Source organism: Dermacentor silvarum, chromosome 9, assembly GCF_013339745.2.
Source record: "Dermacentor silvarum isolate Dsil-2018 chromosome 9, BIME_Dsil_1.4, whole genome shotgun sequence".
Classification (NCBI taxonomy): domain Eukaryota; kingdom Metazoa; phylum Arthropoda; class Arachnida; order Ixodida; family Ixodidae; genus Dermacentor; species Dermacentor silvarum.
In genome coordinates, this window is record NC_051162.1 from 66965371 (window position 1) to 67037459 (window position 72089).

Below are 72089 nucleotides of genomic sequence, written 5' to 3' on the forward strand. Positions count from 1 at the left end.
TACACAGCACCAATCTTGCTGACATGTCTAGCATGTGTTTCGGCGGGCAAGAATGTCAGATATGCCAAACTGTAAATAAATTTTTACATCTTGCTTACAAATCAACAATCCGCTACAGCGGTTGGTAGTATAGGCCTGCCTCTTGCCATCGACAAAAACATAGTGGACGTTATTGTTGCGCGAAGCCTTAACGCAGAATGATCGGCATGACATAGGGAAGTGCACGATCTTTAGTAACAAAACGCAGTAAATTTACATGCAATTAAAGCCGAAAATCTAATATTTTATTTTGTACAATTTCCGTCCCACGTCGCCTTTTGTGAAACGTACGTATAATAGAAAAAAAACCTATGTTGTGAAGAAACTTTTATCACCTAATGATAAATAATGTTTAAGCAACAATTACTGAGAACATTTTACCGACATGGAATAACTATGCAGGGTGTTCATTTCTTAGTTTTACGGAATTTTTAGAAATCGCCTGTGGCAGGTAGCATAATTCTTTTCATTGAGCTTGGTTATTCGATGAAGCGAACATTAGTATCACGATAAATTGAAGCATATATTCTACTCATTAACAGAAATTCACAACTTAACTTATAACTTCATTACTTCACGACACATATTGCAATTTACAAGCTGTAGCCGGTGAGCTTTTCAAGCGTATCCACTTGGAATGAATTTCCAGAATGACGCCAGTTTGGAGATATGCGCCATCAAACTCGTCGTAAAAATGCACTGTTGTTCCACTTACTTTTTTAGCAAAATGCTGTTTTATACATTGAAGCACAAAAGTAGCTGGAACCCCCCTGCATTTCGTCCCATACCTTGGGAAATAATATTTCGAAAGTGGTGTCATCCTGGAAATTCATTTCAAGTGGATTCGTCTTGCAAGCTCACCGGCTACAATTCGTAAATTGTAATATGTGTCGTAAAGTATTTAACTAAGAAGTTCATTAGTCAATTTTTGTAAATAGTTGAATATGTGTTTCGATTTCTCGTGCTACTACTGTCCGCCTCTTCGAAAACCCAGCTTTTTCAAAATTCCGTAAAGCTTAATTTGAACACCCATTATATCAGCTGCGTATTTCTGCGTGTTCCGTACAATGCGAAGAGCAGTCTTAAGTGTCATATTGTCAACAGACAGGTGGAAACGACGAGTTTCACATTTCGAAATAGCCTTGGCGTGTGTCAATACACATTATTTTCGTCCTTCCAAAGCTAGACAACCTATGGCCCCTGTACCTGCAGCCCTATCGCGCACGCCAGCCCGTCGTGTGGCTTTCGGAAATGGAAGTTGTTTGTTAGTGGCTTGTCGTCGCAACTCTGGTGGTACCTGCTCTTAGAGAGAGAGATATTTCCGCGGACGTTTTCTCTGGGCTTGACTCTCCGCCGCTGGATGACAACATGCACGCAATTCTACACCCCGTCTCTTCAAGTTCTGTGCCTACGACATCCTGCATAACCAACTATGAAAACAACGTGGCGCCTTTCTTTTCGAATGCTTCCCTTTTTTTAAAGAAGCCCGTCAGACCACTCTGTTATTATCTCCATCAGCATTTGTTCAAAGCCGCGTTACGAATGGCGAGTCAACGGCTGCGCCGACGCCAACAACTTTCCGCGTGGCGGCCGGTTCCGTCAAGGTTTCAATGCGTTAGCATTCTTAAGGTACTTCATACAGTTTCCGGAGGTCAACTATCTATGAGTGTAGATGTTTGCTTGTATCTATGTTTGTATCTATGTGTGTTTGTATCTAACCGTGTTCCCACCTGCCTGGATCAGTCTGTAGTCCACGGTCGAATGGGTAGAGCATTGGGCTGCAATGCTGAGGGAGCATGGTTCGAAACCAACCATCGGACTAACTTAGGTTGCTGTGTATGTGGCAATGTCCACATATGTGCCGCTCTTCAACGAACATTTTGCACGCTGGCAGCGTGTGCTGGTGTGCACAGTGTCCAATGAAAGTATTTGAAATCGATTGAGAGCATTCGGTATGTGCCCCTCGATGTGTGCTCGTCTTCAATGAACGTCTTTGATGCCAAATTGGGTCACTGATTATATTCCAGTAAGAATGTGCCACTCTACAATGACTAAAAAAGAAGTAGCAGTTTCACCTGGGAGGCGAAGCATTGATTGCGATAGCAAATCAGTAGACAGCTATAGAAAGTAAGGATAGCAAATTTATCGGCCGTGTAGACTTGTAAGCATTTGCTTACTAACCAAATTATCAAGCATGGTGTCACGCGCGCACGAGCAAAAATCAACACATCTCACTCGATGACCGCGGAAACTCGCTGTCAAAACGCTGGAGTGAGGAAGCGCGGCGGCAGCAGTGAGCAAATTGACCTTCGGTCTGCTTCTCGCTTCAACGCGAACTAAGCGGCGAAAACACAGCGCACACGAAACTATTAGAACTTAGCGCACTGTGTCCCCATCACACATCGCTTTGGAGATATAGGGCCCGCACGGCCGCCGCCGGAGTAGAACACCCCCTCCCTCCTACCCATTTGTCCCTGCGCGCTACGGAAGACGGCGCCCAGAGATTGAGCTATCATCGTCGGCTCACGCTCGCAAGCTTTCACTCGCCCATACAGCATATGGCGCGCGGCGAAGATGTTATCGCCCTTGGACTTTATACAGAACATCACGGTGAAGACGACGGCAGTATTGCGCCTGTCGGGTCCAAATCACTACGGTAGCGATAAAATATCACCTAAATATATTCAATGCAGAGCCGAATGGAACCTACGTCACAAGGGTTCTTCAAAAACAGCAACCCGAAACTTTATCAGGCTGCGCCACAAATGCACATAGGATGTGCCACTTTTCAATGAACGTCGTTTACGCCAACGCTTTAGCATGCTGTGCCATGTCGCCCTTGCATTGTATCCACTTTCCAACATAAAAGAGACTGGCTTCATGCTTCATCGAAACGGTGTTCGTCGGCATTACCAACGCTGCTCGGCATCGGGAGTCTCTTGCCCCTCCTCCCTCCCGCCCCGCCATTCCCGACAAGGCGATCACCATATTACCACAGTTTTTAGTTGTCATGGCCGGGCTTGTCAATTTATGTGTGAGTCTGCTTATCGCCACTTAGCCGCCACCACCCCACCAATCACTTAGGTTAATTAGTAACACAATCTACAAGCAAGGAAAATGCACTACATGACACGAGAGTCAAATGTAAAGTGTTGTGTTGTGCACTGACAAGTATCTCGCCATTCCAGCATGGGCGTATTTGCTTTGCTATTAGTGCGATCATTAAACTGAAAATATAGATCTGCATAGCAATGCAATTCGGCATGATACATAAGCTCGGGGAACAAAGGAGCAACGGGTGTATGGGAACTGAGAGTTCAAGATGGCGTGCAGAATATTTTGTTTATGTTTGTGGCTTGGGGGGTCAAAAAGACCTGCTTTTCAATGTTCATTGATGCTTAAGATGGCGAGCGCAAACAGCGACCAAGATGTAGCTTCAGGTATAAGAAGACACGGGGCCCCGTCAAGCTGTTATCTTGCAGCTTTTAGCCCAGGAGCCCAGCGAGGATGTTTTCTGGTAAATAAAGAGAATTGAATTGAAACGTAGGAAGATGTCTAATTCCTCTAAAACACGCGCCACGTGTGCGACTTTAACCGACTGTGCTTCCGAGGGCGTTATATTGTAAGTAGCGCGACAGCACCGAGATAATGAGAGTGCTCACACTATGGGTAATACGAAAATCTCAAGACCTACGTGTTTCGCGCAATGCCATGCCTTTCCTTACCCTTCAACTTCCGGCTATTTGTGATCTTCCTGTAGAATAGCTACTAAAAGCCAACTGAAGCAGCTATGTTCGTTGCAACTTTTGCAACACACACCCTATACGGTAGCTTAGTGGCTATGGCGTTGCAAATCTGAACTCCAAGACGCCGGTTCGAACCCAGCAGCAGCGGCCGCATTACGATGGGAATGAAAGAACGCTCGTGTACTCTGATTTAAGTGCACGTTCATGAACCCCAGTTGGTCAAAATTAATCCAGAATCCCGCACTCGGCGCGCCATATTATGATCTTGGTTTTATCACGTAAGTTCCAGAGTTTATTTTTTCAAGCTTTGAAGCCCATTCGCTATCCTCCTCTTGAGCTGTACCTACACTTATTTGGAGTTTGGTTAGTCGTTTGCTACGTTTCTCGTCCTGTTGTGCGGATGCTCTTCTTCGATCAATTCTTCGGAGATTTCTTTGATTTCTTGCTTTTCTTTTTCTTGAGCTTTGGCGCTTCTAGCATGTTCGGGATGCATTTTCCGTTTATACAGACCTGCAAGCAAAGGAAATTATGAATTTAATAGAGAAAGAGTGCGGAGATTATTGCCGCCGGATCTGGGACTGTGGGCCCACGCTTACTTCAATATAGAATGAGTTTCACTTTCCTAAACTGAGGCCATAGGAGTGGTATAGAGTGGTTAGTGCTGGTCACTAGCACAATGGTGTCCTTGGTGATGCTGAGAAGCTACGTATACGTAAGTCGTCATAATTACCTGCACTTTCTATACACGTTTCTATTCGCGATAATTCTATTGCACGCCTGTCGCAAAGACGTAGACAAGCAGTATATATATTATTCTGATTAGAATTCGATCATATAACATTAGATGTACTGAAACTGTAGGACGGAACCCTCTGTGTTGCAATACTTAAACGGCCATGTCGTCGCATAAAGACCATACTCCTGCTGCTCCTGGAGTCTGTGTGTATCTTATACTTGTGAAAAAAGGCTGCACATTTTAAAAATAATTTTCCTATATTTATTACTTACAAGAGGAAGCTATACTTGTTGTTTGAAATGATATGTTAACCCTCTAGTCTATTACACGTCTTACAATGCAGAGAATAAAACGAGAAAGAAACGCCGTATCTAGGAAATAGCAGTCGTTATTTGCCGAGTGCATACCGAATGAGGCCAAAATACCGCGTCAACAAAATAGGGGGCTACGGCAACGTGCCTAATACGCTGTGTTATAAGCCCATTGTTTTTCCTACTATACCTAGCGGATTGCAAATACATTTAGCAGATTACCGTGCTTTATTAAATTTTAAGTGCAGGTTGTCTCGAGCGTACTATGTCGAGATTATGCAAACCGGTTCAATATTTTTTATAAGAAGATATTAGCACATTTCAGCTGACTTTTATACATTTTTTATCATGTTCTAAGCCACGGAGACTGTACTAGTAGTGTCTTCACCTTGTAAGCAGGAGATGAACCCATTACTCGTTGATTGATGAGCAACGGTACTTACGTCAGCGGTATAATGTACAAGAAAGACACGATGTCGCTGTTGCACGCGTTTTAAAGCAGAGGTTTAAGAGCTTGTAGTACTTGTGTTTAAAATGTTTAACACATATATTCGATCAGGTTCGATATATCACACAGATGCGTGTGAGTGCTTAAACTACGACACAGAGAGTATTTAACAAATACTTCAGTTTTTCCTACATGACATGTGGCGAGCAATTGATCATTATTTTCACAGTGAGCTTCATGTTACTTCCGCTGTCCCACCATGTAATGCTTTAGTTGCTTTGTTATTCCTAGTAATAGTTTTGACATTGTTAACGTAATTACTACGCATCTACAAATTACATTGTCTGAAAACTACTGGTTACTTTTTAATTAGGTAACAATCCATGAAGACAAAACGACTTCTAATTGCAACACTGAAAATATTCTACCTTAGCGTGGTGAGAAAAATACAGAACTCAGTCCTAACAACGCAGTATTTATAAACATTACTGAATAACTTACCGCCTATCGCATGCCTACCGCGCTGCTTGCAAACCTCTCACATGGGTTAATCAGTACGTGAATTTAGACACCACAATCACAAATAATTTACCCTGGCACACGCATGTGTGTGACGTAAGTAAGTTGACTTTCAGATAACTCCGTTTCGAGGTACAAATTAAAACTGGCTCCCGTGACACTCGCATAAAAGCAGAGGTTTATGAAAACAGTTTGTAGTCCTTGTGTTTAAAATATTTAACGCATATATTCGACCACGTTCGATATATCAAACAGATGCGAGTGAGTGCTCAAACTGCGACACAGGGAGTATTTAGCAAATACTTCAGTCATGCAGCTTCAACAGAAAATACATGTGCCGAATAGGATCCTTACACCAAAACTACCACCGACGTTGTAACGCAAAGCGGTCAGAGTGTTTTTTTTATACGCATGAAATGGTTTTAGCTCCCGTTGTCGGCGACCTTCAAGAGGCCTTGAGCAAATATCTAGAGCCGTTATCCGGGCACTCAAGACGAGAAGTGGGAGAGAGCATCCGGGCATCGTTGCTAAAGCAAAACGAGATAATCCGGGCAACCAGTCGAAAGATAAGGAAATGCGGTCTCTGACCCCCAACCCCTTCTACGAGACCGCACTATATACTCTAGTTAGCGCCCGAACAAGTTTTAAAGAAGTATTGGCTCCCATTTCTTCCTAATGTTTGTTCACAATATCACTCAAGCTGTAACTGTAACTTCTACTACGCTCAAGTTTAATTTGTCAATTCCTATAGAAGCGTTCAAAAGGCAAATACAGTGCGTCATACACTTGACTGTCATCTTTTCGCGCTGGGACAGGGTAGCCTGTGCTCTTTTCAACGCCAGCCGTCCGTGAGTTCCGCGGCGCGGGCTTTGCGCTGCCTCCTTCGAGAGATGGCGCCACGCTGCGTGACCAGGCCGGTAGCTTCCGCCGCACCGCGGATGGTTGCTTGGCCGAGACGAGACTTGCACCGAGGTTCAGTTCAAAACAGGTTCATTTCGGCTCAGTAAGGTTTCAGGCCTGCTTCGCAACACCAATCTGACTTGCCGGTAGCCATTTCATGCTTACATCTTCTCTCGATCACGGAGAGCCAGCATTTCTTTTTTTTTTCGAATACTGCCAATTTACTCCCCAATATGCGAAGCACATAACATTTATACGTTGCAGTTACGAAGCAAAATTCACAGAATACCACTTATTTTTTCGCTTAAAAACTAGTATTTACGTCTTAGTCCACAAGCTATCTAAAGCCACTTGTGGCACGCCAAACGCAGCGTCAGAACACTGAATCTGTAGCGCTTTATCTCGCCAAAGCTAAGCGTTTCCACCATTATGTTTTTCCAATTAAAGCAACGGACTGAAATAATTTACCAGCATCACATTTATGTTGCACTGCTGCATTGACCAAATATGTGGCTAAACTTGCTTTAGGACTTTATAGGTAAGTTTTTTTATTTAATTATTTGTTGCGCATTTTCCGAGTTCTCTTTTCATTTGGATTTTTATTTGCTTAGCAATTCTTTATTCTCCTTACTGAATTATTTCATTGTTCAAGCTTATTGTCCTTTAGGTATCGCATTTCTATAGGCCTTCTTGGCTTTTGTTGTATGTACGTTTTACCCCTTCTGCTTCAGCTTTTACAGGGCTTGTCGTACGTTATAAACAAAATACCACAAATAAGTAAATCTGAAGAAAAAATTCAGAGCCATTCCAGTCTGTAAGGTGGATGAATAGCGGGACTGTATTCACGGTCTATAGACGACTGATGACGCGTCGTGGGCACACTGATGTTTGTGTAACATTTAATGCCGAACCTATCCAAGGAAAACGCCATGCACGATCACTTTCACTCTGTCCGAGACACCTTTATGTTGTAATCACCCACAATTACGATGGGAGGGGAGTCGGTAGGGGTGATCCAACCAAACGTGCATACGCTTAGCGTTTGCGGCATGATATTCGTCCGTATCACGTGCCGCCCGCCGTCGCCGAGCACATTCCCGCTTCTGTTCACAAAGGTGTTCCTTCGTATGCACGCTGTTCTTCTGCAGTCCTCCCCACTTGCAGCCTACCCATTGTACGGGAGATAAGCTTACAAGGATTGCCTATAGAGCCCGTGACGTCAAACCGCCATCCATACTAAACAGTGTCTATTCTGCTTTTACTTTTGTATGGTGCTAGAACCTAGCGACATAATGTTTCTCAAGGAACACACCGGAAGTCGGCCTCGGAGCAACCGGAAGTTGAGGTGTCTCCGAAACCGTGATAGTAATAAAAACCCATCGAAAAGGAGATAGTGGTTCAAGTTAAGAGTTCTTTAGGATAGATATGATATAGGAGCACAAGTTTAGTTAAGGAAAGGGCCAATTAACCGTCAGGTCTTTCTCATCATCATGTATCGTCATCAGTAATGGCCCGAGCGTCGTTGTCTTCTTCTACAGCTGGCTCATTGGCGCCCCTCAGCGCAACCACGCGAACACGCTCGTGCCACTGCTCACGTGTTCGTCGTCGTTTTCGTCCACAGCTGGCTCCAGTTGCCGCTCATCATTCCAGCCTGGAATTTCCATTCTCTTCAAAGACATATTCCCGTGGTGCGAAGCAACACCAACACTCTTTCACATCACGTGGGAGTGTGCAGAACACGGAGACGAACACGAAACAAACGGCACATGCAACGAATAGGAGGCGCTGCTGTCTAGCCCGGCCCTGGAAGATCATCTGCGACTGATACAATGTGCTGAGCGGATGGCCCGTGCCAGTGGCGCCTTGGAATAGTAGCACCACCCTACTGCACAAATACCGCTTTTCAAACCCTACCCTCTCTGACGGCTTCGGGTAGGAGTCCGTCCAGTTTCTGTATATAATTAAGTTTTTCTACTACTACTTCTACTTAAGTCGTCGTAATCGGGTGGCCGCGTTTACGGGAGTATGAGGCATTGCTTAAGAGGATATGAGCCATTCATTGTTCCTATTCTAACGCGCGCTCCGCCGGCGCGTTAGGACACGTCGTCAGTTGCTCCTTTGTGTGTGGTAGGAGAAGGACGGGCGCTAAACTAAGGTCTAGGGGCTAGTGCCATTAAAGACAACTTAGAGGGAGGTCACCTAAATTTTTATTACGATATTTTTATCAAATTACGTTTTGACACTTACCGCGATTAAACGCGACCGGTGTATAGCCGGGGATACGCTTTTATTACCGCTTATAACCGGGATTGGCCAGTCGTGAGCTCTGGGGCGGCCGCATCTTTTTTGCCTACGCACATAAACCGCCAGAACCTAGCGTATAACAGCTCCGCTGTAAATGAATGAGTTAACCCGCAGTATGAGTTCTCAGAACATACCATATTGAGCTTGTCGTCGCAGACGCTACCGTCAATGAGAAGCATTGGCCAGTGTGAGCTGGCAGCATTAAATTGTTTCCCGTTGACATAACACTGGGCAATGCACTGTCGGGCACCATATTTCTGCAGATCAAGAAGCAAAGGGTGAGAAAAAGGAGGAACTGTACTATAAAAGTGCCTCTTCGACGTACTAATGTACAAAAGAAACTTACCTCCATGTAGTATGTGTCTTTCAGTGTAGGATATGTCATCCTGCATTGCTTGTTTCTATCTAGCATTTGTCCGGGCAAGTAGATTTTCTTCTTTATTCTTGTTATTATTGTGGCTGTCTCATTGTTTCTTAAACAAGCAGCTTCGGCTGACCTAAATAGAAACCATGTTTCCAAGTAGATGAAACAACGCAAAAATTTCACAAGTGGAATTCAAGTTAGCCACTAGTGTGCCTAAACTGAGACTTACACACTTACAAGTACCACATGTTTTAAATATACGGGATGCACAAGCTCAATTTAGGCAAGGTTTTATGAACTCTTAGCACTAACAGGACGTGACTAAAAGCATTGTGTGGTCCACTGTCACTTGTTACGAGCAAGTTGCACGTTGTTCTGTATTCCAAATGCATAATTAAAGAAAACTAAACTATAAACTTGAGAGATCTTACATGTTGTGGAAACATTCTAGCAAGAAAATTTTCGCCTTTCTAGAAAACGTTTGACAACGCAATATTTACCTTTCAATCTACTCTACAATAATTTTACTAGTCTGGAAGGGGCATTGTGATGAGCGTGACAATGAAATTGCATGCACAGATTTCAGTTTTCTAAGCTTGCGTTGTATACAGGAACAGTGTCTTTACCCCAAAGCACTGCCGCTGATACATATCAAGAACAGTCAAGCCTGTTGCGTTGAACAGGGCGCGTGAGGACGACCAATTGACGGGAATTTTGCAGCGAAGAACCCATAAGCCTAAAGAAACATTTCCACACAGGCACTTGTGTTCCCTTTTCCCATTACCCCGGTATAGGGTAGCCAACCGGACGTTATTCTGGTTAACCTCCCTGCCTTCTGCCTAGCTCTTTCCTCCCTCCTCCTCCACACAGGCACGTACCATGACACTAAAGACATCATGTAGTTGCAACAAGAAGAGAACTGAAAGCTCCTGCTGTCCTCTTCTATGTAGCTCATAATGTAGCCATCCTGCCACGGACACGTCGAGGAGTCTGACTTGAAGTCCCGAATGATGCCGTCGACACGTGTGCCATCATGTGAGCAGCCCAACCTGAAATGTTTAAAAGGACCATGTTTTGGCATCAGCTGCCTGAAAGATTATTTGCGCAACACTGTTTACTATATATTTGAGATTTTTTTAAAACACGAGGAGTAACGGTGAAGAGAGTCAAGATGTATGACTCTATTATGTCTCCAGTGCTTATCTTTTGTTCGCGCTTCTATTTTCAGTTAAGACGGCCACGCTCGCCGACACGTGTGCCAACAGCCAGAACGTCTGTGGATTATCTTACGGGCCTCGGTGCTGGTCATCCGTTCGTGGACTACCGGCGGTCGTTCTACCGCCCAATACGTAACAGCTCTTACAGCCTTTATAATTTAAAACAAACGCTGTCACTTGATTCTGTATCTGAGATTATTTCTTTGCAATATGTTTAAATAGTTTCTATGCTAGGTTTTCCACACCTATTCTCGAGTGTACTTCTATGAGTATCTATATTGTAAATCATCCATACTTCTTTTTGGGCGAGTTGGTACATCTTGAAACTTCGGGCAACAGCGCAAACAGACGACCACATAAAGGGAGACATGTACACACAAGCGCTGACTAACAACTGGTTTTATTGGCAAGGATAGCGCACCTTATATATGCCAGGTTGAAGCAAGGGAAAGGAGGAAAACATAACAAGGGTAAACTCGTGCCAACAACGCAAGCGCAAAGCAGCCAACCAAGCGCAACAAGACGCAAACAATTATTTTTATTTCCAATCTGAAACCCCGATAGCCGCATCGAGAAGATGAAATTCAGCATCAAAGAGAGCAAGGGAAGGGGTGCTGAAGCAGCTTGCTACCGAACTTCCTAATGTGGTAGGCTTCTAAACTGATGCGCGCGGTCGTGTCACTGCTCTTTCCTAGAATCTTCATCTCTTAACCGGGCCTCACAATCAGCACGCTAACGTGCGCAACTATATGTGCGTAAAACAATGTCCGAATGAACGCTCTAATCTACCTGCTCCCAGAGAGACTTTACGTAATAGATATATAATCATGATGACTATAGAAAATGAAAGCGATAAGGAACACGATTTCCCATCTAACGAAAGCGGCCAACAGAACGGCTTATCATTGAGCCATGAAGGGATTCGGGCAATATAGGTCCAGATAATGTCTCACTCGTACTCTGATTGTACTCGCTCCACGTTCGTGAGTGAGTGACGAAAGGTGTCTCAGTAGACGTGAGTATGACTGAGTGCCGGTGAGTTTTACTGGACAAGAATATGAGCAGAAGTGAGTAGCGGCTCACGTGAGTTTGAGTAAAACAGAGTACTGGCCAATTTGAGAGGACGTATGCAGGTTAGTGACTGCTTGCATACATACGTCAGTGGACGTATGTATGCGAGTGCCGGGGAATGGGAGTGGACGCGACTATGACATTGGGCGGGTGCAGGGAAGTGTGTAATGTAAGTGACTGTGAACGCTAGTGAGCCTTTGTAAGCATGAGTGAGCGCGAATAATATCGTCACTTAGTGTCGACGGGTGTGAGTCACCCATGCCATGATTGAGCGCAAAGCCTGCGAAAATATTGGCGAGTGAATATGAGTGAGCATCCACCTGTTCTGCCAATTTACGTCGGGAACGAGCAATTAACAGTCTCTGTACCTCGACGACAGTGATCGGACGCAGAGTGGACAGGTGCGATGAGATACTTCAGGGTTAATGGCTCTTCGAGCGTGGTTTCAGGACCGAAGTATCGTTGAAAGAATTTTTCACATAATCCACGTTTGCGGGCTGGAGTGTACAAGACGACTTCATCGACGCGGTTGAACGATGCTGAGTGGTGATGTTGATCACAGCGAAGATTCCCATCTTCTTTAGCTACGCTCATATTTTCCCATGACAGCGCAAGACAACGGGCGACACGGGAAACGAACTCTTGTTTACTGATGCGAGAAAATTCAATGAGTAAGTGTCAAATACAGTGTTATGAGTTCTTGCTTACTACTACCACCTATATAATAGTCATGTCTTTCAGATAATTTGCATGCCGGAAGCTATAATCACTACGCTACGTGCTACATTCGTATATGGTAACTTGAGCAGCGTCTCAGGCAGTACATATATTTTGGGAGTCTTCGCGTGCGTCAATGTATTTACAGGGCCACAACAGTCAGTACTGTAGCGAAAGGATACGAAGTTGTATGAATCTCAAAGAATTTCTCCTGCAGTACGGCATTCAACCGCGAGACTCTAGAGCACCTACTGCCTCAGTAAGTGTGTTTATCTCCAGAGAAGTCAGTTTGTACGATTTCTAAAATAAAACAACCTTTATAATCGATGTTCTTAACAAGTGCTTAGCAGAAGTTGTCTATAGCCTAAGATATCCCGAGGTGCTATAGCATGGGAATTTCAAACCTGTCGTTTCTTCATTCCCCCTTTTTTTTCAGAAATACCAGGGCGCCGTCATGGTAAAAAAAATCGATATTTCAGATGCGTAGTTTACCCATCCAACTTCACACACCCGCGCCTTAGGATCCCTTCAAAGGCGGCTCAGAGCTTTGCTGGTTTCCCCTTTTGCAATACTGATAACACCTTTGCTACCCCCATTGAACAGTAGTATTATATATAGGTACGAAATATAAAGGTCAAAAGAGTGACTTCATCACTACGACTGAGTGCAATTGCAGCGGTTAACAATGGCACCAGAATAAGGTATGCAACACACTTGTATAGGGCGAGTAAATGGCTTTTTAGTGTGGACGTCCTGTATGATAAAAAGACCGCGTCGAATGAAGTGGTTTCGACTGATCCAAGGTGCCGGACAGAATGCGTACAGTCTAGAGGATTTAGAGTGCTTCTAAATTGAAAGCGCGAGTTTTTCAATGCTTAACAAGTTAACTTTTGGTTATAAATAAAACATGTGGCGAGAGAGCGCTTCAAGATCTGCTGCAGAGGAATGTGACATATTTATTTATTTTATTTATTTGGTACATACTGCCGGCCTGAATGTCAGGCCTTGGGCAGGAGTGGGTATGAACTAATGCAATAATAAGTGAAACAATGCTAGGATACAGCAAATCCGTATCAACAGCATGCTAACGTTGCACGTAATAGCACTCGGCACTGCGCATAACAAAGTGAGCATACAAAGTCGCAGCTCATTTAAGTAAAACAAGAAACAATACAACAATAAGTTCAATACACGGATACAAAATTTCCGTACCAACAGCATTCTAACGTTGCGCGTGACGTGTGACAGCACTCGACACTGCGCATGACAAAGCTGTATTCGATATCGCAGCAGTTCAAAAAAGGAACGAACGCACATGAATGAAAACGCATGACAAATACGCATGATAAATAGGAGGCAAGTACTTATCGCAAACATTCAAGCGCGCACATGAAATACGAAATAGTGGGGCTTTCGACCACCTCAGCGGGCAGGTCGTTCCAGTTACGGATTGTACGCGGGAGGAATGAGTTCTTAAAAGCATTCGTTTTGGCCAAGTATTCACTGACTTTCCTGGAGTGGAAGGATCGAGTTTGCCGTCGCTGTACTGGTTGAAAGTATAAATTCTTATCTATTCCTAATTTGTCATGATACAATAAATAGAAAAGTTTTAGTCTATCACGATACCGCCTTGTTTCCAAGCTCTCCAAGTTAGCTGTCTGCAAAAGGGCTGTAGGGGATGTTTTCCAACTGTAAGAGTTATAAATAAATCTAGCCAATTTCCTCTGTACTTTCTCGAGTTTTTGGATGTTAGTTTTTGTATGGGGGTCCCAAATTACTGCGGCGTATTCGAAGATCGGTCTTACATAAGTTTTATAGGCCAAGAGTTTAATTTCTGTTGTTGAATTACCTAAAGATCTACGTAGGTATCCTAAGCGTTGCATAGCTCTCCTAACTATATAGGTCACGTGATCATTCCAACGAAGATAATGAGTAATTAGTAGCCCAAGATACTTGTAACTCGTTACTTCAGATAGAATGGTACCATTGAGGACGTACGTGAACTTAAAGGTTTGAACCTTACGTGTTACTTGCATTGCCACTGTTTTATTGATGTTAATACTCATTTGCCACGTGGAACACCATCTGTGTATGCAATTTAACGCGTTGTTTAATAATTCCTGATCTGCCGGAGTGCGGATTTCTTTATAAATAATGCAGTCATCAGCGAAGAGCCGTGCCACAACAGGAAGATCCCTAACCAAATCATTTATAAAAATCAAAACAATAAAGGCCCTAGTACAGAGCCCTGAGGGATTCCAGATTGCACAGAGGCATATTTAGAAGTTGTGTGGCCAACGGTGACTGCCTGGGACCTGTAGGATAAGTAGGCTGCAAAGCATGCGAGTAACGAGTCGTTCTTAAGTATTGGTCTTAATTTTGAGAGCAGCTTAGAATGAGATACGCGGTCGAAAGCTTTCTCGAAGTCTAAAAATATGATATCAATTTGACTGGACTTATCGATAGCCAACGTAAGGTCATGAATAGTTTCGAGTAGCTGAGTGATGGTAGACATACCTCGGCGAAAGCCATGCTGACGGTTGTCAATTATGTCATTCTGTTCGAGGAATGTCGACAGGTGTTTGGATATGATATGCTCAAGGGTTTTAGCACAAATGCAGAGCAAGGAAATAGGCCTATACGACGATACAAGTGACTTATCGTCTGCCTTTGGAATGGGAGTAATGATGGATTGTTTCCAATCGTGGGGTAGTTCAGCGCTGGCGAGTGATTTCCTAAATATTAGACATAGGTATTTTGAGCACCATTCAGCGTATCGGTAGAGAAAGACAGTGAGAATACCATCAACACCAGGCGACTTTTTAATATCCAATTTAAGCAAGAGCGAAAAGACGCCCTCTTCGCTTATATGAACATCGTCAATGGGTGGTTTGTCGTCGAAACCAGGGAAGGATGGAACGTTGCTGTCGTCGCAGGTAAAAACCGAGCAAAAGTAATCATTGAAGGCATCAGCGATTAACGCCTGGTCAGTCACAGCGATCCCTTGCAAAATAAGACTGATGGATGGTTTTTTCCTGGGGGATAGATAACGCCAGAACTTGTGCGGCGAGGAAACAAGAAACCCTTTTAAGCGAACGGTTTGGTAGTGGTCTTTCGCCTGTTTAATGGCGTCTTTCAAATTTACGCGTAACTGAGACAGCCTATCAACTGTAAACGATGAAGGGCGTAGCTGATGCTTTTTTCGAGCCTTTTTAACCCTGCGCCCTATACGAACAACCTCCCGCGTCATCCAGGGGTTAGAAGAACGTTTCACGTAGCGTTTTGTCGGAACGAAGTTGTTTATGCACAGATTAACTAGATTTTTGAAGCGGTTCCACAAAGTGTTGACAGAGGCGTTACTTTGATACTCAGAAACAAAATTCGAAAAGGAACTGTCCAGGGCATCTAACATTTCGGTATCGTTGGCGCGTGCAAACACAGGAACGAGCTTTTTTTCGTGTTTTTCTTTCGAGACAGGATTAAGTTTCATTGTCAGGCACACTGTTTTATGGTCAGATATTCCATCAAAAATGCTGACAATTGGATGGCGAGAGAGAGTTTTTGAATTCGCGAGGAACAAATCTAAAGTTTATGAATATCCGCTCTGAACTCGTGTAGGCAGCTTGACTAACTATGACAGATCGTGAAGCAGAACGATATCGACAAGATGTTTGGCCGTTGGTAAAAGTGCCTCGGGAAAGTCATCTGAGCAGTTCACATCTGGGACATTAAAGTCGCCGGCTAACAAAAGGTAACCCGAATGATTCCTATGCCCACACAAGAACTCGTTCAGGCTTTCAAAGAAATTGCTGCCAGCGGTTGGAGGGCGATAAAAGGCTCCGATGATTAAACTCGAATTGTGCAAATTGGCCTTCAAGATAACACATTCAATTCCTGCTATATCAGGCAATCGAGACAGAGTTAGTGACTCATCGAAAATTATTGCAACACCACCTCCTCTGGAATCTCGGTCTTTTCTGTAAATGCCGTAACCAGTAGGTATAATCTCGAAATCGGCAATGCCCTGATGTAACCATGTCTCGGTGATAACTGTGAAGTGTGGTTTGTATGCAATAATGAGACTTTCAAGGTCGGCCCTTTTGTTAACTATGCTTCTAGCATTTACATTAAGGCAACAGAATGTTGCATTTTGTAACAGTCCCATTGAAACACATCATTGCCAATTTTAATTCTGTTGTAGACGAGTTTTACTTTGCCACCCTCTCTTCTAATGTCAGCAGTGCTATCCCAGAGTTTCTTTCTAATTGACCTAGTGGTAGCAGAAAAGTCTTCCGAGATGGATATGTTCTTTCCCTTTAGCTTGAAGCTGTTTCTCAACACGTTTACTTTTTCTCGGTAGTCGATTAGCTTCAATATTATTGGTCGTGGTTTGTTCAACCTTTTCCGGCCAAAGCTATGTATTCGCTGAACTGAAGAAACCTGAACACTGAGCGTGTTCATAAATAAGTCAGAAACCACATTATCTGTCAGGGATGCCGTTGTTTCTTCTGTGCACTCAGGGATGCCAAAAAGAATAAGATTATTCCTGCGGCTTCTGTCTTCCATATCCACTAATCTTCTCTCCACATCTTGTATAGCTTTCTCTAGAAAACAAACCTTCACCCCCACTTCCTTCACTATTGCCACAGATGCCTCGACCTCCTTTAGTTTAGCTTCAATGTTGTCGAATCTTTGATGAATGCTCTTTTGACCATCAATAAGCTGTTTTAGCAACTTTTCCGTAGTGGGGCCTGGGTTGGGTTCGATGTCACCACACAAATTAGCAGTGAAATGACATTTTTTTGCACATACAAACAAAGGCACAAAACACTCTGGGGGCACGTCAGCTGGGCTAGGCAACGATTACTCGTTTTAGTCGCAGAACAAGTGTTACTGACCTGCGTAAAAAGCAGCAGCGGGTTTAGCATGATCCGGATGGGAGGCCAGCTGACGTGCCCACTGAAGTGATCCCTTAGCGGCGAGCTTCTTATAAAGGCAGGTGCCGAAGAACATGATGGCGGTGTCATCCACATGAGCCGGTATCCGGGCGTATCAGGTGCGCAAGCGCTGTCGATGGCGGCGCGAAGAAACGGCCATGAAGAATCCTTGTCAACAGCGGTTACTCCCGTTGTCTTTAGGAGCAAAATCTGCGTAAAAAGCAGCAGCGGGTTTAGCATGATCCGGATGGGAGGCCAGCTGACGTGCCCACTGAAGTGATCCCTTAGCGGCGAGCTTCTTATAAAGGCAGGTGCCGAAGAACATGATGGCGGTGTCATCCACATGAGCCGGTATCCGGGCGTATCAGGTGCGCAAGCGCTGTCGATGGCGGCGCGAAGAAACGGCCATGAATCCTTGTCAACAGCGGTTACTCCCGTTGTCTTTAGGAGCAAAATCTGCGTAAAAAGCCGCAGCGGGTTTAGCATGATCCGGATGGGAGGCCAGCTGACGTGCCCACTGAAGTGATCCCTTAGCGGCGAGCTTCTTATAAAGACAGGTGCCGAAGAACATGATGGCGGTGTCATCCACATGAGCCGGTATCCGGGCGTATCAGGTGCGCAAGCGCTGTCGATGGCGGCGCGAAGAAACGGCCATGAAGAATCCTTGTCAACAGCGGTTACTCCCGTTGTCTTTAGGAGCAAAATCTGCGTAAAAAGCAGCAGCGGGTTTAGCATGATCCGGATGGGAGGCCAGCTGACGTGCCCACTGAAGTGATCCCTTAGCGGCGAGCTTCTTATAAAGGCAGGTGCCGAAGAACATGATGGCGGTGTCATCCACATGAGCCGGTATCCGGGCGTATCAGGTGCGCAAGCGCTGTCGATGGCGGCGCGAAGAAACGGCCATGAAGAATCCTTGTCAACAGCGGTTACTCCCGTTGTCTTTAGGAGCAAAATCTGCGTAAAAAGCCGCAGCGGGTTTAGCATGATCCGGATGGGAGGCCAGCTGACGTGCCCACTGAAGTGATCCCTTAGCGGCGAGCTTCTTATAAAGGCAGGTGCCGAAGAACATGATGGCGGTGTCATCCACATGAGCCGGTATCCGGGCGTATGAGGTGCGCAAGCGCTGTCGATGGCGGCGCGAAGAAACGGCGATGAATCCTTGTCAACAGCGGTTACTCCCGTTGTCTTTAGGAGCAAAATCTGCGTAAAAAGCCGCAGCGGGTTTAGCATGATCCGGATGGGAGGCCAGCTGACGTGCCCACTGAAGTGATCCCTTAGCGGCGAGCTTCTTATAAAGACAGGTGCCGAAGAACATGATGGCGGTGTCATCCACATGAGCCGGTATCCGGGCGTATCAGGTGCGCAAGCGCTGTCGATGGCGGCGCGAAGAAACGGCCATGAAGAATCCTTGTCAACAGCGGTTACGCCCGTTGTCTTTAGGAGCAAAATCTGCGTAAAAAGCAGCAGCGGGTTTAGCATGATCCGGATGGGAGGCCAGCTGACGTGCCCACTGAAGTGATCCCTTAGCGGCGAGCTTCTTATAAAGGCAGGTGCCGAAGAACATGATGGCGGTGTCATCCACATGAGCCGGTATCCGGGCGTATGAGGTGCGCAAGCGCTGTCGATGGCGGCGTGAAGAAACGGCCATGAAGAATCCTTGTCAACAGCGGTTACTCCCGTTGTCTTTAGGAGCAAAATCTGCGTAAAAAGCCGCAGCGGGTTTAGCATGATCCGGATGGGAGGCCAGCTGACGTGCCCACTGAAGTGATCCCTTAGCGGCGAGCTTCTTATAAAGGCAGGTGCCGAAGAACATGATGGCGGTGTCATCCACATGAGCCGGTATCCGGGCGTATCAGGTGCGCAAGCGCTGTCGATGGCGGCGCGAAGAAACGGCCATGAAGAATCCTTGTCAACAGCGGTTACTCCCGTTGTCTTTAGGAGCAAAATCTGCGTAAAAAGCAGCAGCGGGTTTAGCATGATCCGGATGGGAGGCCAGCTGACGTGCCCACTGAAGTGATCCCTTAGCAGCGAGCTTCTTATAAAGGCAGGTGCCGAAGAACATGATGGCGGTGTCATCCACATGAGCCGGTATCCGGGCGTATGAGGTGCGCAAGCGCTGTCGATGGCGGCGCGAAGAAACGGCCATGAAGAATCCTTGTCAACAGCGGTTACTCCCGTTGTCTTTAGGAGCAAAATCTGCGTAAAAAGCCGCAGCGGGTTTAGCATGATCCGGATGGGAGGCCAGCTGACGTGCCCACTGAAGTGATCCCTTAGCGGCGAGCTTCTTATAAAGACAGGTGCCGAAAACATGAAGGCGGTGTCATCCACATGAGCCGATATCCGGGTGTATCAGGTGCGCAAGCGCTGTCGATGGCGGCGCGAAGAAAGGGCCATGAAGAATCCTTGTCAACAGCGGTTACTCCCGTTGTTTTTAGGAGCAAAATTCTGCGTAAAAAGCAGCAGCGGGTTTAGCATGATCCGGATGGGAGGCCAGCTGACGTGCCCACATATGAAATCGCCGTGCTGTAAAATTGTCAAGAGACATCAATGCGGCGGTAGGGGTGCTAGACACAAACCTCACTTTTGAGGACTTCATGTGTGCCCTAGACTGAGAGGAGTGTTATTAAAAATTAGTAACTGACATCAGATACCGCTGATAATGTGAAAGGTTTGGAAAACGAAAGACGATGCTAAAGAGTATGAACCGACTGGCTGGTTATATAACATGCCAAATGTTATATAACCAGGTTACGTGTGCTTTTTTTATTAAACAACGAACGTTCTAGCAAACAACGTGCGGGATGCACAGGTGGAACAATTGCCAGCTAAGCATGCCATGCTAACCCCGACCGCTGCAACATAACTACTGCCATCACCACCAGCAGCGGTATAGAAAGCAGATCACATGCTGAATAAAAGTGACTTAAAGCGCAGTTTTTCAACGACAATACACACTTATCTGGACATATGCAGTCTTACGACCATGTTTCTACAATTAAACCGATCTTTTCTCTCTTGCAAAAACGAAACTCGTTATTGTCTCTGTGCATGGCACGAATGCATGAAGCAAGGAATTAAATTAGAAGCTTGGAGTATTTGTTTTTAAGAATATATGACAGCATAACACCTGAGAAATCCTATGGCACGTAATGGCCATGAGTTCGTTAATTGCAATTGGCATTGCACGATGTTGCATTGCATTGTAGCTGAGCGAAGAAGCAATTATTGAAGTTCGAATAATACTTACGTGTGCCCCATTTCGTGTGCCATAATACGAATTCCAACGTAACTATAGGCTTTGTCTTCGCCTAGCTGCTGACGCCTCTCGGTGCAAGCAGATGCGACAAAGGCGAAGCCTTAAACGTAAAGAAAACACGATATTGTGATTTTTGAATGTTCAAAAGAAAATAATGAAAACTGGTTACGTCAGATACGCAGGTACTGCATAATTTTTATTGCGATAGCAATTATATGGACACTCCAAAGCGGATTTCTGCCGTCGGCGTCGCCGTCGCCATGAGGTTCCGTATGACGTCAACGGCGATGAAATCGTCGCCGCGCTCCGGACGCTGTATGTGCGAGTGAAAGGGCGCCAGGGACGCGGGATTTTACGGGGAGCGAACGCACGTCGGAGAGCAAACGCACGTTCTGCGCCGTGCTCTCCAAGTTTTCGCGTCGCATTGTAGACATTGACGATGACGAAGACTGCACCCTGGCAGCCTAGATGCCAAAACTCTGGTCCTGCCTACTGGCTCTGGGGCAGCTCCACTCACTCTTAACGCCCAACCTAACCATGGCGGGAACCCCTAAAGTTAGGCGTTCTGCCCCCTCCAAATCGGCGTCCCCCATCATCATAACCCAGTGGAACTGTCGGGGCCTCCGCTCTCGCACCAAGAGAGCGGACCTCCGACTTTTCCTCTCAACCTTCGAGCATCTGCCCGCGGTGGTTGCCCTCCAAGAGCCAGGGAAGGGCGCCACCCTTACGAACTATTCGACGTTCCAGCAGGACCCCTCGTCTTGTCTATGCGTTCATCGAAATTACACAGCTAACAAGGTAGATCTTGACCTCCAAACCGACTATTCCTACGTAATGGTGACTCTCCTCCCGCTCCGCAAACAGGACCCATCCATTCACATCCTCAATGTATACTGCTCTCCGAAACTCCAAAACGTCTCATTCGCGGACCTCTTCAGTCGTGCGCTGAGAGTTGCGGGCCGGGACCCCCTCCTGATTGTGGGCGACTTCAACGCCCCCAGTCGGGTCTGGGGGTACCGCCGTGAAGAGAAGCGTGGCCGCAAATTGGCGGAGCTTACGTCCACGCTGGGCCTCACTCTTCACACTGACCCTGTCCACCCAACTCGGATTGGCAACTCCGTGACCAGGGACACCTGTCCGGATTTGACCTTCACACGCAACATTCAGTTCGCCGACTGGGTCAATACTGAGGAAACCCTCGGTAGCGACCATTGTATCATCAACACAACCATTCGCACACGCCCCACGGCACGACCCTTCAAACAAGCCCACATCCCAGATTGGACGAAATTCAGACAAAATTGGCAGGACACTGTTCCCATACACACGCACGGCTACCAGGCCTGGTCCCAGCAATTGGTTTCTAGCTTGCGTTCTACGGAAACACACATCAAACTCTCAGAGGCGGTCTCGGATGTGAATAACCACCTCCTCCACCTTTGGGAAGCCCGGCACAGCCTCGTCCGCCGATGGCGCCATCAGAAACACAATAGGCAACTAAAATCTCGCATAGCAGAGCTTACCCAGAAGGCGGCAGAGTATGCGGCCCAGCTCGCCGACTCGAACTGGGTTAGCCGCTGCAATACGGCTGCGCGACAAATGTCCAGCCGAAACACATGGCGTCTCTTTCGCGCCCTCATTGACCCCACACAAACCCGCACTGAAACGCAGAAACACTTGCAGCGCGCCATCCACGGCTTTGCTGGTAACACAACTCAGCTAGCACACAAGCTCAGGGACCAATACCTGTGCACTACCCAGGATACCCGAGGGACGGCATACTCATATGCAGGCTCTGAGAATGCCGAGCTGGATCAACCTTTCCAGCTTTATGACCTGAAGGCAGCCCTGGCCAAAATGAAACGTGGCACTGCACCCGGACGGGACAAAATTACAGTCAAGCTCCTGGCAAACCTACCAGACTCGACTTACAATTCACTGTTGGCATACTTCAATTCTATCTGGCTGGGAGAAGTGCCCATCCCTATCGATTGGAAGACAGCACTTGTCACCTTTATTCCTAAACCTGGCAAAGCCGTAAATCCGGACAACCTCCGCCCCATATCTCTCACCTCTTGTGTGGGCAAGTTAATGGAGACGATGGTGCGGGACCGGTTGTCTACTTTCATGGAAGACCATAACACATTTGCGGACACCATGTTCGGGTTTCGCCCCCACAGATCCGCACAGGATGTCCTCCTCCAACTTAATCGGGAAGTCCTAGACCCCATCGAATGCCCCCATAACGACAAGGTGGTTCTGGCCTTGGACCTTAAGGGAGCATTCGACAACGTCACTCATGAAATTATCCTAATTCATCTCTCTCAAACCAACTGCGGGCGTAACGCTTTTCAGTACGTCTTACAATTTCTAACACAGAGACACGCATACTTGCACATACAGGACACCGAACATGGCCCATACACTCTAGGGTCCAGAGGTACACCACAGGGCGCTGTCCTCTCCCCCCTATTGTTCAATCTGGCCATGAAGAACTTGCCTGCCCAGCTGGAGACTGTCCCGGGGGTGCAACACGCACTCTACGCGGACGACATCACCATCTGGGCCACGCAAGGCTCTTTGGGAGACATGCAGGCCAACCTGCAGCAAGCGGCGACCATAGTGGACCGATATGCTCACGCTTGTGGCCTCCAATGTTCCCCCCAAAAGTCTGAATTCGTGCATCTCCGCCCCTCGCCCAAATGCACGTCCAAAATTGCTCTCTCTCTAGAGTATGGTCGAATCCCTGAACAACACGAAATTAGAGTCCTCGGACTTTTCATCAACCAACACCGCCGGTCCGACACAACACTAGGGAAGCTGCGGAAGGTGGGGGACCAGGTGGGCCGTATGGTCCGCCCGGTTTCCAACAAGCGCGGGGGTCTCAGATGCAAAGATGCCTTGCGGCTGGCTAATGCATTTGTGACTAGTAGAATTTTGTATTCGACTCCATACCTCCATCTCCGCAAGCATGAGGAGGACGCCCTTGAGGTCATCCTCCGAAAGATGATTAAGCGGGCCCTTGATCTCCCGGTCAGCACCTCTAACCAGCGCCTTCTTGGCCTGGGGATGGTGAATACGTATCGGGAGCTCAAGGAAGCTCATCTTACCAACCAACTCACACGTCTTTCTCAGACACTGTCGGGTCGCCGCCTCCTAGCCCGACTACACCTCCAACCTCTCAGACAGATGGAAGAGCGCGTACGTACGCCACAAGAATGGCGCTATGCCCTGCACGTGCGCCCTCTTCCCCGGAACATGGCATGCACACACCATGATGGCAGACGCCTGGCTCGGGCGGAGGCCCTGGCGCGCCATTATGATTCCAAACCCGGCGTTTTCTACGTGGATGCCACCGGCCCTCACCATGGGGGATGGTTTACGGCCGCGGTGGTCCACGAAGGCAAAACAGTTAACGGCCTTAACTTTCGCGCTAGAGACATAACATATGCGGAGGAAGTCGCCATCGCGTTGGCTGCATCCGATTCTCGCTCTCAAACCATCATTACCGACTCGCGAGGGGCCTGTCGGAACTACGAACAGGGTCAGATACCATTCCTGGCCTATCGCGTCCTTCAATCTAGCTGCCGAACCGGGGACCCCGACCCCCGATACGTCGTTTGGGCTCCTGCTCACATGGGACTAGAGGGAAATGAGGCAGCGGATGCTGCCGCCCGCGCGCTTTCTCACCGGGCTCCTTATTTCTCTGACCCCGCCGATCAGGACTCCACCCCAAACCCAATCTACTCGTATACAGAAATTACAGCTTATTATCAATCCGGCCACAATCTCTACCCCCGCCCGTGTAGAGGCCTCAAAAAGGAGGAGGAGCGTCTCCTGCTCCGTCTCTTCACGAACACTATGCTGTGCCCGGCGGCTCTTAAACATTTCGATCCGGCCTTTACTGGAGCTTGCCCGCACTGTGCGGAGAAGTCTTCGGACCTCTACCACATGGTGTGGGCTTGCCCATCCAACCCTGCCTTTTCCCCTTACCCAACCCTACCCGGGAGGACTGGGAGGCTGCCCTGCTTGGCTGCTCAGACCTACGGGCCCAAAAGGCCCTGGTTAAGCGCGCCCAGGCGGCGGCTACTGCCACTGGGGTCCCGTACTAGGGACTCCACCTAGTGTTTGTAAGGGGCGGCCTCTTCAGGGTCGTCCCGAGCATACCTCCTCGTACGTTTTGTCGTACAAATAAAAGTTTTTCACCACCACCACCACCACCCTGAAGGGCTGCAGAATTAAGTGTCTCTTTCTTCCTTTACAATCACCATATATAGAGAGCAAAAGCGACTACTTCCATCGCGACAAAGGCCGTGGGGGCACGGGAGGGAGGTAGGGAGGCAACGTTTAGCTGCGGCACCAAGTGCGTATTTATATAAAAAAAAATCACAGCATATCCACGGGGTGAATGATGATGAGTGGGCGAAGCTCCGGAGGGAATCATCGGATCTCCCGCTTAAGGGGACGCTAGCACAAACGCGTTAGAAACGTGCAGTACTCTCTAGTAAGGGGGAGCGGCCACAGCGTCTTACGCAGCCATTTACACATGCCGGAACGTGCACCGCGTTTGCCGACGCCATCACATGACTGCTGAGAGAGTATACCCCCCGTATTCATAAACGCTCCTCGACTTGAACTTGACTTGCCACCGCCTTGGGCAGCGCGTTCGAAACGCGTTGAAGGTAAGGCGGAGAGGCCACAGCGTCTTACACCAGCTTCTTACACGGGCCGTAACGCGCTAGCACAAACGCGTTAGAAACGCGCTAGAAACGCGGCCTTTCGTTAATGTTGGGTATTTATTGCCATGTGGTGCATGTGTCTATGTGCGCTTCGTGGCGTAGTGGGCTAACGCCGCGCGCTCGGAAGCGAGGGGTCCCTGGTTCAATTCCGCGCTACGGACGCAATTTCGGAATTTCTTTTCTCATTTTTCTCAGACTGGTTACACACTACTACTGCTACGACGGGGACGGAACGGCTGCCGCTATAAGGAGCTTCGCTCCTAAAACGTTGCGAGGCGAGAAGGTGGGTAAGATTTCCGACGCTTCTCGACGAGTGTCCCAATCTGATCTGATGATGATGATAAGTGGTTCTTGAGGGAAAGGGAAAGGTTGGCGCTATCTTCTGCTCTGATCTCGTCGAAAACCTCCGAGCCGCCCCCAGAGGCACCGGCAACAGTCACCAACGCCGTGCACCAACGCCGCGCAGCCAACGCCGTGCGCGTTCGGTGCGAACGCGGTCAAAACGCCAACGGCGTCGACAACAGTTCTGCGCGTTGCTGGTGCTGCTGCATGTCCAAGTTTATACAGCTGATAAAACTACTATCCTTGCTCCGTATAGCTCTCTACTAATTTGCTATCGCAATTGATGCTTCGCATTTCGGGCGAAACTGCGACAATGTTTTTATGAAAACAGGAATTTTAGAATGTAAAACGCGAAACTAGATTTTACGGATGTTTTCTTCAGCCGTCCCATGTAAACATGCACGGTAAAGTTCATTATTTAGCTTATTTATGTAATTATATTAATTTGTAAATCAATTGCTTTGGATTTCTTGCAATGCATGGAGACCTTGGCAGATAATTCATTTGTAGTGACCTAATTCGAGTAAATTTCCAGCTCATTTTACAGCGAAGCTCTATATGGCTCGTTTCCTGCAGATCGGTGTCCGTAGACCAAGAACGTGGGCCTAAGCCGAAAATAGTGCAGTACCGGGCCGACCCGCGGCGGAGGATCCGCCAGCTTGCAAAATTAAGTTTAACATCATGGGTTTAAATACAACCCGTATGAGACATTAGGCTGATAAGAACAGATACAACACTGACCTGCGTTAGCCACGTCTACGTTCGCACCATACGCGTGTAAGCCATCCCGCGTATTCAAACTAGTGCCTACCAATCTGAGTGTATTCTGTCTCCTGACGTAATGCTCTACGTAGGCTCATTTCCTCAGTTCTGCTCTGACTGTTAAATGGGTAGGCCGCGTGTTGTATGGTTTCAAGAACAAAAGCGTGCCTACCAATAACGACGGCGTGAACAGAAAAATTGAAGGCGACTTTGTAAATTCCAAAGTGGGCTCGGTGAAAGCCTACGCCCATTCGACTGACTACCGCCGTATGCGCATTCGCTCATTCTTCTTCTGGCGTTTTGGTGTCGGGGGAATACACATTCTTGGGGCCCTTCTCCGAACCTCCTGCCGTGGAATCATCACCGGGCCGCTTGGGAGCCATCCGACTAACTCGACTGCTGCAACGAGATGTCTGACGAAGGAGTGTTGCCGCGTGTGCCGCTGTGCCGTCACGTGATTGGTGAGAGAGTGTGAGGGAGAGAGGCCACAGCTGGCACCGTTCCAGGGCACTCACGGACCGACGTTCGGACGCCGCGAGTACGAGCCATTAAAGGCTTTCGCCTTAAACGGGAATGGGCGCGGCGGCGGCGGAAGGCGACCACGGACGATGAGCGGGCCGCCGACGCCAAGCGTAACCGTCCATGTGGCCCCGATCCCGCAAACTTGAAACATTTCACCGGAGCAACGGTCAATCACCACATACCCAGCTTTGCTGATCGTCCACCTTCACAGAGTGGAATGGCAATGAATTTTGTTTTTTAGTGTTTGAAGTAAAGAAAAGAAAAACAGACCGGCTGTATTGCGGTGCTATAATGCGTAAATCTGGGTCCAATTTAAATGCGGGAACCTTCGCCCTATTTTCTGGTAAAAGCTACCAATGAAACCTGAAATATAAATGCACATGTCGCGCTGACAAAAATTCTCACGTCGCAGTTTTCATACTCAACCCAGTAAAACTGGCTTTTTTGAAAACCGTTTAAAGAAATGTGTTAGTAACTCACTACTGCAGTAATACAACGAACCATTATGGCGAAGTGAAAGTACGGAAAAGGGAATAGCGCTACGTTTGTGTTGCTTGTGCCTGACACTGCGTTCGTCCAACTCTTGTGATGTTCCCTGTAGCGATGACCAAACAAAAAATCCAACTATCTAGGCCGCTCAACTGACATTTACTAGCTAATTCCGGCGATAAGTGATTTTCAGTACTTTCTATCTTGGCCCCCTCTGCATGTCACAACCCTATCGACGCTGACGCCACGCCAACAGCAGAAGCAGCACAGCTGTAAACCTGCACAACATGTGAAACATGTTCTCTTTTGTGTGCTTTGCTAGAAACACTTGACACATAGAGTTGCTGCCAAGGAGAGTGGAGTGACCCGACGAGCATCACAGGGTGGAGAGGGGGGGGGGGAGAGTGGTCCTTGGTAGATGCTGCTCCTAAGTGGTGGAGACTAAAGAATGATTCACTTTCTTTTAATTATTATGGTAATGACGTTCAATAATTGTAAAATATTCATCTGGAAGTAATAGTGAAGTTCATGTTCCTGACTGGGCGGAGCATATGGGAGCGAGCCCAGTCAGGATCATGAACTTCCCTATTTCTTCCAGGTGTATATTTTACAATAATTTAACGTTTTTTTTAAGTTATAACTAAAAGAAAGTGAATCATTCTTTAGTCTGCACCCCTTGGTGCCGCATCTACCAAAGACTCTGGGCGGAGCATACGGTAGCGGGCCCAGGTGGCACATACTCCAAATATCACCTCTAAATTAACGTTTTTTTAACAAAATATGAGCCATGAGATATTAAAAATAAAGAACTCACCTTGAAGTACGCTCTCTTGCTTCGAGCCTTCTACGGCAATCATATCTCTCCTGAAAAACATTTTTACAGTCTCTCAGTATATCTTTTCACAAACGTAACGCATCCTGAACTCAGTAGCGTTTTAGAGGCTTGTGCTGATCTGCTCTCAATGATTACACGCTCATACAGTAATTAACGCCATGAAAATTAGTGTCCCATCAGAAAGTTTGGTTAAGTGGCCTTTGCCTTCTCTGGTCGCAAAAAATATATGCTTTTAGTAGCTTAGTTAACATTAGATTAAACACTGGAGCCTACTCTTGTTCTTTTATTCCTAGACTAGAAAGTAAAACACTCAAGCAGTACAAATGCAAGTTGTTTTGGTCGCTGTGAGAGCCCATTTAAAATATGAAAGCAGTAGGCCGTATTCAAGCTCTTAGACTGGGAAGGATTAGGAGTGAGGATCGATGGCGAATATCTCAGCAACCTTCGGTTTGCAGATGACATTGTCCTATTGAGCAACAATGGAGAGGAATTACAACAAATGATTGAGGACCTTCATCGAGAAAGTGCAAGAATTGGGTTGAAGATGAATATGCAGAAGACAAGATAATGTTCAATAGCCTGGCAAGGGAACACGAATTCAGGATCGCCCGTCAGCCTCTAGAATCTGTAAAGGAATATGTTTATCTAGGTCAATTACTCACAGGGGACCCTGATCATGAGAAAGAAATTTACAGAAGAATAAAATTGGGTTGGAGTGCATACGGCAGGCATTGCCAAATCCTGACTGGGAGCTTACCACTGTCGTTGAAAAGAAAAGTGTACAATCATTGCATTCTACCGGTGCTAACATACGGGGCAGAAACTTGGAGGTTAACAAAGAAGCTCGAGAACAAGTTAAGGACCGCACAAAGAGCAATGGAACGAAAGTAAGGCCGTGCTGCAAGTGCATAAGTAATGAGGTTGCATATTTGCAGCCATTTGGGTTTACCTGATACTTTCTCACTTCGTTGAAGGTAGTCACAGAGTGGCACTACCTTGGCTTATTTTATATCGCGCATTCATGACATTGCAACCTAAGGAATTGGCGTTTGTCTACATGGAATGCACTATATCTCATAATTGTTCAAGCGCACATATTTGTCTTGCTGTTCTAGGGTTCCTGTCTTCAAAATCACGTCTCCTAATATGTCGTAGCATTAGAGCGGCTAAATCTTTTCTCACCCTGTTGCGAAGTAGACCAGGTCGTATAAACCGTAGCTTCCGTTGTTTTCTTTCACGAAGTCCACAATTGAGTAGAGTGATTTCAGAGCAGTCTATTCCAGCACCTATATAATGATAGTACTTGTGCTCTCGCCTGTACTGTAACAAACAACGCATGCCAAATAATTTTCCTCTGTAGCACCACATCGAATTCTTTGATATTGTAAAGTATTTTACATTTCAGATAAAGCAACCCCGTCATTCAGAAATAGAGTTGTGAGTAAACGCAAAGAACCTTAAGACCGAGAGGTTTTTTATATATACTACGCTCAAAAAAATTGCCACGTAGAACACTGACCCACAGAGCAATAGAAAAATACGAGTGCTAAATTTGAACAATGTTCTATTTTAAGAAACGCGTCGTTAAAAACGGAAGGGCGCAAACACAACAAAGAAATCATACTGACACGAAGGAACCTGCCGTCTTTGCTTATTGGCTTTGTTTTTCGGGTGCTAGGCACGAGGTCCCGGATTCTATGCCCAGCCACGGCATCTACGTGTCACTAGAGAGTTTCAGATTAGGGGACGCCAGCCGCACCCAAGTGTTGGGGGACGCAAATTACATTGTGGGCCGTTTGCGCTCTTTGTGCTCGCTTTGTCTTCTTTTGTACGCCCGGCGGTTCGCATGCCGAATTAACGCTAGCGTCCCCTAACCTAAAACTCTCTAACGACTGCAAAATGCAAAAGGACACATCTCACAGTAACTGTCGACGCTAATGCAATTAACATTGAATCAATATAGCGACAAAAACCGTATTGCCACCGTCGAAACGAGTTTGTATGAGGTGGGTACTGGAGCGGGACTTCTCTTTCGCGCTTCTTCAAGAACACGTGGTGCCATCTAGCGCCACCGCCGTGAAGCTCGCACGTGGCCTCCGAAATGCATGGCGCGTCGGTGCCTGCGAACGCTGAGAAACGCGTCGTGCGGCAACCAGGCTCCTGTCTCGCACTTCTTTAATTTAGACAGGCTCCGACATCAGGTGGCTCTGACGAGGAGTCCAGGCGTGGCCTCGGAGACGAGAACCGCCGGTGCCTGCCAACTCTGAGAAATGTTCCCTAGCTTGGCGCACATTCAGTAGCACATACTCAGAGATCTAAGTTGGCGAGATGTTCATTCAAGAGCGGCACATATCCGGTGTAGTTGTGGCGCAACCTGTTAATGCGTAGGGTTGTGGTTCTTTAGGCACCTACGCGTCACGCGCAGGATTTTGTCGCGCCGGCGATAGATGGCGCAACGTCTTCAGATGGAAGCATATGATACAGGAGCCCGGCAGCATACGTGCCTCATTGATTTAGCCTTTTGGCAGTGGTAATGTGTTATTTCGCTACACTGCTTTAATGCCAATTGCATTGACCTCCGCATTCAGCGTGAGACAGGTTCTTCCGGATTTAATTTGTGTTTGGATATATATGCAATGGCCAGATAGAAAGATAAAGTGGAATTAGTCTGGTAACTGCTACCAGAAGCGACTCAATGCTTGCCTACTCTTCAAGAAGGAGTGAATTGAAAAACAGAAATAAGAATGGAAGAGGTGAGAAGTAACAAGACATCCGATCTGAAAGATTACATTAAAACAACGATAAGATATTGAGCAGAGTACGTAGAAACAGGAAAGACAAGCTACTCATGCCGCGCTAATATTAACGCATAATTAAAACAGAAGGCGAGGGTGCAGTATCTCCTCGCAAAGAAACAATGAGTACGCTGCAAACTGGTAAACAAGTGAGTCACATCCAAGTGAGCCTGGTTGTGGTAAAATGCGCACCAATTTTAATACATGCTTTCATCAAGGCTACTACAAGGCCGAAACATCAGTAGCAAAAGAAAGTAGCAATAGGTGACACACATTCGCACAAGGCAGCGTTCGCTGAGCATACTCTCGCAATCAAACACTTCAGCGGCTCGATAAGTATATTTGCGATATTTCATTTCCTGCCGAGGTCTCGAAAAAGTTATAAAATATTGCCACGCGCTTTCAAACGCGGGCTGACGACGTTTATTGAGAGCAGCTGGGCTCTGGAGAAAACGGCGGCGAGAGAGAACTATCGAGCGGGGCGGTTAGCACGCGCACTTCTTTCTTCTTGCGCCTCTGCGCTTGCCCTATTCCCACTACTACCGGTGACATTTCCCCCCTTCCTCAGAAAGAGCATCGGCTCGATGCTCAAGAAGTGGTGTGGGAAAGGGAAAAAAACAACAAAAAAACAAGAACAAAACACGCACAATGAAGATGCTCGCGCACAGAACACAGTGAGAGCTACAGCAGCGTAGCTAGAAACAATTCTCTACCTCTCTAGAAACAGAGAGGCAAGTGCATTAGGTGCAAATGGCAGCGTAAAAATCACGAACGCGCAACGTAGGGCTTCATGCGTACGACGTGAACTACGTCAGGGCTAGGTGGTTGTCGACGCCGTGTTTGCGCCGCACTGTCTGGAACGACTTCATAGTTCACGTCACTAATGCGGCGCAGCACTTTGTATGGGCCAAAATACCGGCTGAGAAACTTTTCGCAAAGGCCACGGTTGCGAGCAGGGGTCCACACCAACATTTGGTCTCCGGGACTGTAGCGAACTTGCCGGTGACGGATGTTATAGCGCCGTGCACCTGCGTGCTGCTGCTCACCGATGTGCAGCCGCGCGAGCTGGCGAGCCTCCTCAGCGCGCTGAGCAAATTGTTCGGCGTCAGTAGTTAGGTGCTCGGCGTCGTGGCACGGAAGCATAGCGTCCAGCGTCGTCTGTACTTTCGCGGCCGTAAACAAGGCGAAATTGTGTGAAGCGCGTTGTGTCTTGTACGGCGGTATTATACGCGAAGGTCACATAAGGCAGGATACGATCCCATGTTTTGTGCTTGACATCGATGTACATAGAGATCATGTCTGTGATGGTCTTGTTTCATCGCTCCTTAGGGCCGTTGGACTGCGGATGGCAAACGGTCGTCTTTCGATGCCTGGTGCGGCTTAGTTGAAAAAATTTCGTCCATGAGCTGTGCCGTGAACGCCGTTTCTCTATCTGTGATAGCAGTGGCTGGGGCACCATGGCGCAACACAATGTGACACATGAAGAACTGCGCACGGCATAGCGGCATAGCGAGTTAAATGGCCAGTGGCGACAATCACCCACTTGTTGCCGTCGGTTGACAGAGGAAAAGGCCCAAGAATGTCCAAGTCGACTTGGTCGAATGGCTTATGAGGTGGTTCGATGGGTTGCAATAACCCGGCGGGCTTCAGGGGTGGTGACTTTCGTCGCTGACATTCCCGGCAGCCTTTAACATGCTGTTTGACGCTTGCCGAAAGCCCGGGCCAGTAATACATCTCGCGCACTCTATCAAGCGTTCGTGAGGAGCCGAGGTGGCCAGATGTAGGCTCGTCGTGGCAAGCGAAAAGAGTATCGTCCCGCAAGTCTTTGGGAACTACTAGGAGGTAGGCTGGGTCATTCGTGCGGGCGTTCTTCTTGTACAGCACATTGTCTCGTAGACAGAAGGACGTCAAGACGCGACGTAGATGGCGTGGCATGGTTGTTTGACGGCCCTCTAAGTGGTCGATGAGAGGTCGAATTTCAGCGTCGTCACGCTGCCATTTGACCAACTCCGACGTAGTAAGGGCGCCCAGGAAGCCGTCGTCGTCCTCTGACTGTCGACTGACAGATTCGGTGGAAGCACGCGACGTGTCGGCGTCTTCGTGCTTGCGGCCAGACTTATAAACTATGGTGACGTCGAATTCCTGTAGCCGCAAGCTCCACCGTGCCAGCCGTCCTGAAGGATTGCGTATGTTCGCCAACCAACATAGAGCATGGTGGTCTGTCACCACTTGGAAGGGACGGCCGTAAAGATAAGGGCGAAACTTCGTCATCGCCCAGACGACCGCGAGACACTCTTTTTCTGTAGTAGAGTAGTTCGCCTCAGGCACGGGACAGCGAGCGGCTAGCATAAGCTATTACTCGTTCAATGCCATCTTGACGTTGGACGAGTACTGCGCCAAGGCCGATGTTGCTGGCATCAGTATACACCTCGGTATCAGCCTCTTCGTCGGAATGTGCCAGGACGGGTGCTGACTGCATGCGTTGGCGTAGTTCAGCGAAGGCCGCCTGTTGCTCATTCGTCCAGGCAAATGGCGTGTCTTCCCTGGTAAGGCGAGTCAGGGGTTCTGCAATCTGAGAGGAGTTGTCGATGAAGCGGCGATAATACGCACACAAGCCCAGGAAGCGTCGGACGGCCTTCTTGTCGGCAGGAGGAGGAAAAGCTGCTACAGCGGCAAGCTTGTCGGGATCGGGTCGAACTCCTTCGGCGCTGACGACGTGTCCGAGAAACTTGAGCTCTTCACAACCGAAGTGGCACTTCGCTAGTTTAAGCGTGAGGTCAGCTGATCGGAGCGCTTCTAGCACATGCCGCAGGCGATGAAGATGTTGCTCAAATGTTTCAGAAAAGACAACTACGTCGTCAAGATACACAAGGCAAGTCTGCCACTTCAATCCAGCGAGGACATTATCCATGATTCGCTGGAAAGTTGCTGGCGCTGAACACAAACCGAAAGAGAGCACTCGAAATTCGTAAAGGCCGTTGGGAGTCACAAAGGCAGTTTTCTCGCGGTCTCGTTCGTCTACCTCGATCTGCCAGTATCCACTTTTCAAATCGAATGAAGAAAAGTACTGGGCACGCCGCAGTCTATCTAACGAGTCGTCGATACGTGGCAGTGGGTACACGTCCTTTTTAGTTACGTTGTTGAGCTTCCGGTAGTCGACGTAAAAGCGTAGCTTTCCGTCTTTCTTTTTGACAAGAACGACCGAAGACGACCATGAACTGTTGGAAGGTTCGATCACGCCGTCTTCAAGTATCTCTTCTACTTGCGTACGAATCGCTGCGCGTTCCTTTGCCGACACGCGGTAGGGCTGCTGGTGTATCGGGCGTGCGTCGTCGCATGTGATGATCCTGTGCCTTGTAACCGAAGTCTGGCGTACCTTAGACGAGGTTGCGAAGCATGCCCTGAATTCAAGCAAGAGCTCGTGCAGTGCTGCCTGTTGGTCGTTCGATAACTCGGAATTAATGTCGACGTTGCCCAGTGACTTGTCAGCCATCCTCACTGGTTCAAGGACAAAACATTCAGCAAACGTGTTCTATTTCTTCGGCAAACGCTATCGAAGTACCGCGGAAGAGGTGTCGATGCTCGTGACTAAAGTTGGTGACTAGCAACTTAGATCGGCCATCACGATGCTGTAGCACACACCTTGGCCGCACAAACACCTTGCGTCAGTAGATGCGCTAAGTTACTTTCTGCGACCACTCCACCTTCGCACATTCCACCGCACATCACTTCCACTAGAACACTGGCTCGTGGAGGAAGCGTAACACTTTCGGCGGAAACATGTAGCGCGTCGTGACGTCGTTTGTCGTCGTTTGTGTCGATTGCTTGGTCGACTGAGAAGGTGACTACACCTCCCCGTAAGTCAATAACAGCGCCGTATTTCTGCAGGAAGTCAACTCCGAGAATGACGTCGCGGGAGCATTCACGTAGGACAAGGCAACTCGCCACGAATGTCGATCCTCTAATTCGAACTCCTGTCGTGCAGGATCCCAGTGGAGTAACGACGTGACCAGCAGCCGTACGAATCTGCGAGCCATGCCAAGGGATAATTACTTTCTTCAGAAACGTCGCCATCTTCCCGTTTAATATAGAATAGTCCGCTCCGGTATCCACTTGAGCGCTAATCGCGTAACCGTCGATCACCACCGGTATGTCGAGCGAAAGCCGGTCATTCCGTTCAGCTGCAGTTGATGTCGGACCGGTACCCTTCGTTACTCGTGTCGATCGGAGGTCTTTAGCGCGTCGACTGTCAGTGGCCTCACCCCCAAAGGTCGTTGTAGTTAGTTTTCCCGGCGGGGACTTGGCGACCATCCGCTCGAATACCGCTGGGGCGATGGTGAAAATCGCCTTGGCGACGGCGAGCGTGACTGCCGCCTGGTAGGCGGTGCCGCGGTGGCATGCGTTGCTGAGCCAGATAATCCTCGATGTCCCGAGGTTGTTGGCCCAGTAGGGGTGGCGGCGAGTAGGCGGAAAAGCCCCGCAACCCGAGGCGTTGGTATGAGCACTGGCGGTACAAATGATCTGCCTCACCACAGTGGAAACACAGAGGACGGCGATCCGGAGTGCGCCAAACGTCTGACTTCCGAAGAGACATGCGTCGATCGTCGGCGTAATGCGCCGGTTGCTCTTGCGGAAGCACAACCAGAGAAACGGCATGGGGAAACGGTGGAGGCATGCGTCGTTCCTCGATGTACGGCACCGGTTGGGCTGGTGGGAGTGCAACCGGATGAGCGGCCTGAACAAACAGGGGCGGGGACGAAGCAGGCTGTCGCAAGACTTCTGCGTAGGTCGCACGGTGGTGTACGAAACGTGCAGGCGCGGTTTTAGAAAAAGAAACTGTGGACCGGAGCGCTTGGTGCACTTCATCTCTTATAACACTCGCAATGAAGCTCACCGTGGCTTGTGGGGTGCCGTAAACCTTCAGTATCTCTTCGCGCACAACGGTGCGGATGAGGTCTCGAAGGTTCTCAATGTGGCTTCCGATGGACGTCGACATGCCGTAGTCGCGTTCACTTGCCGCTCGTAAAAGTTAGAGTGCTGCTGAAGCATCTTCTCCATACTGACAGCCTCAGATAGAACTTCGGCGACAGTCTTCGGAAGATTGCGCACCAGACCAGCGAAGAGCTGCTCCTTCGCCCCTCGCATCAGGTGATGCAGCTTCTTGTCCTCGGTCATTCCAGGGTCTCCTCGTCTGAAGAGACGCGTCATATCTTCGACGAACGCGGTAACGCTTTCGTTGGGAAGCTGGACGCGGACCTGAACTGCTCGTTCGGCTCGTTCGTGGCGATCAGGACTGGCGTAGGTGTCGAGTAGATGACGGCGGAACTCGCGCCACGACGTCAGTTGCTCCTCACGGTTTTGAAATCATGTACGCGCGCCGTCCTCCAAGCAAAAGTAGACATTTCTACGTTTAGTTGCGTCGTCCCATTCATTCTATTCGGCGACGCGCTGGAAGTCGGTCATCCAGTCTTCGACGTCTTCGAACACGTCGCCATGGAACAACTTCGGCACCAGTGGATTCTGAAGTGCATACCGACTCGTCATTGCGCGTTCCATACCGGTTGGGGTAGTCTGAAGCGCTGCGGTGTCTTCAGGAGGCAGTCCCCGGAACCTGCGGCTGGTCCGATGGACGGGAGTATAGACTAACACAGGGCTGGAGCTTCTGCTCCCAGGAGGAGTCTGCGGCTTGAGTGAGAAATACCCCGCACCTCCACCACTTTGCAACGCACCTTCAAAAGGTGCTGACGAAGTTTATTGAGAGCAGCTGCCTCTGGAGAAAACGGCGGCGGTTAGCACGAGCACTTCTTTCTTCTTGCGCCTCTGCGCTTGCCCTATTCCCACTACTATCGGTGACAATATATATTATTAGTCCATTTGGTGGGCTGGGTAACACCAGGATAATTATCAACTTGTTATAACTCGGACTAGGTTCTATGCTTGTATAAAGGGTCGAAGAAAAAAAGATATCTGCATTTCGTTCTAGTGCACTCGATTCTCATATGAGTACTGCGGAATCCAGAAAGAAGAGTGCTGAAACACTTACGTCGGTGATTTCAACGCCGCGATAAACGGGCACGATTTTAGGGTTTGACACTGTCCTATAACGGAGGTTTACCTGAAAAAGAAGAAAAGGAAAGGACGCTTAAAATAGGCAATAAATTTCGTCAGATTGCGGAAGCCTACTCACTACTTTGAGTTCGACCATCAAGTAGAACAGCATGTCTTGTTCGTCTTTGAATTCTCTATAGAACTCTGAGTCACACACAATAAATACTTCGGGGTACACAGTGTCGATGCTGTAAGCAGCTGAAAATAAAATCAGAAGACTTGACTGACTCCAGGGTTTTAGAAGTGATTAAGGAGTTTAGCCAATAGGGCCACCCACCATCAATCGGTCCACAAATAGGTCCAATTACTAAGGGCACCTACTGGCCAGGCGTAATAGAGATTACAAAAAGAGCTCTAAATGACGCTAAAGCTGCACAAAGGCTTTTGGCCTTTTGGGCACGCAATGCCGACGTAGGTTAATAGTTTTTAAACACGCTTGTTACTGCGACATCAGCTGACTCTCGCAGCTCACACCGTAAACTGCTCATGAGCTATTTCTTTCGATTATGTATTGATTGATTCTTTTCAGTTTGTCACAAATCAAATATGTGCGTTACTTTTTTTAATTGTATATACTTCCATACTTTCGCGCAACTATATAGGCAGTTGTAGCATACATTTAGATGTATTAGATGCGCAGATGCTACCAGTCATTGACTCTATGTGGGGCGCGATACCCCGCCCGAGTTACCAACCGCTAAATCTTCGACAGAGTGCTTAGGCTCGGGCGTCCAGCTCTCCATACCTTACTGACGAAGAGGCATTAGGTACTGTCCAGCGCAATTCTAATGGCGCTGCAGGACAAAATTGAGCTCAGTTTTTCGCCTTGTACTGAAACTACAACTCAGGACGAGGAGATGACGAAGGCTGTCGGAGTAACGGAAAAGGCGAACACAACACGCTGACTGCCGAGCTGCTAGCTGCCATCGCTGCAACACGCTATAGTTGACCGCAGAGTTTGACAGCACACGTTTACTTACTCGCATCGAACTTCAACGAGCGGGCGGAGATCTTGTTTAGCCCTTCCTCTGGAAGTTTACCTGCGGTGCGAGGAACATGCTGATTAATTAAGTCGAGACGTTGTCACTTTGTCAAATAGCAATGCACATAGTGAAAACGTTATAGCTGCTAAAGTAGGACGCATAGCCTGCGTGTTTTCAACGAACAATACTATCCCAGCCCGACCACTGAGCTTTACTTCGCAAGAAAAAAAATAAGAAAAGAAGAACAGTGAAAAGCAAGAAAAGGAACTATAAACTACATGTTAATTTATTCGACCAAGGGGCGCTATACTGCAAAGCTACTCCCAAGGTGTTTCTATTCCATTTCTGCCATGAGCCCACCATGAATGGTTAAAAATGTTTGGAACGCGCCCACTTCGCGTGTCGGTCAGGTGACGTCCCGACGTGTACATACAAATTATGCAAGATTAGGCCGATTATGGCCGATTACGGCTTTTTTTTGTCATTAGCCCGCTGTCATATATTTTTAGGGTGGGGGGGGGGGGGCACCTACTGGCCAGGCGTAATAGCTGCATCTACTTCGCCGCCTGTCTAACTAGCTGTCATGCGATGTCTCAAAACCGCGAATGCTAAGCATGTCAAAATGGGGTGTATGCACTAAACTTGCATTATAATTAAACAAATGAATTGTGGCGCGAGGAAAAAAGAAGGCAAACCAAGGGGAGACAGGATAGGGTGCCCTATCCTGTCTCCCCTTGGTTTGCCTTCTTTTTTCCTCGCGCCACAATTTATTTGTTTAGCTATGCACCAACTCGCCCAACGCACTACCTTGCTACTGCATTATAATGCCGAATAAAACAAACATTTTGGGAATAGCCGAAAATGTCCCGTTCTGATTGGAATAACAGATGGCTGCCGACCAATTGCTCCGGCGCACTGTCTAGGTGGTGGGGCCGGTAAGAATGAATTTTGTTGCGTATAATAAATCAAAAAATTACTTGGCAAATAAAAAACTCCGACCAGTTCCACTCTGCGATAACTGTAGGAACAGCGGAGCTGTTCTTTGCGTTTTCACGGAGTGGAACACTGGTCGTAGCTTTAAGATTGCGTTGTACCTCATTCGTTATCGGGCCGTTCCGTTTGCGTTGCTTGGTCTTGCTCACCATTGCAGTTTGTGTTGCCGGGTGTTGCGTGGGCTCCTGACGCTATTGTCGCCAGCTTACACCTCGTGACCACGGCTTTGTGATCGCTGTGGTATACAGCAAGTGGCGCACCTACCGCCTGCAGGTCAGTCACGTTCGCGAAGACCAAGTCAACGCAGGTGCCCCTAATTGTAGTTGGCTGCTTTCCGCACGCATTGCTAAAACATGTTAATCCAACCTTCGCACGCCATGTACTGTACAATCCAGTTCTCCCGTAAAATTTTGATGTTGAAGTTCCCGACCACTACAACGGGAACTCTTCCGTAGCATCAAGACGTTAGCAGTGACGGCCCTGACGACGGACTTCGGGGATGGCTTTGCGAGCGCGGAGCCGTTCCCGCGCAAGCTCTCGCTGGCGCTCACGTCGGGCGTCTTATACCCCACCGAGCCTCTCTCACAGACCTACTTTCGCAAACGCTCATCGGCTGCCTGACTCACTCGCCCCCTTTTCGGTGTGGGGCAGTTGTCTGTCTCATTCTGGCCCCTCTCGGCGCGGCGCAGCTGCCTGCCTCGCTCTGGCTCCCAGATGACATGACCAGCGTGACGCCAAGCAGCACGACGGCACAGGGTCGACCAAGAACAGCTTCGGTGTTGAAATGTTCTCGAATACTTTCGGCTTGCCGGTCCCTACGTGGGACTAGCCGGGTGGCGCGGGGTGTCCCCTGCGTCTTCTCTGGACCTCAATAAAGTTATTTCACTCACTCACTCACTCTTTTGGCACGTATGCGACATGGCTCTACCAACTCTTATTTGCTGGTTACCTGTCTTAGCGGCATTTTCATCTCCCCCTTTGATGCCACCAGAATTTTCGACCATGCAACGCAAACTAAGCAAGGAGAAACGGACCAGTACGTCTCAGACGCCGTCACGACTCTCCTCACGACGTTATTTAATTTTGTTACGATAACTCAATCCCACAGAAATCTTCTCTACTTATTCGGGCTTCTCGCCTCTTGTACGCCACTTAGATAAGAAAACGCTTACGTTGGTGGTTACGTTAATTTTACGTCAGGAAATTGGAATATAATACAAATTGAATTGTTTTACGTCACACGGCCAAAGCTTTCGACTTGACATGGCGTGTTAGTCTGCCTTTGAAGCGTATAGGCCTCTGAATCGCATGCACTGTGCTACACGTAAACTGCCGAGTTTGCTTGAGCTCCTGCTGTTACTGCAATGGTTGCGCTCTCTATAGCCATTCATGTCATTTGAATTTTTTTCGAAATATTTAAATATTTATATTTGCATCTCGTTTGAAGCTGATGTGGGGTTTTTGATGTAAATGTCTACCCGACTCTCTTCCATTCCTCCAGATGATGCGGCACTTACAGGTAACAACGTTCTTACAATATTTGTAGCAACAAATGTAAACAAATGTAACGAACAAAGTACATTGTCACAGAATACGCGTGAATAAATTACAATACATCCACGACAATTCATCAGAATTATGATGCCGTTACCACCCATGTTTGTTCCGAGCTGCGCATGCTGAGTAAGCGACGGGGAGAAAATTAGGTCGGCTAGCCCGTGTTAGCTCTGCATACCCCTAACCTAATCGCACGTTAGCCTATTCCCAAAACTTATACGCAGCTGGATCAGAGAGTCGCAGCATCGGGATATTTTTATGTTACAGCGTTTGGGCAAGCCTAGCCCAAGTTGTCTGCAGTGTCCGTGTAATGCTACACAACGGAACCTATTTGAGTTGTTACAAGCATCTCTAGCAAAGGCGCACTGCAAACACGTTTAAAAAAGTGCTGTTAGCATAAAATACTTCGCTGAATAACATAATATTCGTCATACACACCATAAACGTGATCGGAGTCGGTGTCGTGAATTGTTTCTAAGATGTGAGGATGGCGACCATCTTCCGAACGCTCCATGCCCATGGCAGGCATTATTTTCAAGTTAGGGCCGACGACGCCTTTCTGAAACAGTTAGATTGTGTAAGCAATCACTAATCTAGTAGATCCGTGCCAAGTTCAAATTAATATAGAGTGTTTCTGACCTACACTATAATGTTTGCAGCTATCCTTCAAAGCAGTAAGAATTTCATTCACGGCGCGTTAGCAAACTCCCCAGTACCTGCAGGATACGGTATGTTTTCTGCCTTCGATAAGATGTAGCACGTCCCTACTTGTCAAACTTGTTGTGACAGTTACAAATTTATAACCATGACAATCCCGTGAAATATGGTCCCCGTCCCAAGCACAACAATGTATTCGTGCTCAGACGAAGTATTGCTTTATTCGTCGTTAGTGAAACTAATGACAGTGCGTTTGTTTTACAGCGGGATACATAAGTGTGATGAGATGGGGGTATGCCCCTGTATGATGATAAAGGGTAATTAAAGGTATCATGATATAGACAATCACGACACGAATTAGATTATTAGATTAGATTGTTAGTAATAAAGGACTGGCCGATAACTTCTCACGGCGTAAGTTTTCGGAATATCCGATTGATCACGCAGCACGCAGTTGACTTCCATAACAATGTTACAAACCCCATTAGACCATCATATATGCAAACGGATGAAGTGTAGAACCAGTGGCATTGGCCGTGCTCAACCGGACACCTGAACTAGAGGTATGAGGCCCTTAAAATCGTTGAACGTCGATCACTGATCCTTTGTGCTTCCTTGCTTTTGCTAACATGTGATAGTTTCACACATGTGTACTTGATGAAACGGAAATAATGAGTGTTCAGGTCTCATTTAAAGACCATACAAGGTATAGACAACAAGCACCGAATATAGATGAGATATAGTGCTGGCTGTTTATCCGCGGTGTGGGGCTTTATCCTCGGGCACCAACGGCAAAACACATAAATAATTACCAATACATACTATTAATTAGTCCTTCAGATTGCTTGGGACCAAATATGTATATAAATTTGAAAGACTGTGGCAGGTTCATCCACCTACCGAATTGAATAGGGCGCATATTTATAAATTACCTCGGCTACCCATAGTTTAACTATTGCTGACAGAACACACTCCCTTCCAAGACATCTGCGCTTTTACACAGCAGCCTGCTGATTAAGACTGCGACTGCCAGCTCTGACCAAAATACATGCAGTATTGTTTTCAGCTTTTTAAACTAAATATTCGACAATAATTTTCTTTGTAAAAGGGTACCTATTTTGTAATGAAGCATTCAGTTCACTAGTGCAATAAAAAACATACTTGTTTCAAAACTATTTTTATACTTCTGTCTTCAGAAAGAACTGCTCTAGAAGCACGTCATCAGCAGTGTGCCAACATGTGTCGCTGCTGTCTCATCTGCTGTCTCACTGCATGTCTCATGGCCAGGGAGTAGATACGGAGTGGCCTTTCACTTTCCTGTTACTTCAATAACTGAGATAAATATGATATGTGGACAAAAAAATCCACCAATTTTAGTCTGGATAACAAAATAAGCCACCCCGAAGTGTGTGTTATCTAGCCTAAGCCTGTAATTATGTCAGCCACGGAGATTCTCGTCCACATCTCACAAAATCGGTAAAGTGCTTTTCCTGTGATTAGTTTTGAAATAAATGTATCACAAAGTGGGTTTTTTTTTAAAGGAAAGATGAAGTTCCTTATCTGGTGCTACCTCTTCAACCACTAGTACGAAAGAATAAAGCCATTTCAGCTTGGTTTAAAGTCCGTAATGTTCGGGAAGGTATAGAGAACGGCTCTTATAGTAAATGAATGACGTAAAGAACACTTGTTCTCAGCCGCAACACTGTCACTATTATGAACGAATCAAGCGCAGGGTTCATCAACAATTTTCTATAGATTAAACACGAAGACTGATGAAGAAAGCTAAAGGCTAAAATCGTTGAATCAACTTAGAAAGGCGTTATCAACTTAGAAAGTTATCAAGCGTTGTATTGTTCCGAGGTCCTGCCATCAGCTTTACGCATTATTCAGTATTATGAAAACGCTACCCATTCTCCTGCCCAATGATAATTGTTAAAATTTATGTTCAGATTCTCACCAATTGCAAAGTACCGTCTTCTTCAGTAAGAATGACTGCCGCAAAGTGTTTTTCATCGTCGTACAAGTTTTGCTCGAGGGCTTCGATGTTAAACTGGAAATCGGAACCAAAATGATTTTTGTATGCAACATGAATTATAAAGATGTGCGACTTATCTAAAGCTATGACGGCATGTACACCGTAAATTAAACGAATGAATGTAAGGTATGTTAAAATCAGTATTGTCTAAGATAGTTTGTTCATGGTTGCAGTAGTTTACCTCTTAAATTGCCACACGGGTATAAAGGAGCCAACAATACACATTGGTCTCGCTTGTACTATTTTTATTTAGTCAAGAAATTAAGACTATTCTACAGTAATGATAAAATATATGTCGTGAGATTTCTAACTCTAATACGTTTCGGATAAATGCACACACAATAGGCTTTTCACTGTACACTATTTAAACCACGCATTTGCAAAAGAGCTGCGGTGTAAACACTTCTTTTCAAAAATGTAAAAGCCATCAAGTGGATCTCATTATCATCCTTACCATCCAATGTTTACATGCAGTCCAGGATGAAAGCCCTCCTAGTACTGTGCATCTGCCCCTTTCTAGCTTCAGTCTACACCGGTGTCATGATAAAAACTAACTAATGAAGGTTTCAATGTAACTTAATGTTGTTACATTACTTAGTTTTTATCTCGTTATGCATTGATAATTCACTCTGTAGATGATAAATATCAGCCCCGCACTTACTATGCATTTATGCGTAATGCAAATTGATTAAAAAAAGAGAGAAAAAGGCAGTACTTACATAAGTGTGTTGTGGAACCCCTTGCCGATATGTCCTCAAAAAGAACTCCGGGTGAAGGACAGCGCTTGGCTTAAGGTTGAGTGTGATATCGTCGTTGATTCTTACAACTCTAGTGTCTTCATCATCACGCGCATCGAATAGCTCAGGGTACACAATAGCTTGAAATTTCGGTACTAGAAAAAAATATAAAACCAGAGGTAAGCCGAAATTAATTATTTCTGAGGCTGCACCTATTTGAGTTCTTGTTATGTCGGTATCAGGCGTCAATTACAGCAGTTAGTAGAAGTGTGTTACATTTCTACAATTTACGGTGTACATGTCACGTTAGCATAAAGCGTATCTTTATTAAAACGCAAGCGTTTAATTCATCGGCGTTGCCGCGTGCCATTTCACTTTGGAACGATCTTCCTGACGATATCACCTCCATTGCAGATAGCCGAGCGTTCCATAGCCGTCTGCATGAACATTTCATGCCTGCGTTCTAACTGTTAAATACTTGTTGAATACGATATTTACTTGCTTCGGACACATTATCGCCTGTTTTTTTTTTCCTTCTTGAAATTAATTTTATGTTAAGCATTGTATAACTTGTTTTATTCGATCTGTATACTCAATTGAGAACGAGCATTGCGATTCTAATAAGCAATTTTATTACACACTTTAGCTCATGTTCCTATGTTTCTTTTTGATGCGTGTTATGATGCCTTGTAACTCCACGGTCACTTTGCTATTTACCGCACATATCTATATCATTTTTTCTGTATTTGTCACCATATATGTTACGTTATAGTTAACCATGTAACGCCCCCCTTACACTATGCTCCGATGAGGAGCCTGTAAGGTACTGTGAATAAATAAATAAAATTCTGTTTCGCAAGCACTGCAATTTTGAAGCTACCTTTACTTCACTGAACTCAAAACACCTGTGATGCAGCGACTTGCTCATCAATAGGTGTTGAGCAAGTTGAGCAACACTAATGTCGGTTAACGTGATACTTCCATAAAACCTTAAGCAATAACTGCAGGAAACCGGGAGCTCAACAGTTTTCAATCTGCATTTTGTGCCTTGTTAGTTTTTTTGTTTGTTTTTTCGTATTGTCGGAGTGTGCAGTAATACATAGCGCAAGTTACATGCATTACAAGGAGAGAGAGAAGCTCTTTATTGAATGCTAAAGAGGTCCGCCTGGCAGCACGCGTAGCAGGCTACACCAGACGGGTATGAAAAATGAACACATATGCAATATTACTCACATATAGCACTGTGGCACCGTAGGAACAGGCACACGAGCTGCAGCACCCTAACGAGGTATATAGTCGTCATGTCGCTCAATCCGCCTGCCCACACTCGCTAAAATTCAATGACCAGCGTGAACCTCCGAGTTTGGCCGAAAAATCTCTAAAACGAGTGACCATCCAATGTCCGAGCAAAACTTCGAACTGTTTGCGCATACAGCACAGCGGGCATTCTTTAGCGACTCCTTAACTGTCACTAAAACTTGGGAAAGTTTCTTGTCCTTCTTATGTAACCAGGTAAAGGTCGTAAATACGTGACGATGTAGGAGCGACTTTTTCTTAAGACAGGCGGGCGCGGTCACTCGTGGACATTATAAAATCAAGCAGTGCAATAGATTATTCTGACTTTTCTAAGCGGAAGAATAAAATTTCTTCTTGAGGCTCTTTAATATGACCTATTCGCGTCGCTTTGTCAGCTTATCAGCATTAAACCGATCTGAACTATGCTATTGCAAATGCCACATCTACCATAAATGACTTTGTGAGGGATAATTGATATCCTTAGGGGTTGCTGAACACGTAGCTTCAGAGAGAACTGCCACAGACCTTTCTCTGAGCTTTGGCTATATAACACAATTTTCTACGTAAGCGCCATTCTTAAGTTCGAAAATAAATCCTGCTTTGCTTGCCAAATGCCACTGCGAGAAAGAATCTACTCAGAAGCCATGTTGATAAAGACAACTGGGTAAATAAAAATGAGCTGATCAGTTTAACCACTGTAACGTTCTTATTCATACTTCTACTTCGCTTCTCAATTTCGCGACCATTGGCGGCGACCGCTTTTTTCGTCGTCAACCTGCGTGCAAGAAATGCCCTCTACGAGTGCACACTAAATGTTCCAATTAAAACAACGTTTACGTCACTGTGCGCTGTAGTGCTTCACAAAGCAATCGATTACATGGTCTTGAATATATATTGCATTATTTACATGCAGCCTTTCTCGCTTTTGCTGCCGAAATAATGCTGCATCTACTGTGTCTCTGGATACCAATCCCTCCAGGCGCGGGCCGGACATGTGCGTAAATAGCATGACTGCATGGCTACTGCAGTGCCGTCACTAACAGCAATGAAGCAAATGCATCTTAAGCATTCGCATATTTGCTAGCGCCATAAAAGGAACATATCAAATTTCTGCAAACTTCCTCGGTTGTGAATAATATAGGCCAAAATTGTTTTATTCCTACGCTACTCTGATGTCTCCAATTGATAATAAGACGCGTGACAAAACATTCGGAAAGTTTGTCTCTATGCCGCAGAAGGTGGAAGCATATCGCATATTTGTCATATTCGGATTCGCTAGCAGATGCATGTAAGCATATCGCTAGCGCCCTCCCTCGGGAACGGCTCTTCATGTGCGCTACTGGGCCTAAAGAAACTTGGGACCAACGTAGCAGTTGCGCAATTGTTGGCTGGTCGGTGAAGGGACAAGATGTGCCAATGCTCGTGGGAGTTCGCCTGTGTTACGTAGTGTTCGCATGTGTGGCATAGTCAGTCTGTGTGGCCATGTAACCGTTTTATTGTTCCATTAAATCACCCTCTTCTACAACGATTTGAGCGTGAATCACCGAAGGCGAGACAACATAATTCAGAAGTGGGATTTCATCCAGTGTTCCCGTCACCACCGAAGCCTCGTTGCTAACCCTAATGGAACGCTCGACGGAAAAAGTCAACCACAATGGCGTAGGAGACCCGGACGCTGACCAAGGTGACGCGATCTCGGCTCGCGACCTCCTCCAAGCCCTACAAGAAAAAGACAGGCTTTTTTGGAACGACTGACTCTTGGCGCTGCGACACAAGTTATACCGGACCTGAGTCAAAACACTAGCAGCTTTGGCGACTCCGAGGATGCTCCTGCGGCACGTGAGTGGATCGAAAATATACGAAGAACGTCGACACTTCACGCATGGCCCGCTGCGCATACGCTGGAGACAGCAAAATCTCGTTTGGTTGGTATCGGGCACGAAGTTCTAGAATCACGTCGTGGGAGGAGTTCGAGGGACGCTTTCGTCGCACTTTCGTGAGTCAAACACGAGTAGCGAAACGATGGCGGAGGATGCAAGAGTGCGTCCAACAGCTAAGCGAAAGCACGACTGCTTGTTTCCACTCTAAGGTGCGGCTTTGGCGTGAAGCGAACCTTGACTTTAACGATACGCCAAAGGAAGTTCTCACGGGTCTGAGATCTCTCACGCTCTGCACCATGCTCTTGAGAAGGACACATTGCGACGACGACGATTTGCTTCATGACATCCTCGTGTTTGGGCGCATCGAACGAGACCAACGGAAAGCAAACATGCAAGTTCGCGATGTCACCGCAGAGAGTGACAAGCGGTCAAAGGAAGGGGAGCGCGCTCACGAAGACAATGCAGCAAAGGATACGCCCAAAGCTGCGACTTCTTCTGAACCGGGCGTAGGTGAGAAAGAACCGACACAGGCAACGGAGAAAAGCTTGTTGAAAGAAAAAGAAGCGGATCATAATGTCCCAAAGGAGGCTGACGTAGGACCAGAGGAACTCAACGTTCAAGAGCCAGAGAAGACAAGCGCAATTAAAGCAAACGAAGATACTGCGGCCCCGAAACTATCAGACGTTGTTGCAGAACCAGGAAACAAAGAAAACGAAAGTGAATCTGCAGGAGAGCCGTCGAAGGAGCCACCCCGTGACTCTGAAATGTCCGGCACTCCAGAATCGGCTACTCAAGAAGCAGCCCCCGCCGCAGTTGAACAGCCTGAAAGAGTTACAGAAGTAACCAAAGACAAAGCGGTAGCGTCCGAGGAAGGAATCGTAAAGGCAGACGAAGCTACAGCAGTCAAGGAAGACGTAGCCCAGCTGGAGCCCATAAGCAAAACCACACCAGAAAGGCCGGAAGACAAAGTAATAGAGGCTGCAGACGAAAACAAGAAGTCTTTGGAGGCTTCCAAAGAAAGTGTGAAGCCGGCGGCTGAAACAATGTCCGAGGAAAAGACTGACAAAGCCACCGACAAAACAGCACCTTCCGAACCTACACCAAGGACGCCTGCGGAAGCTGTGAAAAATAAAACCGGTTTTTCCTAGTCGCCGTCCAAGCGCGGGAGGGGCAAGGGTCCACCCAAGACTTTTGACCCAGAAAAGAATGACACAGCTGAAGAGTATCAAGAGGAAGGAGAAACATCACTAAGGCAACGTCCGCAACGTATACGCACTTTTCCGGCAAGACTACGAGACTTTGTGTTGCGATTTTTTTTTTCTGTTTTCTCTGTATGCAAAAGAATTCCATTGTGCCAAGTTCTTGTGTAGTGTGAAACCTCCTTTTTTGTTTTTCTCGGGTTGTGGCTTTCGACAATGTGAATCCAGTCAAGACGGCCGGAAGAAATGACATTATGAACTACCGAATTACTGGGTGCTGTGGTGAACTTTAAGCGTATGTTCTTGGACAAAGTGCTTGCTTGCGTATTCGTTAACTTTCTGCATTAAGCTTGTAGTATTATGTTTCTCTTTTGCTGTTTGTATTTTATGAAATGTGAATTGTAGGATAACCGAGCATTTGTACAATTTTTAAGAAAAACATTATGTAAGGGTCACCTTAACGAGGACGTTAAGCTCAATTCAGGACGGCCGAATGTAAGCATATCGCTAGTGCCCTCCCTCTGGAAGCGCTCTTCATGTGCGCTACTGGGCCTAACGAAACTTGGCACACACGTAGCAGTTGTGCAGTTGTCGGCTGGTCGGTGAAGAAAGAAGACGTGCCAATGCTCGGTTGAGTTCGCCTGTGTGCCATAGTCAGCCTGTGTGCCCGTGTAACGTTTTATTCTTCCATTAAACCACCCTCTTCTACAACGATTTGAGCGTGAATCACCAAAGGCAAGACAACATGCAGTTTGCAGCACTGCGATATATTTCTTGGCACTTACTTACACATTTATAAATAACTGTTGCGTCTGTGTAGGTGTGATGACGCTGCTGAATACCGCGGTAAGGACGAAGGATGAGGTAGACAGTCCCACAGGAAGGGCTTTAGAGGAGACAGCTTCAAAGGAGACAACGCATACAGACACTGTATCAGTTCCAAGAATGTCATCTGGGATTGGGCTTGTAGCTGCGAGAAGCGCAGAATGACTGAGAAATTGAACTATGCGAAAACAAAAGGCTGTCTTCAGTAAGGAAGCTGGCAGAACAGAAAAGAAAGATTATCAACGATTGATTACATTGGACACAAAGGTAGCAATTCGCAGTAAGCTTGAGGATAGCTTTGTATCTTCGACAGTGAGCGGCCAAGTGGCGTACCAGGGCAAAAAGTCGGTATCTAACTTGTGCACGACATGTTGCTGGCAACAAATAGTAGCGGAAGCAGTAAAACACGCTTAACCTTGCACTCGGCGGCGCAAGGCTTCAAACAGCGAAGCTGGGCGATCGTAGCCCAGAATTTTCCGGAAGTGCGCGCGTTCTTTTCATCCTATTACTCATAATGATGGTAATTTGTTTTCGCGCGTCTCAGACTTAAGGACGTCACTGCTCGTTGCTTATCGCAGCTTGCAACACCGACACCGCGTTACAATGCCGACACCGCGTTCCACCGCGTTGCAATGCCGACAACGCGTTCCAGCAGACCCGCTCCGTGAATGCGTCTCTCTCTCTCTCGGACTTACGGCCGTCACTGCGCATTGCATAGCGCAGCTTGCAACACCGACACCGCGTTCCACCACGTTGCAGTGCCGACAACGCGTTCCAGCAAACCCGCTCCGTGAATGCGTTTCTCTCTCTCGGAATTATGGCCGTCACTCCGCGTTCCACCGCGTTGTAATGCCGACAACGCGTTCCAGCAGACCCGCTCCGTAAAGGCGTCTCTCTCTCACTCTCATTTTCTTTATCTCTCTCTCGAGCATAGCGCGCAAAACCTCTTCTTCACCTCGCAGAATACTGGCACGAGCGCGTGCGAACGCGCCAGCTGTGGACGAAGACGACGATGCTCGAACGCAATCATACGGTTCGCATAAATGAATGTACTGCAAGCGTTAATGTATAGCCTACTGGTTACGAGGCTCGCCTTGCGACCGTGGGTACGCGGGCTCGAATCCCGTCTCGGCAAGAAAGTTTACTTTCATTTATTGCTTTCTTCATTACTGATGATGATAGTTTCTTCATACGAACCACACATTACAGCTGGTTTAAACAGCTTCGCTGTTTAAAAAACCCGCATCCCCAAATAAAGTTGTGTAAGCACGTGGATATCAAAGCGAACTGCATGTGATGGAGCACAGCACCAGTACCTACATGCGCGCACAGTGCACAGCATTCAAAATCCACTAGTGTGCCCTGGAGCTGCCACTAGCATCGATCCCTGCAAAGAGGCTGTTACTTTTTTAGAACGCGAACCCAGATACTTAAGGACACCGCACAAGCGTGCACCAGTTTCTCGTAAAATAGGTTCAAAATCAATGCTTGAGGACTTGATTGAAAGGCACGCTTGGAGGTGTTTCAGCCGTGTCGATGAATGTGCATTTTATTGCGATAGCAATTATATGGACACTCCAAAGCAGCTTTCTGCCGTCGGCGTCGCCGTCGCCGTTGCCGTGAGGTTCCGTATGACGTCAATGGAAATGAAATCGTCGCCACGCGCCGCCCAACGCTGTATGTGCGAGTGAAAGGGCGCGAGGGACGCGCGCTTTCACGGGGAGTGAACCCACGGCGGAGAACAAACGCGCGTTCTGCGCCGTGCGTTAAGGGCTGCAGGAAGTAGGCGTCTCTTTCCTCCTTTACAATCACCATATATGTAGAGCAAACGCGCCTTCTTCGGACGCACGAAAGGCCGTGGGGGGGAGGGGGAGGGAAGAGAAGCGACGTTTATATAGCTGCAGCACCAAGTGCCTATTTATATCAGAGGCTCCGGCAACAGTCACCAACGTCACACGCATTTTGTGCGAACGCGGGAAAAACGCCGACGGCGTCGACAACAGTTGTGCGTGTTGCCGGTGCTGCTGCATGTCCAAGTTTATACAGCTGATAAAGCTACTATCATTACTCCGTATAGCTCTCTACAAATTTGCTATCGCAATTGATGCTTCGCCTTAGAGGTGAAACTGCGACAACTTTTTTCTCGGAAAGCTGAATTGCAAAGGCTTCCGGACGACGTTCAAATGTATGTGAGACAGACGGAAGTGGTGATGTAGAGCGGCGTCTGGTGGAAGGATAACTACTTGCGGTATCGGTCGATGAGCGCGGAAATGTGGAACGGTGTGAAAGAGACGTGCAACAATGGTTGGGTGAGAGGCCCCACCGGAAAACTCGCCCGCTTTCAGACGTTTCGTTACCGTACGTCTTGTCTGGCTGGCGCCCGCTAGATACACGTTCTATATCGCCGCGATAGCCACAATATTAAAAAGAATGAGGTGGACGCAAAGGTGGTTAGCAAAGGGAGCTTAGTGCTCTGGTCCGATGGGCAGACAGTCTCAGGTGGCATTGAGTGCACTTTGACCTCAGGAGTTCCAGCAATCCCGATCAAGGCTAAGGAACAGGAGGGGACCCATGCGCAGATCAGGCCATAGACGCCAGCTCCTCCTTGACAGTGGCGTGCAAGAATGTACTAGAAGGCTCAGTAGACCAGAGAAAAGAGTCCTCCCGATCATGACACGCAGCTCGGTCCCCGTTGTACAGTAGTTTTCGCACAAGTAAAACTGCAAGCGTACGCACTGAAATTTGTCTAGGAGCGGATACGTCGAGACTGAAGTCAGCGATTGTTGCGACGAGCGCAAGTGCAATGAAGCCAGGCCTTTACGAATGCCTCCATCAGTCTCAGTAATTGAAGAACTGACGCGGTGACTGAGTTCATTAACATGCTCAATGTGTGATATGTCAGACTGGCCGAAGTGTTATTTCTGAGCACCTACGGTTTCCTTCTCAAGGGCGGAATGAACCACCGGCGTGTCACAATTTTCCCGAAGCTGCTCCTGTTCGTCTAAGCAAGTAAAGTGATCTTATGGTTTAGAAACAAGGCCTTCATCCTGCTCATCAGATGAAAAGGGACTTGGTAGAGCTTCAACAGATCGTCCCATCGGTTAGCAGATTTTGGTTGGCCGTAATCGTCCAGCCAATCTTCTACATCTACATAGCGTAGATGAGCGAAGACAGAGGGATCACGCTGTTAGCCCCTTATGTTAGGGAAATGAGCACCTGGCGGTGTCAGCAGGCTGAGAGTAAAACCCCCAAGATAACCTCCAGCACTTGAGAAGCAGCAGGTAAACAACCTTTCATGAGCCGAAGAAACCCCAACTAGACCCAGCGCAGCCCATGATAATGACATACGGGCGACGAATTGAAAATGAAAACGTAAGATGATGATAAACTATTTACAGATTAAAAAGAAGTGGCACAATAAATGTACACAATACATATCCTTGTTTAGCTTCAAAGGACCCAAAAATCTCGGATATGTTACCGCGAGCGTTATAGCTTGAAATTAAATTTCTTGTTGTTATGGAACTCAATCGCCCATTTTTGCTGTAGATGAAAGAGGTCCGATGAGTTCGCTTGAAGCACTTTTCTTGGTTTCATTGTAAGACGCACCACAGCTCACGCATAAGACGCATTGTCATGTCATGGCATTAGTGCAGTGTTTAACGTATGTGTTATTGACGACTATGCCTCAGATTATTTTTTTGTTAATAGACTTACTGCTTTAGAGAATCACTGCGCTGATGAAGTGCAGTTCAATGAAAGGTTTTTGGCAGTGTGACTTGTTTTCACGCGAAGGTCACCTTTAAAGGACGTTTTCACAAGGTGTACGTTTGCCTAAGGTTCACTGGTGTTCGCGACATCCTTGGTTCTGTACTATGTGAGAAGGTCTGCGCTGGACTTGTGTAGCACATTCAATTGATGACCTCGTGGCTAAATGACATACCACGTTACCATTTTAATTTTGTGGCGTATGTCAAATGACACGCGATGCAGCAAAAAACTACGCGCGACATGCACTGCTCAGAGTCTTGCGAACACATTATTTTTATCCTAGTTGTTGTTCTATGGGGCAACAAGTTTCAGCTTTACCTCATGTGCTGCGTATATGAGTTTCTTTGAAAAAGAAATGCGATGAAGGTATTGATGTTCTTTTCTTGCACGTTCGCGTCGGTTTTGTGGATATAAATGAAAACCGACTGGGAAAAAAGACACCTAATAATCTTGTGCATGTCCTACCAGAACCAATGTTATTTCATAGTGCCAACTAAATCAGTGGACATAATTATACACACACCGCGCACTTGCACCTTCTGAAGGATTATATAATTTATCAACTAAAATTAAGACAGCGCTAAATTAGAAGTGGACGACACTGAGCAGCGCAAGCACATCGTTTGTGCTGTTCACTAGTTCTGTTCACATGTAATGTCGTTTTTCGCTCTTTTAATTTTAATTTATATCATGAACCAATCATTCAAACCAAAAGTATTAATAATATATCGTCTTGACGCTATCTCAGGCATTCACGCGAAATTGGCCTTCAGACCACAGACTCCGAGGACTGCTGGTGGTTCATTGAGGTGGGTTAAGTTGCACTGGTCTGTCGATTCGGCCACAATGCTCGGCCACCAGCTACCTACTCGTAGTGCGAATGGGTACTGCAGGCCTGTGTCGCTGCTGCCAGGCGCGGTACTTTGGCGCAGGCCACATTCACAAAAAGAAACATTTCTTTTCGTGCTTTTTTAAGTAATATTTTTCTATAACCTTCCGAAGTTCATTTTTGCGTGTAAAATTGAAACGTTGTTCACAGTCACTCTGGGAAATGTGAGAGCTAATCAGTGCATTAGATAAAACGAAATGACCGTTTCGTTCTTTTATGTAGTCAAATGGATCCCAGCTAGAAGGAGTGAATTCATTCATATTGGCCGAACTAGGAAAGCCTCAGTTGAAAGAGGATTGTCTCACGGCTTTCACATGGTTTAACCACGGTCAAAGAAGTCGAACTCAACAACCTTCGAATGTTAATTATGTGAATGTAAGGCAGCAGTACTATGGTATTTTGGTTATCGGAAACGCGGAAACAGCCTCACTGTTCCCGCGTTGTATATGTACATTCTAACTTCCATGTTTCTCTGTTTGTGTGTGTGTGTGCGTTGTGTGTGTGTGCGTTGTGTGTGTGTGCAATAATCGGACACGATTGTGCGCGGCAACCCGAAACAAAAACACCGAATAGTACAAGCTGTGTTTGCGTGCCTCATGGAACCGGCTTGAATTGACTTCGTGCGTGCATTTACCACCCCCAGGATCATCTGGCCTGCTATTGGCACACCAAAATCTATGGAGATCCGAGGCCACCTGTGAGACGTTTTTGGCAAATTTACTGGCAGGGCTGCCGAGAGAGAGAGAGAAGTGGGCTGCTGGTCCCGGGCCGGACTCGTATCCATGGCTGAGTGACCCGACGCCGACATTTCGCACGAAGCGGGGCCACCGGCGCGGTCCGATGCGGCCGAAGCCGTCGCTAAGCCTAGCTGGCCGGTTAGGCCTAGCTGGCTCGCCACTTTGTCCGGCGCAAAACAGGCGTAAAATCCGCAAAAATGGGCGGACTCACCAAAATTTGGGCTCTACGTGCTCCGGGTGTCAAGCCGAAACCGATCGTACCGTTTTGGACGTGCTGGGGTCGAATGGTCCTCCCAAAATTGGCCTCATCGACGGAGCCGACGCGAAGTACGTCCACTCGCTCCGAACGCTCCGCAGCCTCGCCTGTGCATTGAGCCGGCGAGTTCTCTGCACCCCTTTCTAGAATAATGACCGAGCCACTGATGTCATTAACGACGCGCCCTGGTGCATTTCATGTAGCAGCAGTAACATTCTTTGCGCCGCAGACGGTATCACAACCCGACTTCCCCAGTAGACTAGTTAGTGGACCCAGACACTTCTAATGTGTGATTCAAGAACAGTGATATCAATCACTCCATTCATGCAATCACTCCATCCATGCATTATCCAAGCTCACCTTGATTCTGGACCGAAAAATGCTTCGTAAACCAGCAACAGAACGCAGAACGATCTCATTGAGGCACTGCATGCTGCGATGATGCAATCAATTATTCACTGCCTGGAAGGCAAAACTGTGTCTCTCATATGCGATACTAGTGACTGTGGACACCACGAGCAGTTGTCTGTTGCAATAACGTACTTCAATGAGGAGAATAACCGGCCCGTAGAAGTGTTCACCGCACTAGAGCGACTTCTTAGTGTTGACAGCAGCTCAATATTCTCGGCACTGGAGCGAGTTCTAGGTGTTCTCAAAACCACGTGGACATCAGTGAACTCTGTTTGCTTCGATGGCGTTGCTGCCATGTCAGGGCACATTTCAGCGGTGCAAGCCAAACGCAAAGAGAAAAACAACAGAATATCATACGTCCGTTGTTACGCTCACTGTTTGGATCTGGCTGTCGCTCATGCCTCTTTGTCAAGGTCCGAGAACAAAATTCTTTTTGATTTCTTCTGCAACTTGCAGCTAGCATACAAGTTCATAGAATCTAGCCCAATGCGTCACGCAATTTTTGAGCATATATTTTCGGCGTTAGGCACAGGTCTAACGACGCTAAAATGTTTGTCCACTACCAGATGGGCTTGCCGGGCAGAAGCCGTCAAAGCAGTGCGGGGTAACTACTGCGCCTTGGTAGACGCCGTAGAGGAAATCATGGAAAACACGCAGCATTCGGAAACGCGAGCAAAAGCAAAAGGACTTCTCGCACAACTGGAAAGCTTCGAGTTTCAATTCCGTATGGAAATGGCCCATCCTGTGCTGCAGATGGTCATCAAGGTTAGCCGCATGCTCCAGGACCCAAAAATATATCGTCTTACTGCGTTCCAGGGAGTGAACAATCTCCAAGAAGCTCTCAATGAAATGAGGCTGGACGACAGTGCATTTACAAAGGTGTTTCAAGGTGCCACAGAGATATGCCGGACTCGCGGGATCAGTATTCCTGCTGTGAGACAGAGGAAAGTGTCTAGACGCGCAGACGTGAACTTCGCCAGTCAGTTTTTTCACGAAAGAAAGAAGGAAGAACTCCGCTTCAGCTTTTATTGCGATAGCAATTATATGGACACTCCAAAGCAGATTTCTGCCGTCGGCGTCGCCGTCGCCGTTGCCGTCGCCGTGAGGTTCCGTATGACGTCAATAGAGATGAAATCGTCGCCGCGCGCCGCCGAACGCTGTATGTGCGAGTGAAAGGGCGCGAGGGACGCGCGCTTTCACGGGGAGTGAACGAACGGCGGAGAACAAACGCGCGTTCTGTGCCGTGCTCCCTTAAGGGCTGCAGAAGTAGGCGTCTCTTTCCTGCTTTACAATCACCATATATGTAGAGTATAGTGAACTAGTCTTCTAGTTCACTATAATGTAGAGCAAACGCGCCTTCTTCTGACGCACGAAAGGCCGTAGCGGGGAGGGGGAGGGAAGGGAGGCGACGTGTACAGCGGCACCAGGTGCCTATTTATATCAGAGGCTCCGGCAACAGTCACCAACGCCGCACGCATTTTGTGCGAACGCGGGCAAAACGCCGACGGCGTCGACAACAGTTCTGCGTGTTGCCGGTGCTGCTGCATGTCCAAATTTATACAGCTGATAAAGCTACTATCATTACTCCGCATAGCTCTCTACAAATTTGCTATCGCAATTGATGCTTCGCCTTTCAGGTGAAACTGCGACAATTTTTCTACCCCATGCTTGATGCTTCCGTTGAAGAAATTGAGACAACATTCATGCAGGAGACCGTCGTTCTCATATCTGCGATAATGAACATTCTGCGCCTCACTGCCAATGATGAGGAGATAGACGTTGTCACTAAGTATTTTGGCATGGAGTCTGACAGCTTGCGTGCTGAGCTCCGCTTACTGCAGGCACAGGTTAGCACAGAGTACATAAAGCTCGGTGACTGTAATGAATGGCTAGACTGGTTGCAACAAAACAGCCTAGGAGCGTTAGTTTATAAGGACTTTTTTTAAATGCTTAAAGGCTTTGCAGTTGTCCCTGTCACTAGCTGCTCATGCGAGGGGACGTTTTCAAAGCTCGTCATTGTGAAAACAAAGCTGATATCAACTATGAGTCATGACCGGCTTCGGTAGCTGCTTTTACCGTTCGTTGAGCAACAGATTGCATTGTCAACAAGTTCTGAGTCAGTCATCGAACAGTTCGCGACAAAATCGCGTAGATTTTTGCTTTAGACTTTTCACGATTGGTGAAAAGTACTATATCTCCCACGTGCTACACATCTTTAATAATCTAGTCAAAATATTTTTACCGTAACATAACATATTGATTAGTTTGTATAATGTTTGTTGAGCATGACATAATGCGTGCGTGTTATCTTGTGCAAAAAAAGTAATTATAACCCTTGTTTCTTTACATTTTTCTATCAAGCGCCAGAAAGTAAGATTATCAACTGTACATTTGGATGCTCAGAAGAAAAAAAAATGGCATGTCATAGCGTTTATCTTCAATGATTACTAAATATTGTAACTTGCTGTTTTTTGTATTTTTAATCTGCGGTATATTCTCGTGGTTTTAAGCGTTGCCATTACGTTGTGTATTGGGTGGCGTTTTTCGTCCTCTGCATGAACGTTGCAGACGCCATAGGACAGCTTTCGCCATGTGTAGGTGCACCCATGCACCTACACATGGGTGCACCTGTGTAGTGTACTATATTTTCCATACTAGCAGAGTCACGTTGAGGCACTATTTTTAAATATTCTGTGCTGTTAAATATGCCATATGTGTCGTATCCTTCTCTGGTTTAGAAAGAATAAAAATTCTTTGTACACGCGTTGTGTCACTGACGCCTCAGATGCGCAGGGACTGCCTTTCTTTGCGGAAGTTTCACAAGAAAGTGAAACCAACTGCTTAATATTATTTTGTGTATGTTACAATTCAATATTGTTGAAATCAACGTTTCATAACCATATCTCGTCTCAGCACTACAATATGAGCGGAAGGACATCAGTGGGAGTGCGTTGATAAAAAGGGGGGTGCTCTGAACCTCGCCCCCCTCCCCTAATAAAAAATCCTGCGCACGCCTATGCTCATGATGATAATTTTGTGCGTACTTGTACGCCACCTAAATCTTTGAGTTGTAACAAGCTTCACTTGAAAAACGTGCATCTTAGCTCGTCAAGCACGCAGCTGTCGTATCAGCTCGATGGTGTGCAGAACTGGAAACAACAATGTCAGAAATAAGAGCACAAAGGCTTGTAGAGTGCATTAGCTCTGATGCACCTGACAATTTGGCTCCACAAAGCATGGTTGTGGCGTACAGCAATCAGAGCATGCCTCAGTTGCCGGGCGCATCGGGCGCAGGAATAAGAAAGTCCTGGAAGATATGACTCTTCCTCGAACGAGTGCGCTAGCATGGAAGACAGCTACCCTCGCATCAGGCTTCGTGCATTTTGCGTTTATAGACAAATATGCGGAGAAGGTAAGCTCGATAGCGGCTTTCCTGGAAAAAAAGTAGAAAGGGTAGAAATTGGGGAATGAACAAAAGAAGCATACATTTGGGGCATATAAAAATACAACTTGAACAGCTCATAAATAAATGTAAACCGCGCAAATGTATTGAAACTGCTTTAAATTTCCAGCAAGAAGCCGAGACTACCAGTAATCAACCACAAGACAAAGAAATCATGCAATATGGGAGAAACAATCAGCCATTTCATATTATTTTGTGCTATAGCTTTCTGAAGTCTCGAATAAAGCGACATTCTGGGCTCATAGCAGTTTTATCTTTATTGAAATTTTAAAATGGTATTACAAATTTGTTAAGCATCATTTGATGCGCAATGAAGACCAAGCAATTAGATTGTTGTGCAAAACTCGTGCAAGCACAGAGAACCGGTAAGAATTGAATCTTCATCAAATATTTTCGTATTTAGCGCACATTTTCGCGTTGCATTAACGAATAAACCCTTATCACTTTTTGTCGCGCCTCAGTGTGAATATTTTTCGCTGCTTCCAGTTTTTTTTTCTTTTCTACATCATTCCATGTTTACTGCAATTGTGCGGTATACAGCAAGCTATCCTATATATAGCATCTTTCCAGGTTTCAGCACGTAATTGTTGGTATCTAGAGCCTTTAAACAATGCCTCTCGTAATGTAAGCTCTGAAAGAGCTCTTCAATTTACAGTGATAACACGGAACCAGCAGCAAGAACTGGCACACCGTGCTTGAAACCTTCCGCCTTTAACAACGAGCGACAAGGTCAAAAGTTGGCAGTCGGCGCGTCAAACGCTTAGCGCCCGCTTCTGAACCTGCCACTTCTTCTTTCTGGTGTTTTACGTGCCAAAACCAGTTCTGATTACGAGGCACGCCGTAGTGGAGGGCTCCGGATTAATTTTGACCACCTGGGGTTCTTTAACGTGCACTAAAACGCAAGCACATGGGCGTTTTCGCATTTCGCCTCCATCGAAATGCGGCCGCCGGGGCCGGGATTCGATCCCGCTACCTCGTGCTCAGCAGCGCAACGCCTTAGCTGACTGAGCCACCCCGGCGGGTCTGAACCTGTCACTGAAGTGATCTATGGTGGGCGCGTGTAACGCTCAGGCAGAGGGCTCCATATTGAAGTGCAGGTGGCGTGACGGCCACTAAAGAGACAAGTGGAAGATGATCTGGCCATGTGCTCCAGTGTTCACCACCGTTGGTGTTCATGGTCAAAAATATCAGCTACTACATACTAGGCACGTAATGGTCATGCTTGTTGCTACGACCTTTTCTGTCGTTTAATTGTTTTATACTTGTGCGGGCATCGCGTTCTCTCCTTTAACAAGCGAACAAAAAAATGCGTGCGGCGTTGGTGACTGTTGCCGGAGCCTCTGATATAAATAGGTACTTGGTGCCGCAACTAAACGTTCCCTCCCCCCCCCCCCCACGGCCTTTCGTGCGTCAGAAGAAGGCGCGTCTGCTCTACATATATGGTGATTGTACAGGAGGAAAGAGACGCCTACTTCTGCAGCCCTTAAGGGAGCACGGCACAGAACGCGCGTTTGTTCTCCGCCGTGCGTTCACTCCCCGTGAAAGCGCGCGTCCCTCGCTCCCTTTCACTCGCACATACAGCGTTCGGCGGCGCGCGGCGACGATTTCATCTCCATTGACGTCATACGGAACCTCACGGCGACGGCGACGGCAACGGCGACGGCGACGCCGACGGCAGAAATCTGCTTTGGAGTGTCCATATAATTGCTATCGCAATAATATAGATGGAGCAACCGGAGCCGAGCGCTTAGTGTTTACTACCGTCAGCTTCCTTTATTCGCCTCTGCTTACCGCATATTGATAGACACCAGAGTATGATTGAGGCAGTGGTTCTCATGCCACCGTCTTAACTTACTCATTGTACGTACCTATGTTTGAAACTCGAAACCCTCGGTACAGTAGGGCACATTTATTTTCTAATAAGGTGTCATTTTTCGACATTTAAAAGGACGATATATCTTGCGCCACGTCCAGATTGACCAAGACAGCCATTTACATACGCCTATTCTTATGCGAAGGAAAAGAAGAGGCAGCTTGTTGCGATATAATTTAGGCAAAAGAAAATTTAAAAGCAATTTAAAATTGTTCTTGAAATTGGTGCAGGCCGCTGTTGCATCCAAATATGCTCTCAGACAGATGATGAAGATGGCGATCAGCAAGGCGCGTTTGTGGTTGTTGGTGTGCTATCTTGGCCGTGGCGTCACTGTGTATAAATTTAGTAAATATGTGTTGCCCACTCTTCATAGCCCTCACAATATTCCCATTATTAAGTGGCTTTCCATTTCAACTTTTGCATAAGAGCGCCCAACAAAGAACGTTCAGCGCAAGATTCTTGAAGAATCCAAAAGAAGCAGTGAGAAACCTCTATAGAAAAAGAGTGACAGTGCACGTCATGGATGGTCATGAAGTAGAACTTTTTTAATTGCTTGAAAGTTCCGGTAAACAAAACATTTCTTGTGGCTCTTTTACTTTCGACGACTTACACCTTATTCATGCTTGCTACGGCGTGTTCGCTTTGTTTTTGGTCTTCGCGTAGGTCTCCTGTCTTGTAGGCATTGGCCATTTATGCATATCTGCGCAACAAAGATAAACATTGTTAATCAACAATGGAGCATCACACAGACACACACACAGCACTGAAAAAAATGCATATAGGAGATACAATATCCGATAATGGCAGTGCAAATAACAGGAAGTAAAAAACCCACCTCTTATATTTTTACCAGGACGCGTACATCATACGCAAAAGTACACCCAGCAAACCTGAGATATTGGGTTTTTCACTAGAAGCTGATCGAAGCTCTTTTCTTACACTTTTTTACTTGCGAAATGACAGCGTACGTAGTATAAAAAAGAGAAACATTTGAGATCCCCCTAAAAGCAGCACGAAGGCGCGAAGAAAACTCGCGCAAGTTTAGGCCAAACAAGTTTTGTAGAAGAAAAAAATTAGGGACAGCTTCACACTACTGGTGCGAAGATGGGGCAAACAGCGAAGCTGGCTAATCGGCCACGTTTTGAGGAAGATCATCCCGGGATCGTCGAGAGCCCAAGGAGCAACGAACACTCGGTCATTAAAGTATCTCACGCTCAAACGCTTTTGCTCGGTTTCGTGGGCTCGTAACTCCGGATCATCTGCGAATGGCCTATGTTTCGCCGCCGCTTCGGCGGCGCGATACTCGGCATCGGACCGAAGTCGTCTCACTCGCTCTCCAGTAGCGGCGCGGTGGCTTGCGCGCCACGCTTCCTCTTTTTTGGCCGCCCCATCTTCGCGGCGATGTGCTCGGCGCGCAGACAGCGGGGCTTTTGTGTCGCCGCGACGGCGACGCACAACTATATATCCCGTGGGTCTGCGCAGTGACGTCACGGCTCTGCGTCTCCGTGTCTGCGCAGCCGCGGCAACCACTGATGACGTCATGGCTCGTCAAAGCTAAGTCGATACTGCGCGCGCGATGATCTCACGGCTCGCGCAGCTGTAGCGAGGATCGGCGCGGTCGGCACAGCGGGGGCGAAGCGTTGCTAGGCGACATATGGCGACGTCATCGCCAGGCGGAGGTTTTGCTGCGTACACTCGACGGACCATCCTCGAGCTTAAAAAGCTTCGCTAGTTCACATGGGCAAGTGCCATTGAGCTTGGACCCTTACTGCACTACCTCCAAGATCTGCCCACATTTCGGGCGTACACCAGCGGACTACCTCCAGCTTAAACAGCTTCGTCGTTAAAAATCACCCAGTTCGGTTGATGAAACCCAGGAAAGACACTTTCTCACGGCGAGTGCTCTACCATCTGTCCAAACCAGCTGCCGAGCATATTCTAGAGCTAGGGTGTATTAACTGACAGCTCGAACGCCAGAGCCGTGCTTAAGATCAATCATATTTTTTTTAAATTCCTCAGGGGCAGGAAGTTCAATGAAACAAAATGTACTTTCTTCGCGCGCTAAGAACACGGCTAGCAATATTTTTGTGCTCAGTAATATCTATATGCAAAAGTATTAAAGGCACGCGCAACGTCAGTACGCTGCGCGTGCCTTGGGCGACCGCCGGGGTCCGTCGTGGTGCTGCCCCATGTTGCACCACTTCGCAAAAGAAGTTTTCATCGAAAATGCAGGTGAAAGACGCTGTCGTGCTTCCCGGAAACTGATATTCTCTTCGACTTTGATAGTAATGATCTCCTTTTCTATTTTCCAGGCTGCGCAATATCTGGAATATGCAGGCATGCTGCCATCGCAGTTCGCGCAATGGGCCTCAGCAGTACATTCGTCAGCAGAGTGATCTTTTGTAGCGCATTTCGCACAAGTTAGTCGTCCTCGGCAGCTTCGAGAAGCATGGCCAAATCTCTGACACTTGTAGCAGCGTCGTGGATTTGGAATGTAAGGTCTTACACGCAGTTTGAGGTAGCCTGTTTCTATTGCATCCGGGAGTGTGCTAGAGCCAAATGTAAGTACTATGTGTTAGGTTGGTAGTTCTTTGTTGTCGCGCCTGATTTTTATGCGTTGTACATTTATGACGTTTTCTTCTTTCCATCCATTCAGGAGTTCTTCATCAGTCAAATCCCTTGACGGTGTTTATTGTTCGGTGCGCACTAACAGATATGGTTTTATCGCCAAATGCCACCAGGTTTGTAAGTTTCTGGTACTGCAATTTGTCTTTTACTTCAATCAAAAGGTCACCACTTGCCATCTTGGTGGCTTTGTAGCCACTTCCAATGACCTCCGTTAGACATTTTGACACCAAGAAGGGTGAAATGTTTATCACTTTTTTGTCAGTGTTCTCACAGTGAATCACATGGAAACGTGGGAAAATTCCGGTGGTGTTTGTGAAGAACTTAAAGGATTCATCGGTGCACCCTCTTTTTATGAGAGGGCGATCAGGGAGTTTGGGGTAGGGGGAAGCCATACAAATAAAGTGATTTCGGCAGGTGTGCCAGCCGCCAACCGCGGAGCCCAACAAGGGGACGCGACAGGGTTGTTATTAACAATACCTGCCAACGCCAGCTGTACACAAGCATTATAACCAAATATGATATAACCAAGGTTGGCTATCTCACACAAGGTTAACCCTAGCTGCCTGGAAAATCAGAAATTCAGAAGTCAGAAGGAGACAGGAAAGATTGATAGTGAGAGAAAACGACGAAGATTGAAGAGGAGGATAGAAAAAGGCAACTACCGATTTCCCCCGGGTGGGTCAGTCCGGGGCTGCGGTCTACATGATGCCGAGGCCAAAGGGGTGTGTTGCCTCCGCCGAGGGGCCTTAAAGGTCCAAACACCCGGCTTCGGCTCAACCCCCAGGATCCCCTTTTCCCCGGACACGGCTAAGCCACGTACGGTAAACGCGGGAGGGTCCGACCCTCATGTGCTCGGGTCCGTGGTGTCGCAACACACCAAACGCCTGCTGACGCAGACGCCGCTGCGGGGAGCTCGTGCGACCAATGGAGGTGAGGTCGCGGGACGGTCACGTAGTCCTCCACCTGTCGCCAGGCTCAAAAACAAAGTGTGTGTCTGTGTTGAAGGTTTAAGTACTCATGCCTTAGTGGATACCGGTGCTACAGTTTCCGTGATGAGTGCGTTGTTTAAAAAAATTGTCGCAGTTTCACCTGAAAGGCGAAGCATCAATTGCGATAGCAAATTTGTAGAGAGCTATACGGAGTAATGATAGTAGCTTTATCAGCTGTATAAATTTGGACATGCAGCAGCACCGGCAACACGCAGAACTGTTGTCGACGCCGTCGGCGTTTTGCCCGCGTTCGCACAAAATGCGTGCGGCGTTGATGACTGTTGCCGGAGCCTCTGATATAAATAGGCACCTGGTGCCGCTGTACACGTCGCCTCCCTTCCCTCCCCCTCCCCCCTACGGCCTTTCGTGCGTCAGAAGAAGGCGCGTTTGCTCTACATATATGGTGATTGTAAAGCAGGAAAGAGACGCCTACTTCTGCAGCCCTTAAGGGAGCACGGCACAGACCGCGCGTTTGTTCTCCGCCGTTCGTTCACTCCCCGTGAAAGCGCGCGTCCCTCGCGCCCTTTCACTCGCACATACAGCGTTCGGCGGCGCGCGGCGACGATTTCATCTCCATTGACGTCATACGGAACCTCACGGCGACGGCGACGGCGACGCCGACGGCAGAAATCTGCTTTGGAGTGTCCATATAATTGCTATCGCAATAAAATTGTCGCAGTTTCACCTGAAAGGCGAAGCATCAATTGCGATAGCAGAGAGAGAGAGAGAGAGCAAGCGAGAGAGGAAAGGCAGGGAGGTTAACCAGAAGTCAGTTTCCGGTTTGCTACCCTACACTGGGGTGGGGGATAAAGGGGTTGGAGAGAGTGCAAAGAGAGAGAGAGAGAGCGAAAAAAAAACAGAAAAAAAACACAGGCATTGGTAACAAAGGAGGCGTTCCAGTCACAGACGTTCACACAGGCCAGTGGACTTCAGGAACCGCAGGAGCGCTTGCACGGCCTTCTGATGCGATGTTGAGTCGCGTCGATGTTGCAGAATTGTTTCTTCCGAAAACGGCTGGTCATCCAACTGGTTCAGCACGACGGAGAGCGATTGTAATTGCGATAGCAAATTTGTAGAGAGCTATACGGAGTAATGATAGTAGCTTTATCAGCTGTATAAATTTGGACATGCAGCAGCACCGGCAACACGCAGAACTGTTGTCGACGCCGTAGGCGTTTTGCCCGCGTTCGCACAAATTGCGTGCGGCGTTGGTGACTGTTGCCGGAGCCTCTGATATAAATAGGCACCTGGTGCCGCTGTACACGTCGCCTCCCTTCCCTCCCCCTCCCCCCTACGGCCTTTCGTGCGTCAGAAGAAGGCGCGTTTGCTCTACATATATGGTGATTGTAAAGCAGGAAAGAGACGCCTACTTCTGCAGCCCTTAAGGGAGCACGGCACAGAACGCGCGTTTGTTCTCCGCCGTTCGTTCACTCCCCGTGAAAGCGCGCGTCCCTCGCGCCCTTTCACTCGCACATACAGCGTTCGGCGGCGCGCGGCGACGATTTCATCTCTATTGACGTCATACGGAACCTCACGGCGACGGCGACGGCGACGCCGACGGCAGAAATCTGCTTTGGAGTGTCCATATAATTGCTATCGCAATAAAATCGTTTTGGACACAAGGTAATGTTCGCGTGGGACCGAAAGACTATTTTTCGTGGAGTTGGGGGTGAAACCCTGTGGCCAGTTGGTGTTTGATCCGCTCTAGTGAGTGTTGGTGGACAAGATTTTCCAACTGAATTTATTGTTTGTGAACACACCACTCACAACACCATCCTTGGGATTACCTTTCTTGGTGAATGTGGTGCATTGTTAGATTGTGGGGCTGGTGAAATTTCCCTTCGAAGTCATGTGATATCACCATTACCAGAAGTATCTGACGTGGACACGCAGGGAGTCTTTTCCGTGTCCCATGGCAACCTTTTACCGGCTCAAGCTGCGACATTTGTTCCAGTGATTTCCACGCATGGCCATCCGCATCGCTGCCATGGTTCAATTGAGCCATACTCCCCTACCATGTTGAAGAAAAATATACTGGTTCCTCCATCGATTATAGAATGTGTAGATGGTCGTGCTCACGTGTGGACGGTGAACATGCCTATGAAGCAAGTTTTACTGCCGACTGGACTCAAGCTGGCCCCCTTTGACTCCGAGGCGACTATCTCCATTGATGCCGTTGACGCTTCTACCGACGCGAGTGCAGCGAATCGCGACTACACCTTGGAATTCTCCCGGATGACGAACAAGTCGCTATCCTCTTCTTCGGACAGAATTGCAAAAGGCGCTCGTCCGCTATGCGCCAGTATTCGATCTCACGCAAGACCAGCGTCCCATTTCGCTTCCGGATTCACGAACGCAACACCGTATAAACACGGGACAAGTGAAGGCTATTCGCCAGAAGCTGTACCGCGTCTCTCCTGCAGAACGAAAAGTTATAGACGAGAAAGTTAAAGAAATGCTACGGAAAGGTGTTGTCCAGGAGTCTTGCAGCCCCTGGGCAGCTTCGGTGATAGTTAAGAAAAAAAACAATTTTGCGAGGTTCTACGTTGATTATCGAAGACTTAACGCCACTAGAGCACTGCACGGGCTCGGGCTTACCCGAAAGCCCGGGCCGGGCCGGGTAGAACAGTTTTATTGCGATAGCAATTATATGGACACTCCAAAGCAGATTTCTGCCGTCGGCGTCGCCGTCGCCGTCGCCGTAGCCGTGAGGTTCCGTATGACGTCAATGGAAATGAAATCGTCGCCGCGCGCCGCCGAACGCTGTATGTGCGATTGAAAGGGCGCGAGGGACGCGCGCTTTCACGGGGAATGAACGCACGGCGGAGAACAAGCGCGCGTTCTGTGCCGTGCTCCCTTAAAGGCTGTAGAAGTAGGCGTCTCTTTCCTCCTTTACAATCACCATATATGTAGAGCAAACGCGCCTTCTTCTGACGCACGAAAGGGCGTGGGGGGGAGGGGGAGGGAAGGGAGGGGACGTTTAGCTGCGGCACCAAGTGCCTATTTACATCTGAGGCTCCGGCAACAGTCACCAACGCCGCACGCATTTTGTGCGAACGCGGGCAAAACGCCGACGGCGTCGACAACAGTTCTGCGTGTTGCCGGTGCTGCTGCATGTCCAAGTTTATACAGCTGATAAAGCTACTATCATTACTCCGTATAGCTCTCTACAAATTTGCTATCGCAATTGATGCTTTGCCTTTCAGGTGAAACTGCGACAACTTTTTTCATGGGCTCGGCCCGGGCTCGGGCACGGTGTGTTCTTTTTGACCCGGGCCCGGGCCGGGCTCGGGCTTTGTGGTGGTGTGCATGTAACGTGCAGCGAGTTATTCTCGGGCGTCTGAAATCTGAAAAACATTATTTTTCGGTCTCGGGCTGGGTTCGGGCCGGTTTCGAGTCGGGCTTGGGCCGGGCTTGGGCCGGGCTTGGGCCTAAGGTAAAGGGGTGGCGGGCTGGGCCGGGCGGGTAACGTAGATTATTTCCGGGCCCGGGCCGGGCCCGGGTCTCGCCATAAAAGTTTTGATCGGGCTCGGACGGGCAGCTCAACGTAAAAACGGGCCCGGGCTGAAAAAATCGGCCCGTGCAGTGCTGTAAACGCCACCCCGAAGAAGGACGTATACTCTTCGCCACGCATCGACGATTCTATCGATTGCCTTCATGCAGCCTCGTATTTTTCCTCCGTTCACTTAGGATCGGGATACTGGCAAATACCGATGCACCCGACTGATAAGGAGAAAACTGCCTTTGTGACCCCGGACGGACTCTTCGAGTTGAATGTCATGCCTTTAGGTTTATGCAACGCTCCAGCAACTTTTGAAAGGTTTATGGACACAGTGCTAGGCGGATTAAAATGGGAGATCTGCATGTGCTATCTCGATAATGTAATCATTTTTGGAAAAACACTAGCACAATGAGCGACTTGGCGTCGTACTGGACCGCATACAAAACGCAGTACTGGTTTTAAACTCATAGAAGTGTCACGGACGCTCGGTATCACGTTGATTGCGCTAGATTGGGCGCGTTGCAATGGGAGCGAATGTGACAGTCGTAGAGCATTGTCGGCTGCTTGGCTGGGCCGAACGGCGCTAGCCATCGGCGATGGAACGCGTCGGCTTGCACGCGCGATGGTGTCCCAAGCGCGTTCCTGACGCATTCACTCAAATTACTATACTCGCGGACAACTTTCTGTGGCATTGAAGGGAAAGCTACGGCGCGTGGATGCTGCACGTGTTACTGCGCCAAGTAGTCCGGCAGCGTTTGACAGTGCTTTTGGTTGCTCGGAACAGACGCTGAATCGACGCAGGTTCCAGGTGCGACGGTTTCGCGTTTGCTCAGACGTTGATGGGAAAAGCCGCAAAATCAGTAAACTTTTATGCTCAGTGGTGTGTTCGGTCTTATTTAACTGTTGCTAATGAGCTCTTTATGTTTTCTCTTCTCCAGCCTAAACCACTGTGAATTGGAACGCGGGACTCTTTTCAGAGGCGCTCTCACTTGTGCGCGCTTTGTCTCTGTAGCTTTCCCTTCATTGCCACAGAAAGTTGTCCGCGAGTATAGGTAGTACTGCAGAAACGCTCGTCTAGCTTGCGCTGTGACTGTGCTGCGCGTGCCGCGCAGGCCTGGCATTTTTTTACAGCATTACCTAAGCGGTACTTAATAAATCGCCGAACTGTTCAATCATTTATTCGGTGATTTCCCGAGTTAGATGATACATGTCCTTGGTCAAAACTGTGTGCAGGCAAAGAAATCACATGATTGACCCAGGACAGTAAGGCAAGCTGCAGGCGCGCATATGACATATAATGTCTATTGATCCAGTACTTTCAGTCTAGTCCCTGACCATCAGCACAACCTAAACATTCAACTCATGCGACAAAAAAAATAAGAAAGAAAAGACTGCACGGAGATAATGCCGCTGTCTCGCCTCCATCTTCTTCTTAGGTTCCACTGCTGACTATTAAAATGATTTACTACCAATGTCATATCTGTAAGTTCTCACTATAAAATATTGTTTCTTTTTTCATGCGTTCTTTTTACACATAAATACGGCAGAAATAAATCAGTTAGCTAGTTTGACGATGCTGCAGCCCTATTTTTGCACACTAAATGTCAGAATGGAGAATTATAAACATGACGCACGTGTTTTCTGCCATCTCCACATCGGCTCCCGTCTACAAGGTACATCGGCCAGTGATAGTCAGCCCCACCGAACTGGTCTCCGGGAACAAAACAGTGCGCCAAGCAGTTCTGGACTCCCATCTCCTGCAGGTGAAAAGGGACCTATTGGTTATAGATAATACTTGTGAATTCGCTCATAATATGTGCATGCAATATTTTCCGGAAAATTGGTAGTTCTGACCTCAATTGAATCCTCAACGTCTAATGAAGCACACTCTAACAGTTATTACACCTTTACAAGCGAAAGAAAAGTGTTTCATTTAGGTGCTTCTCTGTAAACACCCCATTTTGTCAAACAGGGTGTTCATTAAGGAAACGCACGTCCAACTGTGCATTCCATCTAATTTAAACCCTAAGTTGGAGGGGTGAATTCTAAAGGTTACAAATGTATAACAATTACCGTTGAAAGGTTACGCTTTTATATTGTAAGTACATAAAACACGATAAATGATATAAAAAATTGGAGCCCTTCCGCTACGAGTATGTAAAGCTACAAGACCAGCGATGCTGTTTGTCATGTTTAAATATATATATATATATATATATATATATATATATAATTTAGTGGTTATGTTCAATGGTTGAAAAGACAAAACAAATAACTTCGTTGTGTACTTTTATCGGTTTTTTACTTCGATTCACTTGGTCACCAGTTTGATTATTGCCGTATGGTCCCTATGGTAAACTGCAATTAGTTGCACATCGATTCTACGCACATTCTTGCTAAATGTGAGATCAATGCACGATCCGCTGAGTGTTGTTGTTGTTGGCACATCCACTTCACTGCAACACTTTAAGCCGAAAAGTTCATCATCAATGATAAGATCCACGTTGATGTTGCCGTTGGCGCTCTAGAAGGGCACGTTCTTCATCGGTAAGGAGACGGTCACTCGTAGTCGATGGGCCCGCACCATCGGCCGCAGCACGTTGGGCCGCTGCGCGTACGGCTTCTCGTTGCTTTCGCATCCATTGGCGCTGTTGTGCGCGCCGGCGTTCCTTGAAGGCGCGCTCTTCCTCTTCGGAGCGGGCGACACGGGTCTTACCCATATCGAGTACACGGGGCAACTGATGACGTCGCTAGGGAAATGGTTATGTGAAGAGAGAATGAGGCACAGCTATTGGTTGGTACACTATTACGTTTTATCACTGCCGTTTCGACACGCGTCATCATAGACTAGCCTTTGGGCAACAGCGTTCATCGCTCCGCAGTATTGTTTTTTAATGACGATAGTCTTTCTTGGGCAACCTAAACGCGAAAAACTTTGTCTGTCTGTAACTATCCAAGCTACAAGCACTGGTGTACGGCGTCATAAGCGCAAAGTAAAACCCCAAGCCTATTTGAGGCAACAAATATGTACATAACTGTTATCCGCAGCGTTCATTTATTAAGAATACACATTGGACCGGTTTTTAAGTTAGTAAATGAAAAATCAACGCGTTAGAAATGGTGTCGAAGAGACTCTACGCGTTAAAAGCAAGCCGACGGAAGCCGCGGCTCCGTAGCCGGCTTTAAGCCAACAGTAATAAAAGGTCCCAAGAGATGGCGCGAGAGCAGGGCAAACGCGGAAATTTTTTATTGAATTCAGAAAAACCTCCATCGCATCCATCATGGGAAGAGTGAGAGGGGAGGGGAAGAGCCTGAGGGGTGGGAGGGAGGACAAGAGAAGGTGTTACCTATCAGGAGCGACAGAAGACTATCGTCGTTCGACGTCATTTGCAGTAAGCAAGCAGATCTGTGGCCAATTTTTACTCTTTGGGTCTCACATGTAACAAGGGTTGTTCACAAGAGCGTTACAGGTCTCGGAGCCCATAGGGGTATGTGCCATTGAGCTTGTACCCTTTCTGCACTATCACCAGGATCGGCAAACATGCTTATTTGTTTGTTGTCAACATCTCGGACATATCTTTTCCAGATCCTAGGCATAGGCAGCTTCGCTATAAAAAGTTAAGCCTTTACAATATGTCCATGTGACAGTACAAATGTACTCACTGTACTACTTTAATATATCGGCTAATATATCCCAGTAGTGGCCAAGAGGCAGAGTACGAGCCTCGTATGCAAGGTTTCCAGGTCGAATACCAGTGCTACCGGGAAAGTGAATTCCGGTATTTTTAACATGTGGCGGTGTCCTGCGGCCTGATGTTTGGCTACTTGTGTGGTTTTCTGATCTCGAAACGCGGGCTCCGAGGTCTCTGAGCACTCCTTGTCCAACAAAAGGAGGCTTTCTAGTAAAACATCTTGCCTGGCTTGGAGAGACAGGCAAGAGCTGCCGTGGGGTGTCTACCGGTCAAATAGGTACAAGAGCGCTCCCGGTCAGGTGCTCGGCCATAACGAGACCTCAACGCTTGGCGAGGACACGCACCTGGTTAAAATTACCAACATGAGCACACACCTTTTATTGCGATAGCAATTATATGGACACTCAAAAGCAGATTTCTGCCGTCGGCGTCGCCGTCGCCGTCGCCGTCGCCGTGAGGTTCCGTATGACGTCATTTGGAGATGAAATCGTCGCCGCGCGCCGAACGCTGTATGTGCGAGTGAAAGGGCGCGAGGGGCGCGTCTTTCACGGGGAGTGAA

At 47.5% G+C, this 72089-nt stretch overlaps 1 protein-coding gene and 1 non-coding gene across 2 annotated transcripts; both read right to left on the reverse strand.

The window, feature by feature from the left end:
- Window positions 1-10276: 10276 nt before the first annotated feature.
- LOC119465283 (uncharacterized) lies at window positions 10277-45603 on the reverse strand. The gene is made up of 11 exons (XM_037726080.2): window positions 45353-45603; window positions 44102-44274; window positions 43305-43397; window positions 41129-41249; window positions 38138-38197; window positions 37237-37355; window positions 37093-37164; window positions 29437-29574; window positions 28234-28283; window positions 20557-20665; window positions 10277-10416 (listed from the first exon to the last, which is right to left on the reverse strand). The coding sequence occupies exons 1-10, from the start codon at window positions 45420-45422 to the stop codon at window positions 20599-20601; spliced, it is 963 nt and encodes a 320-aa protein (XP_037582008.1). The 5' UTR covers window positions 45423-45603; the 3' UTR covers window positions 10277-10416; window positions 20557-20598.
- LOC119465473 (U2 spliceosomal RNA) lies at window positions 26241-26432 on the reverse strand. Its single transcript, XR_005194889.1, has one exon. It is a non-coding gene; the product is annotated as a U2 spliceosomal RNA (small nuclear RNA).
- Window positions 45604-72089: the final 26486 nt, after the last annotated feature.

Coding starts and splice junctions, on each gene's coding strand:
- LOC119465283 (XM_037726080.2), bottom strand. CDS start 45,422: ATGACGACTATATACCTCGTTAGGGTGCTGCAGCTCGTGTGCCTGTTC. Junction 43,398..44,101: donor GGGTTCCACAACACACTTAT/GTAAGTACTGCC, acceptor TCCGATTTCCAG/TTTAACATCGAAGCCCTCGA. Junction 20,666..28,233: donor GCAAGAGAGCGTACTTCAAG/GTGAGTTCTTTA, acceptor TTTACGTTTAAG/GCTTCGCCTTTGTCGCATCT.